Consider the following 72,089-nt stretch of genomic DNA (forward strand, 5'->3'; position numbering starts at 1 on the left):
AAGAAAAATGTAACACCAAAACACACTATTTTTTTGACAAGACACTATTTTTTTATATATATAAGGTCGAAATAATTTTTTTTATAATATCCAATATTATTTTTATTGTTGTGGATTTTTTTTTCTATTTTAACTAGATTTAATAATTTTTTTGATAATTTAAATAAAATAATAAAATAGTCTGAATGAATGATAAAAATAAAAGAAAAAGTCCAACTTAAAAATGTGTTTTCTATTTATATATTGTTTTTTTTTTTTGAAGGATATTTATATATTGTTATAGATTCAATACAACGTTGTGTTTCTTCATATTTTAACAGAATCAACTTGTTATTTTTATAAAAAAAAAAACAAAAAAAAATATTTTTATAGTACGTAGAGGGTAAATCGATCAATAAAAATTCAACCAAAAATAAAATGATGTATTCTTTTTATATATTAGTATAGATAAATGTGTTAAATTTACTTCTTTGAAAAAAAAATATATCAATATAGTCCAACTGATAGTCTTTATAATTTGTTAATCCGCTTTTGTATTAATTAAAGATCACAAGTTTGAATCCAAGCCTCATAATGCAATGTTATCATCTCTTGAGGGAAATTTTTTATCAAGTTTTGCAATTTATTATTATCAGAGATTAGTCTTTATAAATTATAATCATGTACAAAATTTTATATTTAAAAAAAAAATAAAATAAAGTTAACTACACATAACATATTCACTCCAAATAAAGTAATGAGAACCCTTGGACTCCAAGACGGCAGAGGTAAATAAACTAAAATCCGAAACCAAAACGGCAAGTAGTTGTTTAAACAAACAATCCCACATTTTCCCTGTTTTTTTCTATTTGTTTCCCAAGAATCTAACTAAGAAAAGGAAAGAAACCAAAATTTAAGGACCAAAATAGACATATGATTCATGATTCTCATTCCTTGGTTGCAAACATTAGAGATTAATAATATCTTCTCCTTTACACTCAACAACAACCTTAAGAAAATGGAACCAAAAACAAAAAAAAACAAAAAAACAGAACACAAAAACAAACTCTAACAATAACATTCATGTGCTCAATTTTTGTTCTGTCTCACAAGTTACAAGATCCTGATTTATATTTACATAAAGAGTAAAAAAAAAACTCACTAATTTACCATATTCATCTTTTTCCTAATTTTCTCTGAAAACTTTTTTCTCATCCTTTTTCAGCAGAATTCTTCTTCCGACGAATTGAGAAGTTCATTGATGTGGCGCGTGTCGAGTCCAAGTTTCAAAGCTTCAAGCACGCGCTCAAAAACCAAAACATGACACGGCAACCTAAGCACACCTTTCTGTTCATACCCATATTCCTGTGCCGATTCATTCAAAAGCTTGATGAAAACCGGATGATTCAACAATTCTGCACAGACAACAAATCGTTCCATCTTGTCGCCGACGTAGATCGGAACATGTCCTTCTGGCACAACAGCCGAAGGAGATCTCCGGATCTTCGCCAGTACTTCGAGACGGAACGATTCAACTCGTCTGCGACCTAGGTTAGGTCGCCTACGAGTTGATGTGTCCGTTCGGAGTAGGGTGTATTGAGTAGAAGAAGAGTCAGCAACTCTTGATAGACGGCGAATTAACTGCTTCATGACGGTTGGTTATGAGAGAGTGAATCTAGAGAGAGAGAAGTTTTAGAGAGAGAGAGAGAGAGTGTGTGTGTTTGTTGAGTTGAGGTGGGTGAGAAGTGAGGAGTGAAAAGGAATTGAAAAATGAATGAGAGTGTGTGTTTATATATATTGTGAAGGGAAGGAAGAGAGAAAGGTGATGATGCGAGAAGTGTGGGTGGGAGGTACAGGTAAGCGTACTTGGCAGGTACAATTGGTGAGAGAAAGAAATTAATATGTATAAAATGTTTAATAAAATAAATTTAATTAGAGGTGGGTGGGTCTAGGGTGGGATTTATTGATTTATTTATTTCATTTTAATTGTATGGTTTTGATTTGAATTAGTTTTTTGTTTTGTTTTTTTGTATTTGGCTTTTTGTAAGTGTCTTGAGTCTTGATGTATGCAACAGGATGGAGACGGACAATTGTGTGTGGAATGTGGATTCACGCGGCACTAGCTTGAGGTTATGCCTATCTCATTTTTTCTTTTATATTGATAATTTTTTATAAAAATTTGTATATTAATGCATGGAGAATTGAAGTAATATAACTTTTTTAAATAATAATTTTTTACTCCTTATGTCTTAAATTATGTGTCATTTAGCCAATAAAAAATTGTGTCGTTTTACTGATTTTTTTCCTTCAAATTATTGTTACTTTTATAATACTAATTTAAAAATTTTTTCTACTAATATACACCTATTTATTGTAATTCAATCATCTATAACTATTCATTAACTATAATTTTTTTGACAAAAATAAAACGATATTCATTTATTTCATTCACGTTGATAAAGTACATCAGTTACAACCACAAGTTCAACATCGCTAAAAACATAAAGGTTGAATCTCCAAAAAAAATACTCACAACATCGAAGTTAATAGCATCAATGATAAAATGCTTACAAGTAATATAATAAAATCTTAGTGACCGGAATAAACCATGCTTCCAAAACTGTAACGTTAACGTCCAAATCAATTATTGAATCTATACTTAACCGATGTCGTCTTTGTACATCGTCGTTTGTCTTTCTTGTTTCGTTTAAGTATTTGTTCGGTTCAAATTTTCAGACCAGCTTCGGTCCAGTGTAGATACAATCAATGACTTTGTCGTCGTCCACGTTACAGCTCCAGAGACATGAGTATTTCGGAGACTTGAATATAGTCATATGTGTAGGCTTTTGTACTTATCAGATTCATTCTTTTTGTTTTTAGCGAATTTGCATTGTATCGATGTACTCTATCAATTTGAATGAATGTATATCATTTATTTTTGTCGAAAAAAATCAACTTCGTATATAATTTTTTGATTTCTTTCAAATGCGAAATATTTTGTATGTATTATGAAGAAAAATAAACCTATGTACCCTCTCTTCTTATAATTAAAGCCTTTATTCTTCCACTTACTCGTTTATTCCTTTTAAAGTCCCTCTTCCTTCTTCTCAAAAAGGGCATACAAATTAGCATCCAAATATTTAGGCTAAATTATATGAGAAAATCTTTAACTTAATTTAAATTTTTCAAAAGATTCTTAACTCTGAGGATTTGATTTAAAAATATAAGCCTTGAATTTGGAAGTTTTTGATTTGAAGTTTTTATCATATTGGAGCACTTCGAAGAGATAAGTATAGATCAATTGATGGGTGATCATTGAACGCTATATTTAGGATTCAGGCATTATACTCTCATTCTAGATTTTTCATAGAAAAAAATATAAAATTCTCTTTATTTTTTCCTTTTGTCAGAAAATAGTTAATTATCCTTTAAAACAATTACATGGCTGCACTTGCACTATGTTTCATTTATGGTACCCTCCTAGAGGTGTCAAATGGGCTGGCCCAGTCCGAGAGACCCGACTATAGAAATGGGCCAGCCCAGCCCATTTATAACTGGGCTACATTATCTAGAGTCAAGCCCGTGTGGGCCATGGCCCAGCCCGTTAATGTTTTATTTTTAAAACTTATTCACTCTTTATGTATTTTTTATATATTAGTTACTCACCACAATTTTTTTTGCTAAAATATGATTGGAGGGACATAAAAATGTAAATAACTTTTACATTAACATTGAATATTAATTAAACTCTAGATTATTTTCAATAAAATCAAATTAATAATTTATAAACTTTAAAATTTTAAAACTTTAAGCTAAATTCATTCATTTTTATTAAGTTTATTTATTCATATATTTTTTATTAATAAATTTTAAATTAGTTGATAATTTTTTTTAAAAATATATTGTTTTTTTAATAAAAATCAAATGAAATATTGATAATGGGCTGACCCGAAGTCCGATGGGTCAGCCCTCCGGCCCCATTTTTGTATGTGCCAAATGGGCGTGGACCAAAAAAGCCCGAGTGCATTTTTGGGCTAACTTTTTAGGCCCGGCCCAAATGTGGGCTAATGGGCCGGCTGATTAGCCTGACCCATTTTTGACGGCTCTATACCCTCCTATTACACATCTCTGTACATGATCATTAAATAATATACTTTTTTTTTGTGTACAAATAATATACTCTCTTTGCTTTGTAGTAAGTGTTACTTTAGAAAAAAAAAATGCATTTTTCCATTTTTAATGTAACATTAACTATTTTTTCTATTTTGAATTGTGTTTTTTGAAAGAGAAAGAAAAGATCAACACGTCTATTTTTATTAGCTCATACAATACGTGATTACGTTCAGTCCTCTCACACTTAAGAGAATTTTCCACTAATCAATTTTTATTACAAAAGTACTTACAAATCATGTCTAAGATTTTCGGCCCCACCATGAGGACTTCCTTCAATTCAACAAGATTAAGATTTTATAATAGTTTGATGTTTGTTTACACTTGAGACTCAATGAGTGATAAACTAGTTTAAGCACACTAGAAGAGACTTTTTATCTTATGCTTATCTCTAAACACTTATGAAATTAAAGATAAAGGCTTGTAATAATTTTTCTAAGTGTTTTTTTAGTTGCAAACAATTGTCTTTCCCAAAGACTTATCTGTTGCCACAAACATGTCTTTTAATTCACCAAGGACAAAAGTACTCCTGACACAATGTCAGTGACATTTCTTCAGAAGAGATAAAACTTAGTCTTGGTCAGATGTTTATCAGAGCGTCGACCATTAACTTGATTCTTCTAGAATAGAGCTTCGTCTTCAAAACATTATAAACACTTGATCAAATCTTTGCCTTTTTGTTGACCATCTCCATACCAGAGCTTTATCATTAGAGCTTTTTAATGTTAACGCATTGAATTTCAGAGTCAAATTTTAATTATATGGTCCTAGACACTTGAAAAAACTTTAGAGTACTCAATTGTTCTTTTATACATTGTTATCATCAAAATTTAGAGATATTATTCTGAAACTCATCTTAGTTCAACATATACACTTCCTGTTCTTTTTCTATAAGGGATGGCAATGCAGGCCAATCTGTCCCATTTAGGCACAATCCGCTATTAGCCTGTTAAAATAGGGTGGGGTCGGGCGGGCCAATTTGAAGTGGTGGATTCAAACACACATTTCGTTATGCCAAGAAGTGGACTGGCTGGTTTGTCTAACAATTTTATTTTAATTCTTTTTTGTGACAAATGTTATTAAAAGAATATGATACCGTTATAAAAATCATTTTTCATTTTCTCATAATTATTTTATTCCTATTCTAATCTCACCTAAAGAGAAAACAATTGTCTAACAAAGAATTGTCCAATTGTTTCATTCCTTCAAAAATTGCCCAATTATTTTTCAAGGAAAAATTTAAACATTGGGTCCACTTATTATTTATTAGTACAATAAAACTTAAATGAACAATTTTTAATAAGTCCGCAGACCAGCCCGCGTCGCCTTGTCAAGACCCTTTTCTTTTATGCGGGTTAAATGGGACATACCAACTAGAGGGGGTGGGCTCATAACCTCATCCCACCCCGCTTTAAATGGTAGATTAAACGGGTCATCCCGGTGGATTGGAACCGTTTTTGCCACCAATCATGGTGGACATCCTCCCAATTGCCTACCTTTGTGCGGTGTGACATCGTGCTTGGCAAGATTTTGGCTTCTTTCAATTTTTAGGATTGATTTGCCTTTTTGTGTGAATCACTTTTGAATGTGATTACGAACATAAAGTCTCTTTTGTTAAAGATATGCTTGGATATAGTATTTACCTTTTTATTGTATCATGGAATTTGATTTTGTAAAATACATATGTGACTAATCATGTTGCCAACTTGCTAGTGAAAATTCAGAAAGAATACAAGAAAACAAAAGAATTTGAAAACGGATCTTCCTCGTCATTATCATGTTAAAGAATGCTAAAAAATTAACTTGCATCAACGTAATTTATTTGACTAGTTTAGTAGCATATGTACATATGTTTAGTGTAACACCTTTTTTTTTGAGAGAATGTTTAGTGTAACACAAGTCATATCTAGTTCTTGTTCTTTTTAGGGTTTGTTTTACTTGCTATCCTTGTCACTTTGCTTTACTTGCTATATTGGTTTACTGCATGTTTGTATTGTTGTAGAGGACTGCCGTGTGTATTTGGGGATTTTATTCCTGTTATCCTCAATCATTTCATATTTCTTGTATGAGTGATTTGTTTAATAAATGTGCCATTAACAAAAAATTACTATGATTTGCTTTCTTCGCATTTGTAGGACTGTTCAAAAAGCAAAGTGTAGATTTTAAGCCAAAGACGATGCATTCAAGCCTTATAAGACATGATAAATTAAAACCAACAGTTGACTATCTTTCCGGCACAAGATGTACCACAGAAGACATTCGAAAATTACAGCAAAAGTCGAGCAAAAAGCAAAACAAATTAGCCAATACGTGCACATAAGAATGAGTTTTGGCACCAATTATGAAAGCTATAATGAAAGATTACAAATTTAGCTTTAAACCACCACAAGGAGAAAAGTTTAACATTCTTCAGAAGCTGAGTCGGGGAATTTTCTTTATTGCAAAATAACATGTCATTCCTTTCCTTCCATATCACCCACGAACAAGCAAACCAAATCAAAAGCATTAGAGAGCATCGTGATTTGCCAAAACCAAAAGAGGTACCAAATTGATAAAAATGATCCAAAATGTTAGATGGATCCGCTGAATAAAACTCCAAAAACTCATTCTATATGCATTTTGGGTGAACTGCTACTCCATATTTCCATTCCATCATGATTCTTTATATTTGCTTTATTTTATTGATTATGTATCTCATTTGATCATGAGTCAGTAGTCTCTTGTAGTTTCGGGGGTTTGGGAAAAATCCCACTGCTTAATCTTCCTAAACCCATAATCTAGTATCTTTTGTGAGATTGAATTTCCTATCTAATTTTGGTGTTACAATTGATTTACTTAATTTAGATGTTGGATCGATAAATGAAAATGAAGATCCAATGTCCGATCTACAAGATTGTTCATGAGAATAATTTAGATTCTTTTGAGATGATTATGCTTCAAGGGTCTTGATAACATTTTTTCCAAGTGAATAAGATAAATTGTCTAATTGAGATATGACTCTTGTATATCCGAGAGGAATCGTAGCTACTTCTGTTCATCTCATCTTTGAAAATTCGATCGAATGACAAGAGCCAATAAATTGGAGATTTGATTAAGTCGTTACAATGGATTCTAAATTCACATCTTTGTGGGTTTGATAAAGGGTCTCGACTCTTTATGATTATTTTATTTTGCCTTAACCTTTTGGTTCCCATGTAAGAGAGCTTCATAATTTGAAGTTTGGGCAAGCGATATATAAAATAAGATCAAATTTTTTTCCAGTTAGAACTCAAACTCAATTTCTTATGAACAATTCATTATTTATTGAAGTTCATTAATTCCTTTTGTTTAATCATTTAATTTTTTTTTTGAAACGGAAAAATATATATTTACTTCTAATGCAAGCACAGTCGTACCCATGCAAGGGCCGGTTCCTTTTTTTATTTATTTTTTTCAAAAAAGTTAAATGTATTGATAAACGAGATATGCAAGGTCTTGGGTTCGAACCCTGGACATAAAAAAAAAAAAAAAATCAAACCACAAGTCTTGCTGAATCAAAACAAAATACAAGAAATATTTGTCTAACAACAAGAAACAACCCAACCAACAAAAATGGCCAAAACAACACAAACTAAACAACATAACTACGCCAAAACAAACAAAGACTACAAACCAATATAAATGGTGCCTACAATGCTGCCAAGACAATCAGCTGGATGATCCCACCATTGATTTATATCATAACTAAAACCTTTTACTTGATGTCTCAACCACCACCAAGAATAAAACTTAACAGGATCAATTAGACCAAGATTATCCACATGATTTAGATCTTTTCAAATTTCTCAAACACAAGATAACCAAATCACGTTACATTCTACTGCAAAGCTTAACCTGCACCAAAAGTACCACGGAACATTGGGCATGCCAAAGTACTTTGTTAGAGACAGTTGTATTCACATTTATAGCTCGTATTTTAAAGACTAAACTCGTATTTTTAAGGGTGGATTTCTTGTGAAACAAGGGGGGTATTTTTCAGTCAACAATTAGAGAGTCTTGAAATTGTTTAGGTCAAGACTTTAATTAAACTATGCTAATTATTAAGGTGTTTTTGTGACTGTTTTTAAGACTTGACTTTGAGTACTACTAATACTAATCTTTTATATAACAATAATATTTTTTATTATCTTATAAAAATAGAAAATCTTGTCAATGAATATTGAATATTTATTTCTTGATCAACCTGTATTGAATATATTATTCTAAAATAAAAAGCTGTATTGAATATTAAATTTTCTATTGGACATTTTCTACTTTCTTTGTTTGGGAAGATGCTGCTGACATCCAATACTTGATGACCATGTGCCCTTTTTTGTTCTTGACTGATCCATGTGCATTCATTTAATGCTTGTGAACGCGTTGAAATTTATCAGGTACATATATTTATTTTTTTAGATAAAAATAATAATCAAATAGAACATTTTAGTTACAAGGTTTTGATTGTCTGTTTGCTTGCATTCGTTGTTTATAATTGGATGTTCGATTTTCTGATTAACGTGCTGAATAAGCATTTAATAAAAAGTTTGGGATCCCAAATATTTTAATTATTTTTAAGCAAACATGAAAGAAACTGAAAATACCTTGACGTGCAAGAAATTTCTGTCTTAAGCCCTTCTAAAGTTAGCTCTGGTTTTGTCAATGGCAACTGCAAGTGTTCAATATGTTTTCTCAACTATGAAATATGTTAAGAGTCAACTATATAACAATATGTGTAATTAGTGGTTAAATGATCATCTTACAATTTAATAGAAAAAGATGTTCTTAGAACAATTAAAAATGATGTTATTTTAACTCATTTTTAACAAATGGAAGATGAACTATTTTCTTTGTAAATTTTGTTGTTACGAGTATTTTTAGTACAACTTTTTAGTAAATTTAATATATCTTAGTCCTTAGACAAAAAAATTTAGCCTCGCTGATAATTTATGTTTGGGTTTGCTCTGGTGAGGACTGTCCCACCTATAAACATTTGTTCAGAATGTCTACCATCCAACGCGGGATCGTTTAATACAAACCTCTTGACGATGCTCATAGTATTGAAAAGATTGTAGAGATGGAGAACAGAGATCAGTATTCAAAGTCTCAAACGGCCAAAGAACATAAGTAACATTGATGATTTTATCTTATTGTATTCTTGGGTTCGAGATAGAGTATCATTCACCACAAGTTGCCCTCTAGGGTTGTACAGTAGCAACCTTATTAGGTGGGAGTTCAAAATATACAAGGTACCGGTTGTACACTGTTCCCTTGAACCTGGGCATGCCTTGATTGTTGCATTAGTCGATTGGTTCTACGTCCAAAGCAATATTTGTTTGACTTTGATACCATGTTGGCCTGGTACAACTAATGTAGCCAAAGTGTCCCAAGAATTGGCGTTAATGGATTCCAATTCCCTAGCCTGCTGGACCTCATTATCGACCATAGGCTTGACAATGTCACTCAACTACTCTGACACTTAGGACATTATAACATGTATATTCATATCAGTTTCTTTCCAATGAACGATGTGATCATATACAGAACTTTGCCTATAGTACGACTAAAGCTTTGTTTGCGAGTTTGGAGGAGAATAGATATTGGAGGGCTTATAAAACAAGGTATGAACAAGTGGAGAAATAGATGGCATTGAAATGAGAGAGCTCTGAACTCAGTCTCGCCCTTAACTAGAGTGTATGTTGGATTTAAACAAAGATAAAATGATTTATGTTTGGATATATTCACGTGAAAGTGATTTGAATACTATTTTAAGTTTAAAAATCAGATTTAACGACAAATACTATATATTCTAAATTTGACGTGAAAATATATAATTTTTTTTTCTAAAACAATTCAAACAAATCAAACTTTATTAGATCAGATGATAGAGTTGGCCAACGTGACCGTAAACAAATTAAAGTTTATTACTTCGGGTAATAGATTTGGCCAAAAATCAACCAACGTGACCGTGAACATCACTAACTATGGACATTTTTCTATGATAAAATTACAATAATATAATAGAAAGGGAAGAGAAGCTCCGAAGAAAAAAAAACCGAGTTGTTGTTATCAGATTTATTAGCTGTTAAGGGTACATGTTTATGCATGTTTTGTTCATTGCCCTAAAACTTGAGGTGTTTTCCTTTCTTTACATATCATCGTTGATGTCTGCTCAAAAGGAACTCATATGACCACGCGTAAAGGTCAGTTGTCCTACCGTATAAAGCAACCACTTTTTTTTTGTGGGCTCCGGCCAAGTACTTCATATATCTAATTTCTTTACGACCATGCCACAAAATAAATACATGCACCTATTAATCTTCATGCAATCATATACCATAATAAATTTGGCAACTGTGCAACACGAAGGGGCCATACTTTCCTAACTATAGCGGATATTCTATGAAATGGACATTTTTTGAGCAAATAAAATGGACAATTCCTAACTTTTTTTTCTAAGATGAAAATTAGTTTGATTTAATAAGATTCGGGTAGATTAAAGAATGTTAGAGCTCTCTATATAGGCAATTAGGGTTGCTAGTGTGAGTAATCATATTAAGAATTTGATTACTATATCTAATAAGGTCATAAGGAATACAATCATCTTCCAAAGCAAATCGATTAGGCAAATAAGAAACCACACGATCTTCAATACTTTGAGGAGCATCAAGATATACCTCATTAAGCTTAAGTATGGTTTCTCTAAAAAAAAAAAAAGCTTAAGTATGGTTATTTGTTGAGAAGCATCTGATCTTGGTCATCTTGTGAAAAAAAAACTAGTGTCTTTAACCATTTGACTCTGGACTAATCATGCTTATGTTTATCTTGAGTGGATTGAGTGTGTGTTATTAAAATAAAATAAAAAATTGAGAATATTAAAAATTGTAAGATAGTGAACAAGTCATAAATATTTGTTCAACGAAGAAAGAGGAAATAAACTATAATCATCTCAACCAAAATAATGAAAATAAACCTAAAATAATTCTTTGATGAGATTTTCTTTATAAGAAAACTTAAATTGAACTAAACTCTTTGTAATGAATGATTAAGATGAATCCAATAATATAATTATTAGGTCCACGTTCATTTTAGGGTATGAGTAATGGTTTTATAGAAGGATTTAAAGAGATCCATTTTGATGAGTCATTGGTTAAGTTGTTAGAATCCTTATACTATAAATAAGTGATTGGTCATTGTAATCATTATCAAATGAATGAAGAAATTAGTTATGGTAGAATAGTTATAGTTGTAACTTTAGACCTTTTTTTGCTCAAAAAAAACTTTAAACCTTTTTAGAATAATTCTCCTCCATTAATGAACAACCTCAAAAATTGTTCATTACACTTTTACTATTGCAAAATTTAAATAGACTATATATCCTAAATAAACTTTACTTATGAAGAATGACATTTTTCACCGATTGATTTGCTTTAATTTTGAATTTCTATGTTTTTTCCTCAAAAAAAAAAAAGTGATTCCGTTTTTCATAATTTTTTTTTGTCAAAGAGTTTTTTGTCACGATTTATTTAACGTTATTATCTTTTTTTGATTTATCTTAATGTTTAACGTCATCATCTTTAAATCGTGACATATTTTTTATTTTGACCGTAATTTTTTTCTTCTACCAAGTTTGACTCTAAAATATTAAAATTTTCATTTAGAGAAGAACCTTCTTCGTCCAAAAGCAAGCAAGATAATTATACAAATTTCTAGAAGCGGAATACTACTTTTCCTAATCACAAATAAACAAATATAATAATTTTATTGGACAACTAATAAGGAAGGGAGTTTAATCATCCCCTAAGAAGAAGAATAAATTAATGATTTTCTTTTGAACATAAATAAGCAATTGAACCCAGATATTTCTTAATTTTACTTTTTCAATTATGTGTTTGTATAAAAATAAAAATCATTTACATTTTTACATTTACATTTGCCGTTGTGATAAAAATAAAAATATTGTTCCTTGACAAAATAAAAATAAAAATATTATTCCATGTAAAGTGAGAAGTGAGTGCCAAATGGCAAGTATCAACTAACAGTTTCGATTGTTTACCACAGGATGAAGGAAGTGGCGCGTGTTAGAAGAAGTAAGATGTGCGCGTAGTAGAAGTAATGGAATGGGACCTAGATATTGGTGTGACGGAGTTGTCAGTAGTTTCGTAATGCCGTACATCCGTACAAAGGACAAGCTACCGACCCACTTGCTTGTTTTGATGACTCACGCAAAGACACCATCCACACTTTCTGACACTGATTTCCATTTATTTGTACATGACCCCCCTAACCATATCCTTTCTCAATGTTTCCCTCATTTCTATTCTTAATATGTCCCTCAATCATAATCTATTTTTGTTTTTCTAATCAAAATTTAAAGTGATAGATGATGTCTTAATTTAGAGTGGAAAAAACATTTAAGATTAAAAAATACTTATAAATGTATTTATATTTATCTTACTTTAAAGATAAGATATTAACGGAGCTCAAACTAATGTCTTTTAGGGTGTGTTTGGTTTGGAAGAGAAGTTGAGAAGAGAGAAATAGGTGAGAGAGAGTATGAGAAGAGAGAAATAGATGAGAAATAGAGTTGATTTGATGTGTTGTTTGTTATAAGAGAGAAAGAAGAGAAATAGAGAAGAAAGAAATGCTGATTAGTTTTAAAAGTACAAAAATACCCTTAAAATAAAAAGGACTCAATCAAAGTTAATTTAATTGAAGGGTACAATTGAAAAGAAAAAGTTATTATTGCATTGGAAATGTAAAGTGACATTCATTTTGAAACAATTTTTTTTAGCTAAAGCGACATTCATTTTGAAACGGAGGGAGTACTATTTAACAGTACTTAAGCTATATCCTTAGAATAATATAATAAGGGTATTTTGGGCAACTTAAAATAAAAAGCTGGTTCTTCTCCCTTTCTTCGCATACCAAGAGAGAAGATAAAAAGCTGTGGACCCCACCCATTTTAGATCTCTCGTCTCTCTTTCTTTGCTTACCAAACAGAAGAAGTTCTCACTTTCTCTTATACTTCTCTCTTCCCTTTCTCTTCTCTAACTCTCTCATACCAAACACAGTGTTAGGTCTAAGGTCTTAATTATTTCTCAAACAAAATTGAAAATTTCATCTAATGAGGTATATAAGGAAATTATATGCTTAGGGTCTAATTGGTTGTTTTTATGATTGGCTAATGGGATACTTAAAAAAAAATGAAGTTTACGGGATAAATTGATAAGAAAATTGGAAGAATGTGAAAGACTGTCCTACAGAAGAATGCTAAAAATCGATGTATTTTCATAATTTAAAATCAATTGGCAGTCAACTTAACGAAAATGTTAATCAGGAAACTAAATAATTGAATAGAAGAATAGTCTAAAAACCTTTTAAATTGATTTTAAATTGATAATAAAATATAGTTTAAGGATTAAATTGACGGTTTCTTTCTATTTTTAGGGTCTTGTTAACAAAATGCCCTAAGAGCATTGTTTAAGGAACCCATAAAAAGAAATTATGTCTTGAAAATATAAGTCAAACACTTGTTAAAGTTATAACCGTATAATTTCCAATGCAAAAGTTGCTACTTTTAGATGCTTAAACAATGCCCTTAAGACACTTGTTAACATTTTCGGACTCCACTTTGGTGCCATAGCTTGTGTGCCATTGGTCCATAGCTTGCATCTCCACCACACACACACACATCCCCACACACATCAATGGCCAGGATTTCCCCAATGGCACCAATGGCACACAAGCTATGTCATGGAAGTATTTTCCAACATTTTCTCTAAAATTTTGTGCATTCAATTCATTAAAAAGTCAAAGATAATGTAATACACGCATTCCAATAAACTATTTCTATATTTGATTCATTAACTTGTGCCTTAAGGGCACAAGTTAACATTTCCCTTTTTATTATGTCCTTGCTAATATTATTCTTTATGAACTCCTCCACCCCGTGGTTGTCATAAAATCAATGCAGGATAACCTCATCCAAGGATTCTATACCAGAATTTTTGAGTTGTGCTTTGGACCATAAGAATTGGAGTGAAAAATTGCCCAATTCTTGAATTTGAAGCAGATCAAATTCGAAATGTATTGGAAAGTCATAGTTGACATGGTCCATGATTGCAGTTATGTAAATGTTTCAATTCTTCCCCCTCCTTTAAAATATTGTATCTATTTTCCAACACATTGATTGAAGTTCATCAATAATACATGTTTACCGCTGGAAAATATTGATTTTTGTGGCCTATATGCCACTCCTATTTCCTTCGAGGAACTTTTTAAAATGTCATTTCCTTAATTTTGCTTGATGATGCTTAGAATAGATGTGCTCAACATTGATTTCTTAATTTAATTCTCCCTTTTGAACAAAATATATATTTTCATTTTAAAATTGTCATTGAAAAATTTGGTGACTCGATTTATATTTTCTTATAGACTGTTACTTTTTCCACCTTATGAGTTTCTCGTGCATCTTATTCGAATTTTAAAATCTAAAATGTTTCAATTTGTTTTTGGATGTTTTTATGAAGTGTTTATGTCATTTAAATTCTATAATCTGAACGGTATAATATACGCGAGAAGCTCATATGTGGGAAAATAAACCGCCTTTTTCATGAGCAGTACAAAAATCTTCACATATAAAATCTGGCCCACTTGTTTTAACTGGGCCTGGGCTGTATGAATTTGGTGACACCATACATGACACAAATAAATTGGTTTTTGTTCCCCTACTTATTTACTTTGCAAGTCCCCTCTGTCTCATGTCTATTGGCTTTGTCCCAACAATCACAGGACTCTAATTAAGAGGGATGCTTCTGCGTAGGACCCAAATATATGTTCTTAGTTGTTTGTTTTAATGTCACAAATTGGTTAGACTTTCAAATCACGATTGGCAAATTGATATAAGTATAGACAAATGGTCAGGAATAGACTACAAAGAAGTAATTTGATTGTGGAAATATCTAAAGCGATAAGACTAAGTAATCAACTACTAGCATGCTAATTTTATCAAAATAATAATAAAAAAATACTAGCATGTTAATTGATTATCGTATGGCAATTGCCAATTTGTATGAGCAGCCTATGAAATTGGAGGCTCATCTCTCGTAGTAAAGATAGGCTCATAATAAAAAAAAACACAATTTTTATTTGAAAGAGAAAAGAAGGATTATAATTAGAGTTTTACTATTTTATATGACAAGTGTTCTAAAAAAAATGGTTATATTGTGTTTTTAAAAGAGAAGAGAATATTGAGGACATTTAGAATTCAAATTTATCATGAATTAGGCCCAAATGGAGACCTAATCATGCTGAAAAAATAATTAAAGAAAAAAAAAGCACGAAGCTTGGCCACCGAGTGTTGATCCAAAGACATCCCAAATGGAGACCTAATCATGCTGAAAAAATAATTAAAGAAAAAAAAAGCACGAAGCTTGGCCACCGAGTGTTGATCCAAAGACATCAAATTATTATAATTATTATAATATAATATATATATGCAAACATGCTTCTCAACCAGCTCACCATCTCCACACTCATACAATATTTGCATGTTCTTATTATATATTGGATTTTTCCATGTATTATACAAATTAAAAAAATATATTTTAGGCCCTAAAATTTAGGAGGCCCAGTTCGATAGAGCTGTTTGCACCCCATAAGGGATGACCCTATGCATGAGCGATGACAGAAACAAATAACCTTTTAGATGCTCAATTCAGGGCCGTCTTAACAAATTCATAGGTCCGGTTTTAATTTTATAAGGGATGCAAAAAAAATTAAATTCTAGGCCCCAACAAAAATAAATAAGCCATTTTAAAAAAAAATATTAGAAATCACACTTTGGTGGGTCTTGAACACATGCAAAAAATATTTTCGTGTCTTACATATAAAAAAAAATATTTTGGGCCCCAAAAAATTGGAGGCCCGGTGTCGTCGCCCAGCCTCGACGGGCTATGGGCCGGCCCTGGCTCAATTATCAATACATGTTTTTTTTTTTGACAATATGAATACCTATGTTTATATTTGGTTGCTCATCTCTAATCATTGTGAGATTATCATTCACACTTAATACTAATAATCTTCTCTCATATTAATATCCCATGTCACTGAACCTGCGCACCATCGTAGCAAGATAACACGCCACTACTCCGCCAATAAGACTTTCTATGCATGGATCAAATATACAATGTTTTACAATCTCACTTCTTTCCGCATGCTGAGCCAGACTCTGATATCACTTTGTTGAGTCTTGATGAAAGTCCTAGTAATAAGTTTGAATGTGATATACAAGTTATAAGTCGAACATTTTAAAAGACCGATCGATAAGCTTGAATAAAAATGAAAAATCATCACAAATTTGACTAATCTCAATCTTTCATAATCTACATGAGTTTGCTTAGAGGATATTATTTCAATCCCAGCAATCTCAATCTTTCATAACTTATCTTCCTAATTCCTCCGAAGTCACTAGCAAATTTCGGAGAAAAAATTGTAAAGACATTACACACATTATTATATGAGAGGACAAAAAAAAAAAAAGTTTAGTCCAAGCTTGGACGTTGAATTCCAATGCTTGACTTGGAAGAAATATGACAAGTACAACCGTACATAATTCAAAGAACGACAAGTTTGGTCACCCACTATCGTTAAAAAAAAATAGTTTGATCATTCGTCTCCACTCTCTAGACTCACTTATATTCAAGAAAACGATTCGTTCAAACAGCCACCATTCTTATTGTCTTTTTCATTTGTGGAAATTAATTAAAGCTAGTCCTACCAATGCTTCTGGTAAACCCAACTCCAACTTAGTATGAAGTTTCCTGGAAAACCACAAAACACGACTTTGAGATGGCCAAATCTAAATGAAATATGCTTTACCTACTAAATTTTGTTTGATAAAAAATAGTAGATAACTGATAAGTTAGTTTATAATATGTGCTCTTATATCAAATAGTTGACAACAAATAAATTAGCTGATTAAATTTGTAGTGTGTAGTAAAATTAGTGGTTGAATTAATTTATAAATATGAAATGATATAAAATTGATATATTTAATTAATATTTATTTATTTTCCTTTAAGATTACAAAAGTAAAATTGAGATAATAATGATAAACTATAATCTACTTGAATTAGCGTATCAAAAACACTACAAGTTGTTAAAAATAAGTTACAAGCTCATGAAAAATTGTTGGTTAGTAAACGGGTATTTTTAATCAAATGAGCATATAACACATAAGCTATAAGATATGGCAAATTCTACCGTACACCCAACATATTTGAGTGTACCGGTACACCAAACCTTAAAATTTATAGTTAAATGAGTTGTTTTTTGAAGAAAAATATTATTTTTTATCATTTATAATTATAATGATTAAATCTTATTCACCAAAAACATCGACAAAATAAAATTGAATTTTTATTGCTCATAATAGAGAAATTTGATTATTTTATACGATAATGTGTTAAAATTTTACTATGACTCTTATAAACAATGAATGATGTGTTTTTTCTTATGAAATGGTATTTTCTAAAATATAAATGCCGATAAATAACTATTTATTTCATAAAATTGATTGTTAATTTAAAGATTTAGGAAGTAAGAGTACCGGTACACCATAATTTACGAGTGTAACGTAGAAGTTCCCATAAGATATAAGTTAAAAAATGAGTCTTACAAAACAAACTCATAAAACGTAATTACAACATCATAAAAGAAATATTGACTATAGCTATTTAAAAAAGTTGACTTTGACGATGTTTTAAATGGCCAAATATTAACATCTCTTTCGGTGTGAACTATTGAGTTATTTGTAAGGAATCCATTGTTTGTTTTGCTTTAGATTCTTGCATTGTATTGATCTTTTTCATTGCAGACAAAGTTCTCTTTATAGTTTCTGCAGAGGCTGGAAGCGCCAAACAAGAAAAATAAATTTATTAATCAAATAAGGTTTAAATATGTTTTTGGTCCTTATAAAATTGGGAACTTTTAAGTTTTGTTCTTGCTTAATTTTAATAGATCTTTTAGTCCCATAAAAAAATTCTGCACTCAATTTTAGTCCCTACTAAATCTAAATTTGTTTAATTATGCTTAAACTTTTAAGATTTTGAACAATTTTTTGCATAAGTGGTAAGAACATTACTAAAAGTCCACATGCAAAAAATTATCTCAAAATTGTATTTCTAAGTCCAGATTTTTATTACTTTTATCTTGAACTTTTGTATTTAAAAAAATTCATATTTAATTCATTTTATGTAAAAAAAATTCTAAATTTTAGTAAACGAACCTTTTGTAATGTTCTAAACTTGTCTTAAAAAAAATTGTTCAAAAATTTAAGAGTAAAAGGATAATTAGAGAAACTTTGTTTTAGTAGGGACTAAAACTACATGCAAATTATTTTTACAGGGACTAAAAAAGCTATTAAAATTAAGTAAGGATTAAACTTAGAAGTTCCAAGTTTTATAGGGACCAAAAACATATTTAACCCATCAAGTAATAATTGTTTAACTTTCTTAGTTCTACAAATTAATTTTGACAAATAAACTTGTTTTCAGAGGGTTGTGTTAGAAAATTGACAATCAACGTAAAACTTAGTCGAATCTCTATATGACATGGATCAAATACGTTGTAGTGTGAATACTAGCTTGGTGTCAGAAGCAACACATTGAATGACTCGAGTATAATGTCAAATGTGCAAGGGTGGTTGTATCGCCCACATGGATGTAGTGAAAAATAAACATGGATTGCCACATTTTTGTAAATAGTTGGGGTGAAGAAGTTAGTTCATGAGAGTGAGATTTGTTTTTGGAACATAGAATATAAGCAGTCTTACGTAAAAATTGGATATATCAATATTTAAGCTTTGATGTACTAGCAAAGTTAGATCGAAATCAACATTATTGTTGACGAAGAGTGGAAGAAGAATATTATGGCCGTAAAAACAGTAGGAGATCAAATCATAACCCTAAAATTTCTAGTTGAATAAGACACCTTTAATAATATTAGTGCTTTCACAACTCATGTATAAGCTTAGAAGAACACCATAAACTAAAGTTTTAGAAAGATTTAGAAAGGCTTAATTTAAGATGTACAACAAGGAGGGAATAAAAATTTAGTACGGGGTCTATATGGACATGTAAGGAGTGTATCGAGAGGTTTTTAAGGCTTGCATCAGGGGTATTGTCTCACCGAGGTATATGAAGAGGTGTTGCTCGAGAAAAATAGAATTTGTCGAGAGATAAGAATGTTGCATTAGATGTGTGGTATGACTAAACAAGATAAGATTAGAAAAGAAAACATTAGAGAGAGAGGGAGCGAGCAGGCCGGCCCTAGGGCATATGCCGGGAGTGCGACGACCTAGGGCCCATGCCGGTAGGGGGCCCAACTTTTTTTAAGGTTGGAGGTGTATATTGAAATATTTGGTTTTGGGGGTATATATAGCAATATTCTCTAAAAAGGCCCCAATCATTGACATGATGAAGGGCTGGGTTGAAATCTGTTAATATTTTCGGCCCTTTTGGTGTGATTTGCTATATCTACACTGTGTAGTACAAAAATTTCTATATACACCCTACTATGAAAAAATTGGTTGTTCTTAATAATGTGCTAAAAAATTTCTTATCGAAGAAATTGGTGATATTTTTTTGGGCCCTTTATTCCTAATAATGTGACTCACTAGTATTAAAAATATCGATGATATTTATTATCCAAGAAATTGAGATAATTTTTATAACAAAACAAATTCTATTTTAGTTGAAAATGGGCATACTTGAGAAATTAATCTCAATCTTGTTTTTCAAAGATTTTAAAAAATAAATTATATCAATATAGTAAGATCAACTTTCTTGAATGGATTGAAAGGATTGCATAATTGAATTTGATAATGCAAGATCATGTGAAACACATTCATCATTATGAAACCGATGTGAGATCACTACGAAAAAATTGATGTGAGACGCATCAAGTTTTTTGTTTTGTTGTTTTTTTTTATCAATAGCTGCATTTGACACACGAGGTTTTGGGGTTCTAAAATTTTAGTCTACTTCGCATGTGTTATTGTTTTCTACTTCGACGCTATTTTATTTTGTTTTGGTATCTATAAAGTATTCGATTTATTTTCATATGTTGTCTAAAAAACATTTATTTGGTAATGAAGAGTTAAATAAAAAACGAAATGAAGAGCTAATAAAAACACAACAATGCGCTAATTTTTTTTTTATGATGTATTATGTAAGGGGGCCTTTTCTCGTATTATGCATAAGGCCCGTAAAACTCTAGGAACGGCCCTGAGAGGGAGGGAGAGAGAGAGAGAGAGAAAGAGAGATAGAGAGAGTGAGAGAGAGAGAGTGAGAGAGAGAGAGAGTGAGCGAGTGAGTGAGAGAGAGAGAGAGAGAGAGAGAGAGAGAGAGAGAGAGAGAGAGAGAGAGAGAGAGAGAGAGAGAGAGAGAGAGAGTAGCACTTACAATAGAGAAGATGACGGAAACTTAGGTTGTTTAAGTATGCAGAGAGAAAACTAGATTAAGTGCTAACAGGAGGAGATCATATGGATGATTGTCAAATTACAAGAGGCAAATGAAGGCCTATAAAAACTATAAGAGAAACTATCAAGAAAGATCTAGAAACTATTGAGTAGAATATGAATGATACATGATTGATTATTATGGTTTCGTTTGATATATATAACGAGACTATTTTTAGTGGAGTAAAGCTTGATTGTGTTTTTTTTTTTTTTTTGTTTATATAAAGTTTACTCCCTTAAGAGATGACATTTTAGCCATTAAACTACTTGATAAAAAAAAAAAATCATGAGATAGTTTTTAGGGTTAAATATGTTTAGTCGAAATCACGAGATATAGTGATATACGTTTCGACTCCATTAATTTTTTTTTAGGGAGACTCCATTAAATTTTAACGACAATTTTAGTCCTCTTTAATATTGTATTTTGTAAGAATAATATCTATTTTAATATTTTTTACAATTAAAGGATAATTTTAGTACTCGAAATAATGTAAACTAAAAATGAATAAATTATTTTAAATGATTAAATTTAAAAGTTTGTGAATTTATAAGAATTAAAACATATTTAACCAAATCTATGAAAAAAAATATTTAACCATAATTTTCATTATGGTTTTGTGTTTTAGTTTCTAGGGACTAGGGATTTTGCTGGCAGGGTTTTTGAATTTCTAGGGGTTCGGTACAAGAGAATTGAACTTGCTCATCTGACAATAGGGGAAATCATGAACATTGTTTGGTCTGAATATCTAAGAAGGCATGTGATATATAGAACTTAGAAGTTCTTCTTATTGATTTCTTGTTATTAGATTTGCTTGCTTATTTGAGTTTTTTAACTGACATAAGCACTTGTTATGTTGTTTGAGAGAACTAATGAAAACAAACAACTTTTGACATGTTCATAAGCTGTTTTCAACTTATTTCCATTAGCTCTCAAGAGTAACTTATGAAAATAGATTATAGATTATGAAAAATAGTTTGAATTTATTTTATCTTGTATGGTAGAAATAGCTTAATTTTAAGCGCTGATAAGCTGCAAAATAAGTTGTTTATCCTAACAGGGCTATATGTCTAGGGCTGCTAGTTGTTACTAGTTACTACATTGGTAGTAGTTAGTTTAGTTCATGCATGATGCATTAGCTGATCCAGAACTAAAGTTGACTTTTGGTTTCATAAATTTGTTAAATATGATCACATTTCTAAGCATATCTGAGGAAAAAGTAGATATCTTCTATGTTTTCAGGATCTCTGACCCATATCACTAGTCTATTAACTTTCCATATCTTCAAAGATAAATGAGAAAGAACCATATTGCTCTAAGAATGTATTATTTTTAATGAAACATTTCTTCTTTTGAATGCTTTCCACTCCCTTCCATCCCTCTTTTGTTTGGTTTTTAGACCATAGTCACATAATTCTTTACGTGATTAGAGAAACACAAATTGCTACCATAGTCACATTACGTGGTACTTTTGCAATTGGTTTGTCCAAATTTATGTATAATTTGCGGAAAATCATGCAGTGTAGAGGTAGAACCAACACTGGTTTGAATGAGAATGGAATTGAGCTTTTCTATCCTTAGTTCTGTTTTAGAGGCTTTCACCTGTCTGGATAATAGTCCATCTCAGTTATGTTTACAAGATTAGGTTAGTACTCTTGACTCCTGAGATACGGACGACTAGACGTAGGCATGCTTTTACCTTTTCTTCCTTTGCATCCATGCGGACTTTCACATTTCTAGTATTTCTGATTACTGAGGTGTTAGCCTCATGCTTTCTGTTCTGTTCTTCACATTTTTTCTCATGAAGCGTAGTATATTAATATTTCTTACCTAATCCTTGTTTGGGATTTAGTTCTAGAAATGGAACTGGTAGTGAGTATGCTATGCTTTATATATCTTGCAGCCACATAAGAACATTCAAAATGATTAATAGTGTGGTCTGTAGCGCGCAACAGCCATGCAGCTCATGGCCGCTATAGGACATGCAGTAGCATAGCAGTTTAGTGTAGCGGTCATCGCAGCCCACTATAGCAGCTAAAATAGCGGATGCTACAGCCGCTACAGCGTCGTACCTCAGAATGACATCATTTGGGCTTCTCTTCTGTTCCTCTGTCTCACTCCTGTGGTCATTTTTCACACTTTCATTAGTCAGTCAGTCACACCTAGTTGATGAATTTTTATGTTTGTAAATTATATAAGTTGTATAAAATTTCAAAATAGCGGCCATTGTGCTACCTACCTACTATCTCGCTATAGCGTTTTTGGAGTCTGCCGCTGTGCTTCACTATCTGGGAATGATCACATTGGTTTTATGTCTATAGTATACCAATCAAATTTCTCTCAAGATGCTTATGAAACATATTTTACTACATTTTAGCTTTTAAACCAAACCCAAATGGGTGGAATAATTTTCCGGGTTTTCTTCTTATGAACTGAAAAGAGCTTCTTAAAGTAAAAAGTTTAAAATTGTAAGTCGTTAACAATGCAGCTGATAATGCATATAGCGGCATTATGGGTTCGCGTTGATTTTCAACTTAAATTGTGAATGAGGTTTTTCTTCCTTTTTAATTATTGTCTTCTGGCACACCTCAGAATCTTATGTAAAAGTAAATTACAGATCATTATACCTCCCAACCATTTAAGTCCAAGATTTAGTTTTAAAAAGGTTTTGAAGTTAAATGATTGAAAATATTAAGCATCAAAGGAACTATTGTCAAATATGATATTACATTAAACAATAAAAAGTTCAAACAAAAGAAAATAAGTCGAAAGAAACGATGAAATTATGCAAGATAGATGGAACGTTAAGTTTTAAAATAAAGACAAGGCAACTTGGTAAGTTTTATACTTTTGTTGAATATGTTCACTATAGCCCAATACACCGAGTCTGAGATTAACTGTCCATCATAGAATGCCCGAAGATCAGAACTGGTGGGGAGAAGACACAACCATGAAACCGCGACAAGGGAGAGGGGAGGACATGGGAAAAGGCACTTAGGAGCAATTAGAGGCCTGTAAGGGGTAGAACATTGTACAGAAAATATCATCTGACTCATTTGCTTGAAATTAGTTACAATATTTTTTCTTGAATTTTCATGAAAGCTTTTGGGTTTGAGTATTGCCGTTTGTACTGTGAACAAAATGAAATAGTTAGCACTACTAGAAAATATTTTATTTTACTTTTAGTAGTTTCTAATTTTATAGGAGTTGAGCTTACAAAATTCATCTTTAATTCACCTGTTATACTATGGCTATTGTATGACTTTGCTAGATTCACCTGAGCAGTTTGATGTTAGCTGAGTTTATACTTGATTTGATAATTTGTGTTAGTTGGACACACAAAACACGACATTGTACAAAATAAACTCTGAATCTAGTTTGTTTTCCATCTGAAGGGAGAGAAAGGGAGAGAAAATAATGATTAAAAGGCCCGAACCACATCCGAACCGTATGTTGATACGGTGTTAGATGTCAAATTGTGTGTCGCGAAAACATTTATTATTGTCTTTTAGTTGTTTTAACATGTGCAATATTGCACATGTGTTGCGAAAACCTTTTTGTGGTGTGTATAGTAAGATCCTTCTTGCATCAGTTTAGCATTGAGCTCCAGGCTGCTTTTCATTTGTTTCATTTGTTTTTCAAGCCATCCAATATGAGATCAATTTGTGTCTCAAAAGAGTTATTACTGGTTGTTTCTTGTTCATTTGGTGCATCTTTGGCCATGCTGCATTTTGTACTATTTTTATCACTGTTCACATTACACAAGCTATTTTGTGTGTTTTAACCTTTTATTTCATGACAACTATTCATTTCTTCTCATTAAATTGATTTTAAAAATCATTATCAGATTTTTATGTGTTTAGAGGTTTGTTCTGTTTTTAAAAGCTTATCTCTGTCTCGACTGTGAGGTAGTAAAGATCCATATAGACCTGTGAAAATTTCTGTGTCTCAATCTCACACAATGTAGGTAAGTTCAAATAGGTTAGTTCGCTATGTACCTCTTTTCAAACCACTTATGACTTTTCTTGTGTTAAAATCTGATAAAATGTGACACTAGACATGTAATAGAAACATGTTTGCTTCCATGAATCAAGTTTCTCAGAAGATTGGAGAATTATAATGTTACAATATTTGAAAATGTTACAAAATTTGAAAATGTTACAAGTGTCTAACTACTTGTACCAACGGCTTCACTATAGCTTCACTATACCAACGGAGATATATCATATTTTAATTGAAGTTTTCTAGGGGTTTTTATGTAATTTTATGGTTATTGATCATTCCACATCATTAGGTCGTATGACATGCAATCTAAAATATGTCACATCATTATTTATGAATGAAAAACTATGAGAAAATGACCAAAACATGATGATTTTAAAATGGAAGGACCGATTATGTCAGTGGGTGAAAATAAATAGGTCAAAATTATAATTAATCTTTTTTATTATTATTTCACCAATATGTTTTTGGCAATAAATACCGACATATCACTACCTCAATTTGAGACCAATCACAACTCACGCTCGAACTAACACCTTGAGCGTGACTTGAGTGACTTGATGAATCTAGAAAAAAACTTAAACTCCATCTTAAAATTTGAATTGAGTTTGTGACAAGTGTTCATCACTTATAACCACAGTTTAGGCCATATTTTTATCTAGTGAGACTCTCAATAATGTTGAAGTTAAGACAATAAACTTGCATGGATAGCTTTTACTTTTCATGTAAACAATTCTCTCATATGATGTTCATTTTTCAGTTATTTAAAGACAGAGTCAATTCAAGACACACAAGCAAGCAACACAAGATGGAGTCATGATATAAAAGTTTCCCTTTTTTTAAACAACAATGCCTAACCAATCTAAGTAGCTCCAAATGGTAAAAATACCCAAACTTCATCACCTTCTTCAGAATTACAACAATGATCCTAAACTTCTAACAAAAATTAATAACTACGATCGATCAATTCGACGGAACATGGTAGTATTTTCCTTTACAAATGCATCTGTAAACCATAGGGCAAGACTCTGCCATGGAACATTTGTTGAAACCTACCATGACTCTCTTGCAGGGTGAACATGGTCCACATGCATGGGAACAATCTGGTATGGTGGAACCGGTTGGATAGAGTTCCATTACATTGCTACCTTCTCTTGCTCCTTCCTACAAAATCACAAATATTTGAATCACAATTGATCATTCACTTCTTGAAACAAGTGAAGTGAGTTACTATAAAATGTTGATTTGAAACTAAATGTGTCAAACCTTTTTGTCTATAATTGTTGTTTTCTCTTCTTGTAAGTGCATCAACTTATCTGGAACATGAGAATAAAAACGATTGTGAAATACTCAAGGCAATAATATAGATACATATATACAAATTAGCCTTTACATCATTACATGATACTAGAACACTTATGCATGAGGTCACTATGAGAAAAACAATATCATATTCATGTGTTACTTTCAAAATTATGTAAAATGTAAAACATGTCACGTACCATGATTTGGGATCACTCTAAGGCACCAACCAATAGAAAATACCGTGAAGAAAATAACAACTAGGAAAGATTTGTGGGCTCTAAGAGAGTAAGTGCTCATATTTGTAGGAACTACAAACTCAAGTGTATAGCATAAAATCAATTTTCATTAGTAGAGAAAAAATGTAAGCTAGCTAGCAAATGTAGGGGGTACTATACTATACGAACCTATTAATATATGCAAAGGGTTATTAAATGTGCAACAAGATCCATATCTGCCACATTTCACATGATCCACGACCTTCTATTAAATACTTCACAAGTTTTGGTTTATCCGAGAAATAAATATGAAACAAAAAATATCAGTATGGTCAGAAACTATAAATATAAATAAAGAGAACATTTAATTTGAATAATAATTCCAAACCGTTTGGATACAAATTGGAATGTGGGGTTTGATCTATCAATGGAAAGGGAAATATGAAGTTGAGGAGAGCAGAAAAATATTGTTTGAATGATGGCATTAATTTCAACATGCTTGACAAGTGAAAATATGACTGACAAACCTTCTTTAACAGTGCTTGCTATCTTAATATTTAATTTGTCATAAATTCAACAAATTTCAAATTTTTGTAGAGTATTGGAGGAAATATGTTGCATGTGTCAGGGGACCATATCTAGAGATGTAATTCTTCAAATCGAGTGATATTAAGGCCAACTGAAAGCTAGCAGTATCCACAGCTACATTGTAAGCACTTTGGCTTAATTCAAATGTTAAATAGATCAAAATTTCAGGGATTAATTTAGGTATTAGTTTTTACTAATGACTGAAATGGACCAGAAAGAGGGAGCAAAATGGTCTTTTTATTTATTTTTTATAATGAGCAATTTGGTCGTTAGTCTTGTATTGATGATGACAAAATGATGTAAATAAATTTTTTTTGAATAAGATTGATTACATTAAGGTTTTAAGCCCATATCACTCGAATATTTTGGCGAAATTGTTTGGCCAACAGATTGAGACTCGTCATTAACAAAGTTATCTATGAAACTCAATCGGTTTTTGTTAAAGGTAGAAATTTATTGGATAGTATTGCTATTGCTAATAAGGTTCTTAATGATGCTAAGAAATTAAAAAAGGAGTTCATTTTTTTCAAAGTTGACTTCGAAAAGGCCTATGATTCTTGAATTCGAATATTTGAAAGCAGTCATGGTGAAGATAGATTTCCCGTGTATATGGTGTAAGTAGATCATGAAATGTGTGAAATCAACGACAATTTCTGTTTTAGTTAATGGGAGTCTCATCAATGAGTTTAAAATGGATAGAGGGTTACACCAAGGGGATCCCCAATCACCGTTTTTGTTTCTTATTGCAGCCAAATGTTTGAATGTGATGTTAAATGCCTATGTGAATGGGGTATTTTTACTTGTTATGTGGTTGGTGAAGATTCCAATTTTCGAATTACTCGTCAGTTTCCTGATTATATGTTGCTTTTAGGGGAGAAAATTTGGGAAATATCTGAGCTTTAAAGGCAAATTTAATTCTTTTTGAGCTTGTACCAAGTTTAAAAGTGAATTTTCACAAGTGCCTTCTCGTAGGTGTTAATGTCGAGGAATAATGATTGGTGGAAGCCACTATTGTTTTAAAATGTAAAATCGATCGGATATCATTTGTTTATTTGAGTTTAACTATTGGTGGTAACCCTCGACGCTTGTCTTTTTGCCATCCTTTGTTTGACAACATTCGAGAAAGATTGTATAGTTGGTAAAGTAAACACCTGTGTACGGGTGGTCAGCTTGCTCTCATGAAATATTTCTTGTTGTTACCAATTTATCTTCTTTACTTGGATCACTTTCTAAAACATTTTTTATATTGGAGGGTGGGTGGGGGGGTTTAGTAAGGATGCTAGCAAAATTCACTGGATAAATTGGCATAAAGTTTGTTCTATTATGGAGTATGGAGGTTTAAGGGAAAGGAGGATTATGGAATTTAATCTAGCATTGTTGGTTAAGTGGTGTTGAAGGTTACAAATTGATCAGGGTAGGTTATTGTGGGCCGCTAAGAATGAAATATATGGTGGTCACATTAAGGAGGTGGTTCAAAGGCGTCTGGTTTATGGAAAATATTTGTGGGACTAGAAAGGGTGTGGGAAGTGGCGAGAACTCTTCTTTTTAGAATGATGGTTGGTTGAGATGTGGCCCTTTACGCTACAAGTTAAGCCGCCTTTTTTTACTTCATGTTGATAGTAATATGATGTTAGAGCGTGTTCTTATTGGTGAATAACATTATTTTTTCAGGGTAATATTGTCGATACTTGGACTTGGATATATACGATCCAGCTTAAGGCTATTCAGTTAAAGGAGCCTATCAGTTTTTGACACATGATGCCCAACAATATAAGGAGCACTTCATGGATATCATTCGGAACAAAGTCGTACTTTTATAAGTTTCGATTTTCATGTTGGGAGTGTTGAACAAAAGAATTCAGACTAAAGATGATTCGGTTCGTCGTTGCAGTTTTCATTACGGGTCATTGTTGTCTTCTGATGTATGTGGAAATGAGGAATCAATCAATTATCTATTTCTGAATTGTGATGTTTTCTGCAACATACAGGGATCATTCTTCATTGGTTGGGGATTTATAGTGTTCTCCCGTATGATATTTGCATGCTCACTCAACAGTTTGGGGGTGATCATATGTTTATGAGGGATATTCGTCATTGTCTCCAAGTGATTTGGTTGACTACCATCTAAATCATTTAGAAGAAACCCAATCCACTCTTGATGGTAACTGAAGGCTCTTTGGTCCACTACTTTTTTCATATTCACTCTTGGTGGAGATATCTTTCAGCTTGTATTGGGTTATCCACCTTTTGGTGTGTTAACCTATTTTTGGCTTTGATTGCTACCATGACACTTCTGTATTTTTGTGACACTATTTTAAGTCCTCCGTAGACACACGCTTATTTAGAAAAGTTAATATATTTTTGGCTTCTTGAAAACAATATTGATCCTAAAAAAAAAACAATATTGAAAAAAACGATTTATTGAATAAATGAAGAAAATGCTATTTGACCAAAAGTCAAAGATTATAAAGAAAAAATACACCACAAGTCAAAGAAAAACTGAAATGCGCTAATTATTTTTCTTTTAATGCATGTCTGTGTTATTTTTTTTAATTCTTTAATTATATAATCTTTTTATTGAATTTTTTCTAGTTTTTTATGAGAGGTTGAATTTTTTCTATTGTAAATGACATTCTCTAAAAACTTAATTACCAATTTTTTGAGATAATAATATTAGCAATCAATATCCAGATCAGACAAATGTTATATATTTGTGTCCCTTAACCATTTTATCCAACATTCAATATTTTAATTTTTTGACGAATGGTCACGTGTTTGATCTCTCTGTAATGCATACGAAAAAATATTTGTCAGAAGATGTCAACTCTAATGATTTTTAATTACCTTAAGAAGAATGTAAATTTTTGTATTCACTCACATATGATACCTTTAGTTTTAAAAAAATCAATGTCACAAAATCAAGTCATTTGCACTCAAGTGATTAATGAATTTTATTCAAAGACAAACCATTTGTAGAACACATCTTTGAATATTGGTTTAAACAATTCTCAACCAAAGGTAAGAAAAAAATTCTTTATTGGAAAATCTACAAAAATAAAAGGACATTTATATCTCTTATTGACTCAATAATATATTTTTTTACTTTTTTTTAATGATATTCCTTTATTAAAATATATATTCTATAAGTAAGAAAATGTAAATATATTATTTTATTTTTTTGAAGAAATGTAAATATATTATTTAAAAATGATAATTTTTAATAATTAATATTTTTAATAACTATTTGGTAATAAAAAAGAAATTATTATTTTTTGTATTAAATTCAAACAAACAGGTCCTTTGAAATATTATTAACAATATTGTCTAAAGAATATTGTATTTAAAATCCCTTATTGACCAACAAAAAATTGATATGCACCCAAAAAAAAAAAGTATATAGGACCCCCACTATGTATGCAATATTTGCATCAACCACTTTGAATTTTACAATTATACAATGACTATGGCATTGTTTTCAGACAAACAAAGAGAAAGGATTCTTCTTCTTCTTACACTTCTCATTCTATCTCCACCATTGATTCAAGCAGATCTGAAATTGATAAAAACATTATGCCGTAATTCGGACACCCCTGCAACATGTATGAAATGTGTCACGTCTTCAGAAAATGCTTTGGTACTGAACAGTGTTGGCATAGCCACGAGCCTTGTCAATTGCACTGATGATCAAGCAAAGATCTTAGGAGCAAGCATGGAAGAGTTGGCTACAAATTCATCTAATGAAACTAGAAAACCAATTTATCAAACATGTGCAAATGATTATCGGCGTAATATTCCTCCTTTCTTAATTTCAGCAAAAAAATCTTTGCGGGAACATAACTATGAAGGTGCTGAATATTACGTTGTTAAAGCTCGAAAGCTTGATCTTTATTGTCATCGTGATATTATGAGCTACAAAGATGAAGTTCAAGATGAAGTTTATTTTAACATGACTAGGTTTGAGGAGTTTGCTGATTCTGCTTGTAGAATTATTGAAAAGATTTATGCCTGAGTCTAATGTCTATCTATAATAAATTGTTATTTCTTTAAGTATGGTAAAAATATAACTGTCCTTAATTTTATTTTATGAGGTAAATGGTGGACATAGAATTAGCTTTTTTATTATACATTTTTTGTGAGGTCATTTGACGCTCAAAAAAGTCAACATTCACGCGGTTGACCTTTTCATGTTTATGATTGACTTGATTAAAAAAGTTCAAATGTTTAACCCAAAAAAATTATGACATGATTGTTTACTTCCTTACGCCCAAAATCTAAAACCGACATCTTTTGTCTTAATGCAACCATTCTTTCCTTTTCCCTATTAGATGTATCGTTAAAGGAGAAATATTATTTAGACAATTACTTCGTTATTCCACAACTTACTAGTTATAAATGACTATTTTTATACGAGTAAATACTCAACTTAGTCCCTAAATTTTAACGCGTCGGCCAACTTAGTCCCTCAATTATACGAAATTTCTAATTAGTCCTTGAATTTGTAAATTGTCAATCAATTTCGTCCTTCTGTCCAAACGGAGGGTTAACGGGCTGACGTGGCCGTTAACCTCTCACATGTCATACGCCACGTAGGCAGGGACTAATTTGGCCGAAAATAACAAACATTTTGAAGGACTAAATTGATTGATTTGCAGAAATTTTTTTGGCTTCTTTCCAAACAGCTCTTTTCTTCCCCAACGTATCTGTCTTCCCCAATTGTATAAAATTGGAACCCTAATTAAACAATATGCAATCTACATTCTAATTAAATGGGTATATGGGAAAAAACTTTTATTAAAGTCGAGCTTCATCTTCAAGCTCCAACTTTAATGGTGATGAAAAGAGGTTGAAGATGATTCAGAAATGTAACCTTCAAATACATCCCTAAGTAATATTAAAAACCATCAAATAAGTCCATGAAATTTTTAAACATATATCAAATAGATCCTTGAAATTACAGAACACACAAATTGAAACTGAAATATTATATAAGCAAAAGTCATAGGTCATAAGTCATAAGTCTAAGAAATTACATAGGCAAAAGCAACCCAATTTTGGGGCATTAACAAGTCATAAGTCTTAAACGGCAACTTGAGCAAAAAGAAACCCAGCTATGGGGCATAATTCAAACAAGCCTAAATATTACAAATCCAAAACATCTATTAAACTCCAGGAAGCATCACTTCTTTGGAAATCCGGGAGTTGGTATAAACTCCATGAATTTAGTAGGTTGAGTCGAACCGGGTGGACCATAGGTAGGATATGGAACCCTAATCATGCCAGCAGGAGGTTGATGAGCTGGTGCAGGACCCCTCATTGGTGTTTGCTTAGGCCTATCAGCTGAAGGAACCGGTCCTCTAAGGCCATACCTCCTTGGTGCAACATTCTGAAATTGCAAAATAAATCAAATTAGTCCCTCAAATCATACATAATCAATCATATCAGTCCTTAAGTTAATATGCTAATTGCCAAAACGATCCTTAAAAATTAAGAGTCATACCTGTCCAGCATTTGCAACATTTCCTACAGTTTCTGCATTTCCAGGCACAACATTTTGTGGCACAGAGTAAGAAGCATTTCCAGGCACAACATTTTCTGGCACAAAGTTAGGAGCATTTTCTGGCACAACACAATATCTATGTGGCACCCCTGGCATCACTTCCTGCATGGCTGGAATCAAACCCTGCCAATTTTAACAATCACAGAAACAAGTTCCCCTGAATTATATCAATATTCATCAAAACAATCCCTGAATTATTTTACTTACTATCAATATAGTCCCTAAATTATTTTACTTACTATCAAAATAGTCCCTGAATTATATTACTAACTATCAAAATAGTCCCTGCATTATTTTACTTACTATAACATCAGTTCTAAAACTATAACATTTTCAGCTATTACTATACATCAGTATGCATGCAAAAAAGGGACATAACTTGAATGAGAAAAAGACTAAGATGGTTATTCATACCTTTTGCATGTCTGAGATGAAGTTCCATCCATTATGCTCATGATGATTTTGGAGGGGTGAGAATGGAGAAATTTTTAGCGGGAAGGAGTAGGTTCAAGGATGTGTTTGATGGTTCAGACTGAAATGTGAAGAAGGAGGAATATGTAATGCAGGGGCAAAATGGGAAACGCAGGGAAAAAATAAACTGAAAAGTGAAAAATGAACTTTTTCCAAATCAATCAAATTAGTCCATAAACACGTGGCTTCCTTCTTGCCACGCGTACAAGACAACACAGCATGCAAGGCGACATGTCAGCATGGCTAACGGAGCACTTTGACGGAGGGACCTTTTTGATCGACGTTTGACAAATTCAGGGACTAATTAGAAATTTCGTATAATTGAGGGACTAAGTTGGCCGACGCGTGAAAATTCAGGGACTAATTTGATGGTTTACTCATTTTTATACCGTTGTGAGACTTTATTAAGATCTAACTCCGTTGATGAAAACTTGTGTCTTGTTTCAAACACATGCCAATTGGATCGATTTGTGCTCGGTGCTGAAACCTAGTGCAAGGATGCTCGTGAAATAACGCTCATCAATTCATTAAGTTATTTATGAACAAAAAGAGAGAAAACTAAGTAGAAATCAAACGAGGGGTAGCAATCCCCAAACTATTAGGTAGATTACATGACTAAACTAAGCCGGACACTACTCATAGTAAACCATATTGACATCTTACAAGCGGCTCAAAATAGCTAAAGCATGCTCACTGACTTGCTTCACGGTAAGAGTGACACACCTTCACCTCCCAATCAATTTTAAGCAATCGCCGAATTTTCCTTACCAAAGGCTGCCCCATAATTGTTAGCAAACTGGATTCCTCTAGTCCCAAAAGAGAAGTTGCTAAGCCTTTTTCGGTAAAAAACTTTACTTTCAATAAGAATTAAAAAAAATGCTCTTCTGCTAACAAAAAACATTCACTCCAAACTGAATGGACGAAAGTACTCTTGTGTGACTTTCGTCTTGCGTGACTTAACTCACGCATGGTACTTTCAGCGTGAGTTAACTCACACGCCTTTTACCGGCTTCGTGACTTAACTCACGCACCTTTGGCCGGTGGCGTGACTTAACTCACACTCCTCTCCGCACCACATAAAAAACTTTTTTTGGACGGTTTGTACAGTGGTTAGATGGTAAAACTTGTTTTTTTTACACGTTTTTGACTCACCACAATGCTTAGATACAACCTAGGGATCCATTCCCCTATAAATACCATTCCAACATTCACTATTTCTCACACCATCATCTCACACTCTCTCCTCCTCTTCCTTCTCCGATATTTACATTGTGTATATATGTCTCAGAATCAAGGTGATGCTCAGTTGAAAAATGAGTGTGAGAAGAAGAAAGTAAAATCGACTTTGACATGGCACGATATCGAATATGATGGTTCCGTAAAAAAAAGCAATTCGAAGGTGCCGGTGTACAATCATTCCAGGCTAAGGAGGCGCAGAAGGACTTGTTATTTTGGTCCTCAACTAAAAGCAGGTACCCCAAGGACTGTCAAGGACAACCCAATTGACTTAAGCTACGAGGAGATGAGTAAATGTAATGACTTGTAATAAAGTTGGATGCTTTTTTACATTCCTTTTAAACGTAATGACTTGAATAAATTTGAATAAAGTTGTGTGTCGAATAAATTTGAATAAAATTGCGTATGGAATAAATTCAAATAAAGTTGCACAAGTACACAAAATCAATTAAAAATATACACAATTTATTTAGTATTAATTTCATCTACATAACATTACATTCTCCCTAAATATATGTGGTATCATCATGACGTTGGATTTAAGTTTAATTTTTGAAAGTTTACTGAAAATATTGGCATTGAAGTGTCTTATACTTAGCGTAGTGATTTCTAGTGCCCTTTGAAAACTCAAAAGAATGAAGAGAACACAACACATGTATTCTACATAATCAGCTCTATAGGTTTTCACATCAAATTCCCTCATATAAGATGATTTATCACAGAAAGGAATGCATTCCAAGAGGTTGCTTTGAATTGAATTTTACTGTCCTGCAACCTGACAAGTTTCAATTGACAGAGGAGCACGATCCAATTCAAAGAAACCTCTTAGAGGTGCATTCCTGTCATCATAGAAAGGAATGCATTCCGAGAGGTTGCTTTGAACTTAATCATACTGCGCTGCTAACTGACAAGTTTCAATTGAGAGAAGAGCATGATCAAGCTCAAAAGAATCTCTTAGAGGTGCATTCCCTTATGTGACACTCATCCTATACGAATGAATTTGAGTTGGTAACCCATATAGCTAATTCGGCAGAATAAATGTTGTGTTCTCTTAATCTTTTGACTTTTCAAAGAGGCTTGCAAATTACTACATTCAGTATAAGACACTTCAATACCAACATCTTCAGCAAACTAACAAGAATTAAACTTAAATTCCAACAAAATAAAGACATGATGCTTCTTAAACATAATTTTATGGTAGAATCAAACTATTGAGAATATCTTCAGGAGATCTCAGCAACGTAGCTTCCATCTCAATTATCGGGAACATCCGTTCCTGATAATATTTGGAGAACATACTCCTCATACAATCATCGTCTGTCAGCATTATCTTTTCGGTTTGCAAATAACCGGGACGTGCATACTGTAGGTCCTTCTCTCTCCTTGTGTCTCCGGGGTTGAGTCTTTGATTGATTTTGTTCAGTTGATCCTTCAGATCCTTTAGCGTGATATCGACCTGGACCTTGAACAAATGATGGTTTCCACCGTTGAAACGTACTAGAGCTTTGAACAAATGAGGGTTCATTGTTTCAAATCTACACCATAAGAAATTAAACAATCAATGAAAAACTCATTCATACATTTCATCAAACACTTGGAGTGCAAATTATACTTAAACCCTAAAACTCATAGCTACAACATAAACATGCAAACATCTAAATAATTAAGCAATATAAGTCATTTACATGTAACATTGTATCATTTCTTGCCAAAAAAATCAAAATTTAAACAAACCCTAAAACAATAACAAAAAAATCTAATTGAAGAGGAAAAATCTAACATATAAACATAAAAAGGTTAAGGGTGCTGCTAACCGGTGCCTCCGGGACACTGGTTAAGGAACAATAAATAATGTGTCCTACTTGTTTTACCTCAATTAAATTGATAAATAAGTCAACTAATTAAAATAATAAAAAAGTTGTATTTAATGCTTTGTCAAATTTTCTTTCCTTTACACATCATTTCCTTTCTTTTTCTTGTGATATCAATTTAGGGAATTGTCACGTTACATCATATTATCACCAATATTATTTTCTACAAGGCATCAGAGCCCTGATTTTGGGGGCATAGCTTCCGCATAAACCATAGTCGTCGCCATTACGATTTTTTATTTTATGGTTTTATGTTTTTTATTCAGCGAACACTGTTCATCTTATTGGTACAGTTCACCCCATAAGTACTATTCATGTGAACTGTTCACACATGTGGCACTGTTCATATGAGTTACTGTTCATCCAAAAAAATATCTTCGAATTGTAACTTACTACTTTTTTGAGTTACTCGGATTAAAAAATGGAGGAGATGAATAAATCAAAGGTGGAAAGAGAGGAGGCACGAAAAAAGGTGATGATGGGTAAGGCAATTTTCAACTCATCAAATTGTGCACTCCAAGCTACTTCTGATCAAGAACCACAATCTTCCTCTAATGCATTTCCATTGACCAAGGAACAACTAAATAAACTGTACGAACTCCTTGACCCACAAACACCTACCTTCTCCATAGCACAAAAGGGTAACTTCTCAAAATCCTCCCACCTTAGTGTCGTTCCTAATCATACATGAATTGTTGATTTTGGAGCCACCAATCACATGGTCGGAGAATCTAGTTGATTTTCCTCATATAAACCATGTGCAGGAAATTTCAAAATTAAGGTTGTCGATGGCTCTCTTTCAGCTGTGGCAGGAAAAGGTTCTATTGTTTTGTCTCCCCTATTAACCATCCAAGATGTACTACATGTTCTAGATTTGTCTTGCAACTTTTTATTTGTCAGTAAGCTAACCAAAAACAAAAATTGTCAAACTTTATTCTTTGATAATCACTGTGTATTTCAGGATTTGATCTCGAGACAGATAATTGGAAGTGCTAAGCAGAGTTGTGGACTCTACTACTTTGAAGATGAACCAGAAACCATACATCAATCTGGACCGATAAGTTCTTCTATTAACTCTTTTTTGTTTCAAACAATAAGGATGACATTATGTTATGGTATTTAAGGTTGGGTCACCCTAGTTTTAAATATTTAAAGGCATTATTTTAGAAACTTTATGAAGGGAAAGATATATCTTCATTCAGTGTGAGGTTTGTGAATTTGCTAAACATCATCAAAACTCTTTTCCAATTCAAGCTTATAAACCTTCAAAACCTTTTTCAATTATTCATAGTTATGTTTGGGGGCGTAATCGAACAAGTACTTTATCCAACAAAAAAAGCTTTATCACCTTTACGAATGATCATACTAGACTTTGTTGGGTATACTTGTTAAAAGAAAAATCAAAGCTAGGTCAGATAATTAAAAACTTTTGTAAATTGGTGCAGACATATCTTAACACTCAAATACAAGTGTTTAGAACTGATAATGGGACCGAATATTTTAACAAAGTCATGGGAATTATTTTTCTTGAAAATGGAATTGTGCATTAAAGTTCATGTGTTAACTCACGTCAACAAAATGGAACTGCAGAGAGGAAAATTTGAAAACTTCTTGAGGTGGCATGATCACTACTCTTTTCTACCATTGTCCCAAAATATTTATGGGGTCAAGTTGTCCTTACAATTGCACATTTAATAAATCGTATGCCATCCTGTGTTTTGAAATTTCAAACTCCCTTGCAAAGTTTCTTGAAATATGTTCCCATTGCTTCAATTCTAGATGATTTGCCACTAAAAATATTTTGATGCACGACCTTTGATCACGCTTGAACCCCGTGCAATCAAATGTGTTTTTATAGGTTATTCATCTTCTCAAAAAGGTTATAAATGTTTTGACTCCTGTACAAAGAAAAAGTTTGTAACAATGGACGTTACTATTTTTGAAAATAAACCTGTGATAAACCACAAAAAGCATCGGTTCTGGTACATGGTAGGATCTTTTCTGGCGCTGCATTCTAGTGACCAGAGTTGCTTCATCAAAGATCTATTTGTTAATTCCTCTCGGATGTTCGGTTTGCTTCATTCCCGGTGGTGGCACCTTCCAGATCTGTTGTCGTTCGTTGAGTTTTTGAAAAAAAAATCTTGCTTCGATCTGAACTTTCTAAGTTTGGATCCGACTTTGTTATATTAAAACCACTATAATCAGCCGCCGTGGTGGTTAGGTTCTCTTGGGTGAAGGTGAGAAAAACACAAGAAGGGGTTGAATTGTGTTTGTTTTTTCTTCGTTTTCTCCTAAGCTGAAAACACTGATCAGAAGCAAAGTGAGAACTGCTTCTGAAGTGAAGTTCAGGACTAATATGCAGCGAATAAAAATAGAGAGAGAAAGAAGAAAGACACAAAGCAATTATACAGGTTCCTTCCACAAACCGGAAGTAGTCCTGTCCCCCTTGCACTTCCAAGGACAGATACAGACTCTTAAGACTTTAGAATTTCTACGATATGAACTTGAAAACAGAAATTCTAAGTGAACTTTGAATGCAGAACAATTTCAGCAGAGTTTTGGCACTTGTAAATTGTTGTTGAGTCTCTACCAATCTCTATGTCTTCACTCCTTTATATAGAGGTGTGAAATAGACGTTGTGAAATTGCCAGCACATCAAAAAGAGTCGTTTGAAGCTTTGATCAATCACCAATGATCTTTTGCCTGATTTGGTTGTTGTCCTATGAAGGATCAATTTCAAATCCATTCTTATTGTGAAGGAACATCGTTGCAGGCAGAGCTGTATTCCAGAGCTGTTTTCTTGTCTTGTAGCAGGGACACTGCAGAGTAGTGGAGGTAGTGGTTGTACGCTTCGTACAATTGTACTTTGTTAACGCTTTTTGAAGATAAGCATCCAATGCCTTCAAATCCTTTCAAAATGACCGTTGCTTCACATTCCTAGTCTTCTGCAATGCTTAGACGAGTTCAAAACCATTGAAAAACTTTTGAAAACTTTAAGTCCTGCTTCTTCTAATGAACTGCAGCTTCTGGTGATTTTCAGCTTCTGATGAGGTTGCTTCTGGTGAACTTGCTTCTGACGAACTTCAGGTTCTGATGACGTCATCACTTCAGGAGCACTTTGTCTTCAGGAGCACTTTTGACTTCAGGAGCACTTCTCTTCAAATGCTTTAAGCTTCCTTTTTGTTGATTTCTTAGCTCTCTTCTGTTCATCCAGAACCTATTTAAGATGTCAAATTTTGTCTATGATCTTGTACACTTGAACAAATATTAGCTAGTCCAATTGACAATTTTTAATACCTTGTTATCATCAAAACTCTTCAAGGTTCATTGTTAAACACATTTTGTTCCAACATTGGGTTCTGGTCGAATTCATTCTAGTTCTTCGTTGTTGGTTTAAATACTTCAACTTTGGAATGAGATTCGAACTGTTATGCTCGAAAGGGCTATGGCATAGCGTTATAGGCCGTTCAGGTCATTTCGTGGCCGTAAACTTGCAGTGGTCGTGTTTTCGTCGCGGCAGTGGTGGGTTTGTGGACTATTTTCCGTGTTGACGGACAATTTCATGTCCCAGTTTTGATATGGAGGAATGCCCTCTTCAATGATATGGAGAGGAACGCTCAAAAACCACTTTTCTTCAGTTTCGTTTCGATCCCCACTTTGGCTTCGTTGTATTGTACCATGGTAGCTGAGTTTGTTCGCTATAAATTTCATTTCTTCGTTTATTTTTCGTTGTTTACCTGTTAGGGATGGTTATAAAAATTATAGCTTGTGATGTGGATCCAATAAGGATTCACCATACAAGGATCTTTAACTTAAGTGTAAATTTCTTGAATTGAAATAGAAAATGAAGGAAAATGATAGAAAATCTAAGAAAATTGACCAAACTAAGAATAGAACGAAAACATACAAATGGAAAGATGAAAAGTGGGAAGAACGATCGCCACATTCAAGAAGAACGATAAGATCGAATCGCGGATCCGCCACAAGAATAAGATGCTCTTGATAAGGATCTAGATTTGGTTCATCCAAGAACCTAGAAGAGCAATTCTAACTCTCCCTTCAATCAAAGATTGAAAATATCAAATTGTATTAACCTGCTTCAAAATGATAACAAAGTTGTTATTTATACTTATATTTTGGCCATCACATATAAGGCCCAATAAGGAACTAGAGAAAAAAAAAACAAGGAGCATTATCCAACTCCAAAATAAAAGTAATCTAATTTTTAAACTAAACACTATTACAATTAATATTCACTAAAGATAGTGTAAGGTAGTATGGATTATTATTGGGAACAATCTTGGTGTCCAAAAATAATGAGATTTGCTCTTCAAGATTTTCCCTTAATTTCTTCACCCTAGCCCTTGTCATGGGGCCACCAACTCCTTTGATATCAACTTGTCGACTCTTGTAACTCGTTCCTTGATCCTCATTAGCTTGTCACTTGTTGTATTTCCCTTTAAGGGTTAATTTTACCCTTTTGTTTGATATCACTCGGTCATGTTTATGTCCCCAGTTTCTTATACTTTTATTTTTATCTAATCTATTTTCTTCTGGCTTAAAAATAAAATAAAAATGATGACAGGAAAAACGCAATTGCTTATATCTTCATATGCCAGTGTAGTTGTGTCTTAGTTTTCTAAGAAAGAAGTTGTAGTAGCACTATCTTTATATGAGGCTAAGCACGTAGTAACATTAATGGTTGTTTTGTCAAGGTCACTGCCTTAGTAAGTCTGCTTTTGATGCTGCTAAGCCTTGAAGACAAGTAGTTTTGAAAGTTTGAAATGGTGTATTCAATTCGAAAGGTTAATTTAAAATTTAGTTGAAGTTAGTTTGCTTAACTCAATAAGATTAGTTAGTTTAATTGCAGAACAAGTAATTGGTTAGTTAGTTTGTGTATAAATAAGATCACAATCATGTATCACTTGTATCCATCAATTATATCAATAACATATCAACTCTATAATTCTCTTAATTCTATTACACACTATTCTCTTCGAAATTAATTCTCTTAATTTTTTTTTATCAATTAGTACAATACATTAAATTTTCACATGTAAATAGCTAGTTGAGAGGGACGTTGCAACATGTAAGGGATAAGGATCAAAGCTGGATCTTCCACTTATTTACCTTAAAGGTGAATTTTTATATGCACAACAACTTTAACCTTAAATTTTACTATAAATAAAGATTAAAATAATCCAAATTTTTAAGTTTACCACTTAATTAAGTATCATACCTTTGAATATTTTTTTTATGATTTATATTCAGTTAGATAAAATAATTTATGGTCTTGTTAACTAGTGCCATCAGGACATTAATTAAGGATTCTACAAATAGAAAATTTGTCTTGGAAATATAAGATGTTATTTTTGAGGACAAAGTGAAAATGATTTATATTCCTTGAGTTTTGGTGAATATACTCCAAGAGATACGGTTAACAAGGACAAAATATATTAATTAGTGCATAATTTTGAATAACTTAATTAACCTGTTATAAATTATGAGAATCAGACTCTTTCCATGCTTCATTTTAATATATATGAGCATATATAACTCTAATTGTACTCACCCCAAATACACTATTTTCTGTTTCTGTTTTAATTGGTACCTATATAAGAACTTTTTTTTTTCATGGCTGATGTAGAACATTAGGTTTTTAGACTTTTTTCTGATTTTGCTTATTATTTTTATTCTTCCTTACACATATAATTTTTATGTTGTTTGCTTCTTATACCCACTGCAATCAAAATGATATGTTCTTTGCTTATTATTAAAGTGCCGAATGCATAGTGTTATTTGCTTATTATTTTTTTGTTGAATTGATTCGGTCTCTTCTTTGATTTCAACATGTTGTTTATGGAAATCATAGTGCTATATATTTTTCTTCTTTGACCCTAAAGCTTAATTCCGATTTGTTTAACCCTATTTTTTTTTGTTGAAACAGATCAGACCTAATCTCCTATTTCCCTATTAACCCTTTCTTTTTTTTGCTGAAACAAATCGGCCACATCACACCTAATCTCCTATTTTTTTGAACAAAACAAATCGCTTTCTTTCAGATAATCTTTATTTCAACACTTTATTTCTTGCTCCAGTTTTTGTAAGTTCTTCCATACCGAATCTATCCATCGCAGGTGCTTCAGGTTAGGTTTCTATGCTTTGTTACGTATTGATATTTTTTTTGTTTTTTTTTTCTATGCTTTGTTGTTGCTATTTGTGTTTCATTTTAATGGGGTTCCTTTGTTATTGCTATTTTTCATCCATTTTGTTTCTATGCTTCAATCTCTATTGCTCAACTAACTCTAATTCTATTTAAGAAAACATGGTCGGCAGAAACATAGAAACTCTTATGTCGTATCACTGCCTAACTGGTCAACATTTGAACACATATTCCTTTAATGTAATTATTTTTTTGTTGCCGTTTATACATAACAGAAATTTCACTTTCGTTCTTTGATAGGTCCTCTGCTAAAAAAACCAGTTTCAGAATATGACAAGGCAATAAACAACCTACAAGTGAAGTACAGAACATACATCGTCGAGTACGACTTCGAAACTGTGAGTATACTTTCCTTTTCGTTGTACTGTATAATATTCATAGTTTTGTTTCTAAAATTATAAACAGATAGTTGCTGTGTAAGTTTGTTCTTTGCTGTATATATCAATTTTGCATATTTTCAATTGGTTGAATTGCTTTGTTTGAATTTCATACATATCAATTTTGCAGATTTTGAATTTTCAAGTGGTTGGTTGCTTTGGTGCATGAATTCTACCCTAATTGTTTAAAATAGTGCTATTTTTTGCTTCAATCTATATATCATTATGAAAATAAATAGTGACATTGAAAATACCAACAATTTTGCATATTTCATTGGAATGTATTGTGCTCTCAAGTTGAATTGCTGGATTTTCTACTACTTTATGTTATGTCACCTTACATGTGTTTTTGTTCTCTATCTTTTAAGAAACTTACAAGCTATGTCAGTCAAGAAATTATGTTTGAAATCACTTGATTTTAACAATTATTTTCTCTCTGTTGGAATTCCTAATTCAATTCAAAGACTCTCTCCATTCACATGTAACATTCCCCTTTCAAATTAGTAATGTGTCTGCAATTTGCTTATTTTTTTTGGTATGCACTTCTAGATTAAAATTTTATATGTCCATAACTTAGTAATTTTTGAAGAGTAATTTGCTTCGTAATCTTTCAGACATGAATATTCCCTATTATCCTCTTAAAACTGCTATTTTTTTTTTCACAATCTTAAAACTGTTATTTAGAAAGTTGTTGTAGCATTGGTTGATTTAAGCATGATTTTTGTGTACTCTGCAACTTACTGTGGTTTAACAAGTCTTGACAAGAAACAATTATAAAAAGGCATCCTTTGGTCAAAGAGAAAAAGAGAAATGCATCCTTAAAAAACAATCTTTGAATCTCTGCATCAAATGGTTTGGAAATCAGAAGCTTCTTGCTACTGTTACTAGAAATAATCTCAACTATAATCTATCAAATAGCAGTTCTCCCATTTACTATAGACATTCTTTCTCTAGCCTAATTTTAATAATGAATATCTTCTGCCAAAAATAGTGATGTTTGCTATATTTTTTGAATTTTCAAGTGGTTGGTTGCTTTGGTGCATGGATTCTACCCTAATTGTTTAAAATAGTGCTGTTTTTTGCTTCAATCTATATATCAGTTTGAAAATAAATAGTGGCATTGAAAATACCAACAATTTTGCATATTTCATTGGAATGTATTGTGCTCTCAATTTGAATTGCTGGATTTTCTACCGCTTTATGTTTTTATCACCAATTTTAAAGTGGTTGAATGGTGCTGTTTGTTATATGTATAGTGCTATTTTTATCACCAATTTTTCTCGAGGTTCGTTCCCATTAAACCTTTCTCTCTTCCTTCTTTGTTTTTTCTTCACCGCTTTCCATATAAATTCACAATCACTCCTTTTTCATTTCAGGATCTTTGGCAATTACTGCTTCAATACCTCCTTCAAAAAACTCACTTCTACTCTGGTAATACTTTTTTTTATATATGCATTTCTCTGTTTTTTATTTTTTCTTCTGAATCCCTAATTTCAATTCAATTTCGCACGCACTTTTCCAAATTCTATTCGATTTTATAGAACACGAATCGTTCATGACTCAAAGAATCGATTTTTTTTCTTCAGCTTCCATTCTTTTCAATGACATCAACTATCACATCTCTGCTCTTTCTCCTAACGATGTCGCCCAAATCGACCACGTAAGAAGAAGAGGAGACGACGACGCTTACCATCACCGACAAAGGTAATGACAACCTCAACCTATATGTTTTCCCATTTATTCTTAATTTTCTTAAGTCGATTACATGATTGCTGACATGATATGAAAAAATTCAAATCCTTTTCTCATTCTATTGATTTGATTTCTACTATGTTGTAATTTCCATCTCATTTGAAACCTGACTTCACATTTGTTGCAAAGGTTGAAAGGAAATGTTGAAGAATGAAGGAATACGAGGGCTTCATTGAGATTTACTAAAAAGAAGTCCAGCGACTCAGACTATGAAAGTGGTCATTGGTAAGATATTTGAAAAACAATCCCCTCCTTCTCTTAAAAGTGAGTTATTTATTTATTTTGATATTGATTCTTTACTTCTAATGTTTCTAACAATTCTTCTTTTGTTATGGGCTCACTCACTGAAAATTGATTCAAAGATTGTTTGTGTACACTTCTTTATTCATGCCAATCACTCTTTTGATTCTTCAATACTTTACAAGTTTTTTTAATCTATTTTTGTTCTTATTTCATTCTCTCCTTTTCCATGTTTGACAACCAAATGCAGTGATGTTGTTGACTTTGGGATAAAACAAGTTTGTCACATAATATTGATACCATGTTTGGACTTTGGTTTACGGGAAGGGTATACAAGAGCAACAAGTGGGTACTCCTAGAGAAACATAGGATCAACAAGTTAATTATGCACCTTTTCCTTTTCTTCAATTCACAAGTTCATTATTTTCATTTATACCTAAAAAGCTTTTGCATTAATTGAGCTATTTGTTGTGCACTTTTTCCATTTCCACCTCTGTACTCTCTAAATTATATCTTGAAAATAATGTTATAGAAAATGAATGTAATGCGAATGAAAACGATGGAGTATATTATTTATTCTCTTCATTGTGAAAAATTTCAATTGTTAAAGTTGTGATAGGGAAAGGACAAGAAAATAATGTTATTGCTTATTTTCTACGAGCATATGGTTGTTTTAATTGGTATTCAAAAAATTAAGTTTGCTTTGATTTAACATAATCTTTTCAGTTTTCAATTGAATTTGATGTGATGTGAGTTAATTTGTGGTAGTTGAAGATATATTATGCATCACCCATTTCAGGTTTCATGTGTGCCGGTATGACTAGAAATATGCATTGTTGAATGTTGATCATGCCATTGGTGCAAGATGATTTTCTCTTGATAGGTTCATGTTGGTTGTATCATGACTACAAATCTGTGTGCATCTGAACCTTCCTTATGTATTTGACAGTGGCTTTGTTGCAGATTGGAGATTAAAAAATTTCCTCTATTATATCTTAAAAAGTGCAAGGATGTGTGCTTTTGTTTTGATTTGTTCTATGTACAAATATAACTTGGTATGATTATCACTCCAGTTTTAAAAGTTTCAGTGTAGATGTGTAGTTGTGCTCATTGATTCCAACTTATAATTCTTGACAACACTAAATGGTGGTACCTTAATTCCATATTTGTAACTCTCCAGATGATCATGTTTTCAAAAGAATACTATTTAAAAAAACAATACTAATAATAAATAACATGAATGGTAAGCACTAAATGATAAAACCATAGTTAAACTCTGATTTAAATTTGATTGTAGGTCTAACAATTTAAGCGACATAAAATTTAGAAACTTTTTTTTAAATGGTCGAATTTTGAACCTATACTATCATTTCTTTGCATGCAGTGGTACTTGGCTAAAAAGAAATCAAGTAAGAAGGTCTAATTTAAGTTCGGTACATACTAACCCATTATTGATTTGCTAACACTTTTTTAAATGTAACAAATATTCAATATACATAGTTCTCAATAATATTTTATTTGGATTTCAATGCAAATATATATTTCTTTCGGTCTTAACTATAAACAAAAGTTAAATTTCACCATTTTGTCAAAAAAGAAAGTTAAAAATTTACTTATTTTACTGTTTTGTTGTCAAATATGAAAATAAGTTTGATAAAGTTTGTTTTCAGATCTACAAAACTTTTAATTTACATTATAGGACATCTTGGGACAATCTTAACTTCAATATTATTTCTCTATTAAATTTTCTGTTTTGTAGTGAATCTGTGAGACCCGTGCGACAGCACGGGTGAAAAGTCTAGTTTACCTTAAAGGTGAATTTTTATATGCACAACAACTTTAACCTTAAATTTTACTATAAATAAAGATTAAAATAATCCAAATTTTTAAGTTTACCACTTAATTAAGTATCATACCTTTGAATATTTTTTTTATGATTTATATTCAGTTAGATAAAATAATTTATGGTCTTGTTAACTAGTGCCATCAGGACATTAATTAAGGATTCTACAAATAGAAAATTTGTCTTGGAAATATAAGATGTTATTTTTGATCAAGTAATGCTTACACAACTTTTGCATGAAAACTTGCTTGTTTTGGATGCTTAACCAATACTTTTGGAGCACCGGTTAGCATTCTCCAATAATTTATAGTTACTTCTCAATTAAGTTTTGTTGTTAGACATGAATACTTCTCAACTAAGTATATAATATCTTAGTTTTTTCCCCCTGAAAAATATAGTTTTTCCTTCGAAGGAATATTTTTTTTTTGACAAAAATAAATGATATTCATTCATTCAAATAGATAGAGTACATCGATACAATACAAATCCAAATTCGCTAAAAACAAAAAGGATGAATCTGTGAACAAACTCACAACATCCATGTTAATAGCATAAAACGGCAAAGTACCTATGACTAGTATGACTATATTCATGTCTCCGGAATACTCATGTCTCCGGATTTGCAACTTTGACGACGCCAAAGTCATTGTCATTGATCGGATATGCACCTGCTCAAAGTTAATCTATCATACTGAATCAAATAAACACCGCACTAAGACAGGAAATCAAAAAACACCGCACAAAGACAGAAAATCAAAACAAACAAAGTCGTTCAGAGATGACGAAATCACAAAAACAAACGAAAGAAAACAGAAAATATGTGACATCACTTATTCAATTAGGATAGAAGGAAAAACAATTTCGAGGGGTAATTTTTGGGTCAAAATTGACCCTAAATCACCCCTCTGAAAAGAAGAAATAGGTGACGGCTAGGGTTTGAGAAGGAGAGAAGGAGAGAAGAGAGAGGAATATAATATTTTATAGTTAGTAAAATATAATATTTTATAATATATATTAATTAATCAATTTGATAGTTAGGAAAGTACTTTAAATTGTACTGAAGTAAAGATAAACAAAATCCAAATGTTTAAATTAAATTCTTAATTAAGTTTCCTACCTTTGACTAAATGTTTAAATTTAAAACATATAGTCACTTTGATAAAATAAATGATAGTTGCTTCTCAATTAAGTTTTGTTTTTTTGACTGACATACTTCTCAACTAAGTTAACATATAAACCTTTATGATATACATTAATATTAATCTTCTTTTGAATTTTTATATAAATGGATGAGATAGTCCCTTTTATTTCATAAACTGATCAAGTAGCTTCAAAATATGTCATAGGTATTTCCATCTACGAGTTGAATTACTCAAACTCAGTTTATAACAATCCAACGTTTTGTCTCTATTCAATGGATGTAAACAAAGAGCTAACCTCCAACTCCAAGCTTCAAGAACAGATTCCTCCCCAACCATCGGTTTGTTATTCTATCCCTTCAATTTCTCTCATGATTTTTGTTTAATTGATTGATTTTCTTTGTTAATTTATACTTTGTAATTTTAATTGTGAATATAAGGCTCCTGGTTCGGACATCCATGAAATATTTGAAAAGTGGTGCAAGGAATTCGACAAAACATATTCTTCAAAGGAAGAAAAACAGTACAGGTTCAAAGTGTTTGAAGAAAGATATGCCAGAATCACTCAACACAACCAACTGAAAAATTCTGGTTACACTCTAGGCCTCAACCAGTTCTCTGATCTCACCTTCGAGGAATTTACGTCCAATTATGGTTGTTCCATTGATTTCAACGATGTCCATCCGGATGATCTTGAAAAGTTAGGCATTAACCCAGTCAAACATCAATGAAGTTTTGTCCAATAATTGTGGTGTTTTTTGTTTTTTGTTGTTGTTGTTGTTGCTTATAGACACTATTGTCACCTGTCACCACCTTTGATTATATTAAAACTATTGGGCTAAGAGGAGGGATATATTGACTCCAAGATGAAGTGTTAATAGTTGCTCCAAATTTTGAACTTCCATCTTAATATCAATAAATGGTTATAATTAATTATTAATAATTGTTATAGTGTTGTTTATGTACTTGATCATTCTAAACTCTCGAGCATCATCATCTTCTCAGTTCATCTTTGAATCTATCTCTCTCAATACTTTTGATTGTCAATTTTTGAAACTCAATTATCAATAATGTTGTCTTCTTCTTTGAATCCAATTGCATTAGTTTTATTTTTTTTTTATGAGCAAAATTGATCTATTTTTTATTAGGTTTTACAACCATCTATTTTGCCTTGTCGGATCATGGTACCCTAAAAATATAATTGTCACATATAGAAAAGAAATTTGTTAAAAAAAGATCCCACTTTTAGATTTAACTGTAAAAGTACATATTTTACTAATTGTAGTATCTATTAATATTATAGTATGCATCACTCCTAAGTTATAATTTCTTACTTTTTATTTATTAATAAGAGTTAATCCATATTTAATAAGGTTAATTTGTTTAAATTATTAGTCTTATTATAACAAAGTGAATCAAAAGTCGAGACTGTGAGAATATAAACGAGTCTCTTCAACTTACATGCAATCCGAATTATGAAGAACATATTTAGTTAATTAAGTAATAATGAGCAGTGTTGTTGGTCTCATGCATAACATGTAAACATCTAAACTATGAAAGAAACCATTAATATTAATACTATCTACTATAATATTGTTGTTGAGTGTTCAGTAGAGAACCACATTTCAAACATCTAATTTAGCAATTAGATCTAAGAAATACATACCTTTCGTAAATTCTAAACTTTTCCACGTTGATAAAGCATCTACCACCCCAGTAGAGTAACAACCATCAACATCTCTCACCCCACACCTCAATACCCCAATTATCCCTCTTTATTAGACCTATTGGCATTGCATCAATATTAAGCTCATAACACCCGACCTATTATTTCCACACTAACACGTTTAAAATCATCCATAAATATTGAGAAATGTTAACGAGTGCTTCCATGATACTCTCTAAAGATCATAAGTAGTAAATATTTATGAAAATGCATATAATGCTTGTAAATTGATTGTATTCATGTTTATATGATAGAATGATGATGAATCAACGATGATCATGTGTTTAATATGATGGATGTCATGATGTTGTTGCTTGCCGTCTTTTATGCAAAATGTGAATTTGAAACAACATTGTTTCTTTCAGGTGATAGTTGTTGATGGTGATTTATGATGATGTTTATGATGATGAATTCTTAATGCAAAATGACGATGATATTGATGGTCACCGCATACACATGTATATAAAACGACGATGTAAACGCATCCACATGTATATAAAACGACGATGTAAACGTTGGTGACTTGTTGAGTGAACGTATGCGTTATTGAATCATATGTTCATTCATTCATAAGTAGGATATTTTTATCCAACAAAAGTGTATCCAACGACAGTGATTATGATACTGTTGTATCAAGTGAAGGTGACAGGTACCACATGCATATAGAGTCGTGTCTAAAGCGCATTGCATACATTTGATTAATTGGTGAATATTTGTATCCAACGATAGTGTATCCAACGACGATGACTAGAATACTTTGTATTCAACGACAGTGACTAGAATACTTTGTATTCAACGACGGTGATTATGATACTGTTGTATCAAGTGAAGGTGACAGGTACCACATGCATATAGAGTCGTGTCTAGAGCGCATTGCATGCATTTGATTAATTGGTGAAATGTGTCATACTTGAATTATGTGCTTGGTGAAATTTGGTGAATAGGTGAAGATGTGAAAATGTGCTTGTTGTAGCTTTATGCTCATATGCATAAAGTTTAATAATGAAGTTGAATTCTTGGTGAATGCTTTTGACTAAATGTCATTAATCATTTAAAATTATTTATGTTGTTAAATTTCATTTGATTATATTTTATTTTGTGGATTGTTATCTAACCCCCAGTGGTTGTTTGGTTGATCGCCTACATATTTGTATGAATGAGTAGACGGCTTGTAGGATTAGTTGCTTTTCTTTGAGGTGATTTTGCTTGAGGCTAGCTTTGGAATCTACCTCGTCTCTTTGATTTGGAGTCTTAGTTTAGGGCTCTGATTAGGATGACTGTTGTTTATTGTTATTTCATGTTTTATTGAGACCATCACTCGGTACGTTGACATTTGAGATTTATATTTTTGTGATGTATTATGATATATGTGGCATGACTACTTTGGAGATTTTACCTATCTATTGATGAGATGTTATAATATTATTTCGCTGCGATGTTTTGAAAAAATAATCATGCATGTTTGAACTTATAAAAGAAGTGGCATCTAAATCCTTTGTATGATTGTATTATTCGCTTTAAGGGTTTGGGGTGTTACACATATGTTTATTTTTCAGTCATTTTATTTCAGTTTACGTTGCATAATTTATCTATCCACTCTTTCTTCTATAATTCTGTCTATTTGTGTATATCATGTGGATTATTATTTTTTCTTGAAATTGTTGTCGTTCTTTTTATGGACTATCGGTTGTATTGTTATACACATGAGACATTTGTTTTGGTACCTTGAGCCTTTCAAGCCATCCTTTTTTATTATTGATATATCCTTTGTAAAACCACTTTGAGCCTTCATGCAAATTTTCTTTCTATGTTTACTTATGTGACTTGAATCATGTCAAAAGTTTTGAACCTTATAATGGTATATATGTCTGATTTTTTTTGGAGTTAGATAGATTAGAGAAGTACTTGTCATAATTTCAAATTAAGTTTGGGGTTGCTCTTTGAAATTAGCAATATCTTAAATTTGGGGTGGGATACCAGTAGAACTTGGTTATCAAAAGAAAAAATGAAAAAGGAAAATGTGGATAGAAACATAAAAAATGATGGTCTAAAAAAATAAAAAATAAAGATCCAACAAAAAGTAAATAATTAAGTGGGAGATTCGGCATCAATCCTCATCCCTTACATATTGCAACGTCCCTGTCAACTAGCTATTCACATTTGACAATAATGTATTGTACAAATTGATAGAATTTTTTTTAAGAGAATTAATTTCGAATAGTATGTGTAATAGAATTGAGAGAATTATAGAGTTGAGACGATGATAATCAAATGTTTATTGATATAATTGATGGATACAAGTGATACATGACTGTGATCTAATATATACACAAACTAACTAACCAATTACTTGTTCAACAAGTAAACTGACTAATCTTATCGAATTAAGCTAACTAACTTCAACTAAATTTAGAATTAACCTTTCAAATCGAATACACCTTTTCAAACTTTCAAAACTGCTTGTCTTCAAGGCTTAGCAGATCAAAAGCAGACTTGCTATCTACCAACATCATCATTCTCTCTTCGTGTTTTAAATTCATTTCCTGCATGAGCATACTGAGGCACTGAGCATTTGACAAACAACCATTAATGCTACTACGTACTCAACCTCATATAAAGATAGTGCAACTACAACTTCTTTCTTAGAAAACTAAGACACAACCACACTAGCATACATGAAGATATAAACAATTGTGCTTTTCATGTCATTCTTATCCCCGCTTATGTCAAAATCAAAATATCCATATACTTCATAGTTTTGGTTTTCTCATTCTTATTATATATTATACCTTGATTACAAGCTATGAAGCCCCGATACGGATACGGGTACGATACGATACGGGAACGTGAATACGTCAAAAATTTCAAATTTAGTATACGATACGGCTTGGATACGTTTACAATTTTTTTAATATATATATATATATATATATATATATATATATATATATATTAGACATAAACGCACAAAAAATAAATAGCGTGAAATCTTAAAACTAATTACACCAAGTCAAAATACAATGGACCATTCACCAACTAAGATATCCTTTAAACCAAAACATACCATATAAACAACCTGCACTATGATGATACCAAGGTAGTATGAAGATAGTCACCCTTTTCAAGTAATGGCCAATATAATGATCCCAATTTACAAAAATTAATACTTGTGATCAAAATACAAATAAAAATTTTAAATAAAAATTAAATTAAATCATTCGGATACTTCTGGGATACGTATCCGGGAGTATCCTTAACGTATCCTTAAGGTATCCAATATATTTTTAAATAAAAATTAAATTAAATCATTCGGATACTTCTGGGATACGTATCCGGGAGTATCCGCGGAGTATCGGTATCCGATACGTATCCGACACGGGTACGGCACCATTTTGGAGTATCCGGGCTTCATAGATTACAAGTCCCTTACACGTACCCGATAATCCTCTTAGATGCAATTAGTTGGGATGCTGTAGGTTTTTGCATACATCCAGTAATCAAACTAACTTCTTATAATATGCCAAGACTTTTTCCATATGTTGTTGAGTCAACTTCATTTCATCAATATTCAAAGTAAGTTTGAACCCTGTATCAACTAGAGTTGTGACTAGTAGTTCTGATTGATTCTCTTTCAATATCATGTGCATACATCATTTCATGAATCATCAAACCTTATGATTTCATCTCAAGTTCAATTCCAAGAAAGTATGAAAGAATGCTTAAATCAGACATTTCAAATTGATTCATCATGCTTCTTTTAAAGCATGTCATCTCATCATTATTATCAGTCATAATCACACTATTTACACTTGCGAAAAGACGGGCACTCACGTGCATGTCTTTCCGCTCTTTTTAATGCGCCAACGTTTAAAAATTATGAACGGTGTTCTTTTTAATGAAATTTTGATTTTAATTAAAACTAAAAATATAAATGTGTGTTGCTTTCAAGTTATAACAAACCCAACTAACCATGATTATCCATTTCAATAACACCAAAAAAATACAATCTAAATTCTTTCTTTTTAACGACACCAACAACAATCTTTATTATAAGAAAAGTTGTTTAAGGGTATAATTGAGATAATAAAAAAGTAAGTATAAGTATACTCATCTAGTTTGTTACACTTTTTAAATGATAAAAAAAACAAACAAACTAGAGGGCATGTATGTGATGGTCGGATATGGCAAGTGTACCAAATCGTTTACCAAGTAAAAAGGTGATAAGTAGAGTATCGTATCCACAGAGATTGTCGTTTTGTCCAAACAATTCGAGTTACTTACTTTTGTAAGTTTGAAGATTTAAATGTTAAGGATTTAGAAAATTCCAATTTTTATATGTTTGAAACAGAGCAAGTTTACCTGTTTTGGTTGCAGAAAAGCAAGCAACGGTTAGGATTTTTCAAATCCTCCCTATTTATATTGTTGATATTAAGTAACGTATCTTCAGTGTGATATTCATTCCAAATTTATGAGTTATATTTCTCTATAAATATAGACTCTGTATCAAAGTAAACCTTGCAATAGAGGGGGTCAAAACAAGGGTTTAAAAATCAAGTTAGGGTTTGATAGAGTTTGCTCTTGCCAACAAACACTAGGGTTGGGTTGATTCACCTTGGGAAACACTATTAGGATTGAGTCTCTTGATCACGGAAAGAGATTTGGGTTTTGGGTAGAATTAGGCGAGAGACTTATTCTTGTAACCCATTGATATCTCTTTTGTAAAGTTACTCATCATTATAGTGAAACAGAGGGCTGCTCTCTCCCCCAGACTAGGTCAATTTTGGACCGAACTGGGTCAACAAATTCTTTTGTGTTCTCTATTTCTTTCTCTTGATGTTTTCTACTTTTGTTTATGATTATAACTTTCATACACTTTGTTTGGTTGCTTGACTTTCACTTGTTCCACACATCAAGTTTATTATTGGTGTGATTTTTCATCGAATTCACAACAACTCTTAGTAGTTTTACAAATGGGCAGCCATAATCTACGTCTACCTTACTAAGGGTTTGAAGAGAATGGTTCGATAAAGGTTTATTCCCCGGAGACTCTTATTTCCCTAATTACTAACCATTTACATCCTATGTTCAGCAGAGTTAATAGGCGCATGTGAGTGAGGCAAAAAGCATGCCCTAGGCGCATGGAAAATTCCTAGGCGAATGGCTTGCCAAATCCATGCCCTAGGCGCATGGCATCTATTTCATGGGCCCAATTCTCCGTCAATTTTAGGTCTTCTTCTTCTTTAAATAACTTGCCTCAGAACTTTGGGAACATAATTCATCCCATTTGTAAGTCTTTTTAGGCCTCTTGAATCTTCATTCTTGGTTTTTCTAAGTCGTCACAATTCTTCAGATGTTCTTGATTAGCCGATTTACATGATTTCTTCGTGAATTACTTCAAAAAACTCTTAAATTGCTATGTTTCGGGAAAACTAGAATTATAGACTCAAATATAGAAAACATTACAAAAGTCCTGAAATCATAAGCAATTGTTCTAGTACTCCTCCTTTTTGCTGTTAAATCTTATTGAAAATAACTGAAAAACATGTTAAGAATAATGTAAGATGACCTGTCATTAGTATGCCAAAGAGTGAGTTGTTGGCATGTATTGTCAAGGATATTTTAAGAAAATATAAGTATGACATTCTATAATACTTTTGTAGATATATTATTAATTTCTCTTGTGACAATTTTGAGATTTATTATTATTATTATTACTAGCGTCCAGACGGACACTCCCGTGCCCGTCTGTCCGCTCTTTCTACTGCGCTAACGTATGTAAATTTTGAACAATATTTTTCTTGCGTCAACGTTCTAACATTACATCACCTTCAAAAGCATAAATGAAACTGGTTGCTATATTTGTATCCCATTCTTAACACTAATGGTAGCGATAATTATATGGCTAGCCAAGGTGGCTTCCATTTACAGCCTTTTGTTCAGCAAGTTTTGAACCAAATGCTTATGCAAATAAGAAAAATGAATAGAAAGTGAAGGAAAAAAAATTGTTGTGAACCTTATCAGATTTTATGTTCTCATGTCATTCTTATCATTGAGCATCCTTTCAATCCTTTCAATCCCAGATGGACTTCCATTATTATATGTCCATGTAAAAGCATGTTAAACACTCCCTGATTCTGTCAACTCAAGAATAAATGAAGGGAACATATATTTATGCCGATCAAGTAGGCACATATGTTGGAAAGAATCAATGAAGGCAAATAGAAATTAGAGCAATTCTATATATCAAGAAAGATTTTATCAAGAAAGATTCAAGAATGACATAGCAGAATAATCACCCTTAGATTTTATCAAGAAATTGTCCCAAAATTAATGTGAGCCAATAAAATCTCAGCCTAGCCGGAAATCATGGGGTGGTGGGTGTTATGTATTTTTTTCTTCTGAAATCTAAGGGTGATTATTCTGTCATGTCATTCTTGAATCTTTCTTGATAAAATTATTCTTGATATCTAGCATTTTCCTAGAAATTAATAATAGAAGAAGAAAAATGAAGACCAACTATTGACACAAAGGATGTATATAATGGAAGAAATAAGCAGACCATAAAAATGATTGTTGCAGAGAAATGTGGTTAGATTGAATAATACAAAAAATTAAACAAATCCAATTGTCTAAATCTACAAAGACGTTACCGGCAATATTGCAACTATTTTAATGAGTAAACTCTAAATAATTATTTGACTCATATTTTTGTTTGATTTGTTAGTTTCTATAAGAATGATATGATTAAGTAAAATGGTGTTCATATTTCTCAAAATAAAAAATTTATAGTTTTTTTTTAAAGTTAAAAAATTGATAGTTGAATAAAATAAATTGACTGAAAGCAATTAAAATTGGAATTTAGTGAGAACAATGAAAGCAACCCTCTATATGTGGCAATAAAGACAATGAGGGAAAGAAAAAGTAAGGAATAAAACCGTAAAACAGGTAGGTGAAGGTGTTGCAAAATATAACCAATCAGACCAATACATAAAGGTCAAGGCTCTCTCCATTTGTACTCTTTTTCCTCCTTTGCAGGTTTTGTACTTCTTATGCTAGCCTTGCTTAATATATTTCACTGTTTAAAAAAAAAAAACACATAAAGGAGAGGAGAACAATTTAAATGTAAGAAGAAAAAAAGGGAGGATTACCTATTCGGTGTTCCTCATCTCTGTGTTGTTACATTCTTGAAAAATACAACTATTTAATGCCCCCTCTCTCTAGTTTGTATTTTGTTTGGAGCCCTTGACTTGGATATTTTTCTTTTCTTTCCTAAACTAACCTTATTTTTCATTATTCATCCCATTACATTATTTTTAAAACAATTGTATGGTACACGTGACACAATGAAATGTACTATAATCAAGCCGAGACAAACCTATATGTAAAAAGGATTGTCATACACCTCCTTCATCTTCTTTCTTCCAAAAAGAAAACTCCTTAGTGAGCATATAAAGGGTTCTAGATTTTCAGTTTGAGTATCTCTAATGGTGGGACGAATCTCTTCAACATTCAACTCTCAAATACCATAATGACATGCATTCTACACATTTCACAATTGAACAATGAGTAATTCAATATTTTTAAATCAATTTTTGTAGGCACCACAAAATAGATGGAAGATTTAGCACAACATATTCATCTTTTCTTTTTTAAGAATAATAGCATGATGAAAACAAAATTAAGACAATCAGGCAGTAATGAACAAAAACAATTATAGTCAGAAAAACATTGAAATGAATAATCTGAAATATAAATATAAACAATCATCTTGAATCACACAATGCTGAAAAGTATAAACAACACCAGTAAACAAATAACAAAAAAATTCACACACTTTAGTACCGTTGAATGTACTTACTTTGTAGATATTGTCACTCCAGTTGTAACAATATTTGATCATGGCTAAATTCTCTCTTCACCTTGAAGTTGCGCATAACTTTCATATCATTCCAGTGGTTATGTAACACTGATTTTGCCTCCTCCATATTCATTAATAATCGAAAATTGCAGTTTGCTCCTTACTTGTGTCTAGGTCGAAAGCTTTTGCAAGATACTTGTCACATTCGTTGTTATTCATTTCATACTTCCTTCATTTTTCATCCTTAAAATTGCCTGTTAATTTTCTTAAGATAAGTGTACAACGCAACATTTTGAAGAATAGTATTACTCATGTCTTAAGAAGCCTAAAATTGCCAAAACTAATAACTATTCATTTCATACTTTCAATCACAAATAAATATATTTTAAGTCGATGATGAAAGTCTAGAGGCAAGGTCTAAAAGTCTTTTTTGCATGGGATTACAATGAAGATTTTTTAGTAATTTTATGTTACCAAAGGGAAGATTGTTTAGTAATTTTATGATACAAAAGGGACCACATACTATGGAGCATATAATGTAGAGTCTATGCTGAGTTATATAGGTCAAAAGAAAAACAACATACCATGTTAAGACTAATGACTACTAATTTTTACTTTGACAATCAAATGTTTAGTCAATTTGAATTATATATTTTTTCGTGATCAATCCATGCAGCTTCTTATTTAATCAAGTGATGCAATGCATAAATAGGTTAGTTTTACAAATTAAAGGGATATCAAATAATGTGTAGGCATAAGAACCATACCTTCTGTTATCAAATTAGATGCGCAAGTGATGTAGAGTTGGAACAAACAATGAAATTAAAGCGCCCTATTCTGAAAAAGAAAGGGAAAATAAATTGACAATAACAACAATCAATTGTTTCACAATAGTACACAAATTCTTTGTGGAAAAACCCAAACTTCCATAAATATTTAATCAAAACTTGCATAATATAACCGCAAAAACACCCCCAATAACTGAAAGACAAAAAATATGATACTATAATAATAATTCAAAAACTTATAACATAAATATCACCGGTTTAGTCATCTTTTACGTGTTCCTCCTTTATGTTCTTGTTCTTGATCTTCCGCTTCAATGTGCTGTAAACAGAGCCACCAGAAAAGTAAGAAAGAAAAATCAACGCATGTAATTTTCATCTAAGGACTATCTTCACATAATTTGAACAAAAGTAATAAAGGAATTGCAAAAATAATGAAATCAAAATAGAAGGAAGGAAAGGAGAACTTTGAATCAAAACAAAAGGGAAAACAGAAGTATACGATCTTATATTATAAAAATAAACAAACATCAAAATTTTGAGGAATCTTCATTCACAATCAAATTAAACTCCCTTGCCACAACCAAAAATCATAGTAAATAAATAACAGGTAAAATGGGAGGAAATAGAAAGAGGCATTAACAACAATTGTAAGTAAGAAGGTTCATAACAAAGAGATTGAAGAAGGTATAGAGAGAAGAAATAAAAGAGTACAATAGTGATGGAAAATTGAAAGAAAAAAAAAATAGTGGGTAAGACAGATTTTTCCTTTAATAACTGCCACCACCGTGTGTGTGATTATTAGTGGGTAAGAGAATTTTTTTAATAACCACCATGCATAAGGGCATTTTGGGATTTACTAAAAAAGGCTACACCAAACCCATGTATTCCCTTTATTAATAGGTATAGATTATTATTATTATTATTATTATTATTATTATTATTATTATTATTATTAATTTTGTTATTACATGTCATCAACGATCTAAGATCACTGACACCTATATGCTTGTCCCATGTAAAATTTATTTTACAGTGGGATAAATAGAAAATACCATGGCAAGGCCACAAACAGGATAACGAGAAGCACCTTGCCTTTTCAATCTCATGTATCCCTTCTCACCCCAGTCATCACCGTAGGAATTCTTAATCAACCAATACTTTTTTCTGCCGCTCCCTCCATAACCAATTAAGGTGACTGCATGAGAAAAATTGAGCGACTCCTTCGGTCCACATGGTCCGCTACCAAATATTCCACTTTCATATTTCTTAAAGTCATCGTTAATAGCGATTGCAACTGTAACCGGTTGTTGTGCCACTGCTTCTAATAGGTTTTGTTCACCGGGTGATACTACTTCATAACCATCAATTTTTGCAGCACGATCTTTTTTGTTGTTAAGGCATGTACCTACTTTTTCTGTGTAAGGATACTCCACGTCTTTTGCTATTCCATTGGTCTTCATATACTCTAAAGCTTTACGTACGCTACCTCCTTCGCATCCACCATTCGCTTTGTCACAGTCTACCAATTCTTGCACAGATAGCGACATCAATTCCTTGTTGGCTTTGATTTTCATAATTCCTTCTACTGCTGCCGTTGTCGCAAATGCATAACAACATCCTATGATAAAAATGGATTAAACACTCGCATAATATATTCAATAATTAGTACACTTAATTCATGAATTTGATCAAGTATTTAGAAATATAACTTTTTTAAAATTCTTTTTACAAGTTATAGAAAAATTCATCGATTTCATCCAACATGTGAGGAGTCCATTGGAAGACTTTCAAATTTTAATTCTTCTGGATTAGTTTTACGCCACAAAAGTTCCAAATATTTTCATGCCAACTTATTTTTGATTGTCTTCCTACTCGTGGAAACTTGACTAGAAGGGGCATGTGTTTTTGGAAAAGTGAAGGTTCGAATTGTGTATGGTGCCCCGTAGATTATTAAAAATTACCACTAAATTTATGAGTTTCAATTTTGTTGTACTTCTCTCCTCTATATGTTCGGTTTTTTTTCTCTTTCATCTAAAAAGTGTAGCAAACTATATGAATAGAGTAGTGATATTTTAACATCCATTTGATGACAACTTTGTTGACAACCTTGTTTTTCTCACTTCTTATTGGTCAAAAACAATGGAGAAAGAAAAAGGAAGAGAGAGAATAACAACATCATGTGAGTATGAGAGAGAAAGTTGTCCAAAAGTTGTCAAAAAGTGGTTGTCAAAATATCATTTCTCATATGAATATATCTATCTTTACTTTTTCGTTATCCAAATTATAACCCTAAACAACTTTTTATATAATAAAGATTGTTGTTGGTGTCATTAAAAAAAAAATTAGATTATATTTTTTTGTTATATTGTTTGTGTGTTTGAAAAAGATAATCATGGTTAGTTTGTTTGTTATAACTTGAAAGCAATAAACATTCGTATTTTTAGTTTTAATCAAAATTAAAATTTAATAAAATATACCGTTTATAATTTTCATACGTTAGCACAATGAAAAGAGCGGAAAGACGGGCACGTGAGCGCCCGTCTTTTCGCTAGTAATTATAATATACTTTGCGCTAATGTTATAATAAAAAAAAAAAATGCAAGAGACTGTTATTACCACATATTAGACCTTGCCTCTTGACATTGGTGACAGCTCCACTCTCTCTCCAATCTATGCTATCTGGAATTGGTTTTCTTTTCCCGTTTGGTGAATTCGTAGGTGAAATTTCACTCATATTAAATATAAGTCCAGCAGTGGATACCATAGAGGACTCTAGTTCTCTTTTAAGATCAACACAATTATATAAAGCAGCAAACTCTTCATTTGTTAAATCAGAGAATTGATTCAGACCCAACTTATAAGTCTCTTTTCCAGCACGGTTGAAATTCTCTATGTATTCCAAATTCTCTGCAAAAATCTTGAATCGTTTCTCCTTCTCAGCATCATCTGCATAAATGCGCTTGAATTCTTTCATCCATTGCTCGTATCTCATTTCAGTAGCAACTGATGATTCCAACACTATTCTCGACATGGTTTGATATGCACATGTCCAAAATGCGAAGAAAATAGCTATTAATACAATATCCTTCATGTTCAAGTATCACTTCAAGTGATATTGGTAGTGATTTGTGTGAAGGTAAACATGTGATATGTTTTATTTATATAGTACTTTTTTTTTTTATTAAAGAACCTTCAATTTATTTTTCATGGTCAACATTATTTATTTATATCAAACAAGTATACTTATTTTAAACTTCATATTAATAAAGTCATCCCCACCTTAAGGTTTTTTAAATATTAAATATCATTTAAAGTTAACAATAATTATAGTTTACAATTTTTTAAATTTTTTTAATTTCACCACATTTAATAAAAAATGATGAATAACAATATTAATAATAACACTTTTCGGTCTTTATAATGTGATTAAATATTAAAATATAGGGAAAATTACACACACCTCCCCTAAGGTTTACTAAAATAACACCGACACCCCCTCTAGTTTTAAAACTTACATTCAACTCCCTTAAGTTGTTGTCAAATGGACAAACACCTCCCTTTTCTTTTTTTTTGGTACAAAAACACCTCCCTTTTCTATTAACACTGTTATGTTTCTGTTAATTCTTTTTCTTTTAGAGAATATCTCCATTAATATTTTACGGGGATCCTTAAATTAATAGCAAGATGAAAAAAATGGCAAAATGAAACCCTTAATTGTTGAATCCATGATTGATAACCATCCATTGTTGTCATCAACCAAATCCACCACTAATAAAACTAAAAGCACCGTATAAAACACAATCAAACACAACTTGGTATCAGCATTATTTGTGGCCATTTCATATAGAAACAAAGCGCACACTAGCAGATGTTGAAAGAATAGGATTCACGTTGTAGACCAAACAATTCAAGATTTCTGTAGGCGGAAACCAAACATCAACACAATTTTCGTTTCAAATGAAAGTCGTTCATAAAAATGATAATCATTTTTAATTGACATCAAGATTCAGTTCACAATTCAACAAATTGGCATACTAAAACAAACTCTAGTCTCTACACAATTCAAGTAAATGATTAAACAAAAACGAATTTTTACTCCATTGGGGAGGTTTTTTTTTTTTTTTCTTTTCTTTTGATTCAGGTACTCATGTTTAAATTTTGTTGATGATATTAATGAATTGACCATCAATGGTGGATTCATGGAGGTTTGTTTTTGCCGGAAAATTCCCTCAAAAAATAAAATTAACGGAAAGTTAATGGTGTTAATAGAAAAGGGAGGTGTTTGTGTATTATAAGAGAATTTAAGGGAGGTTGGTGTAAGTTTCAAAACAAGAGGAAGTGTTAGTGTCATTTTGACATACCTTAGGGGAGGTGAGTATAATTTTCCCTAAAATATAATAACGTAGTAGAAAGGAAACAATATTCAAATTTGTTTGAAAACTTTACAGTAGAAAGGTTTTTGGATGAATTTTTATGATATAATATATTTTATCGGAGTATCCATAATTATCAAATATCTTTAATAAATAAATGAATAATTGTTACCATTATATGTGATTTGTGTGATACATAAAATATTATATAATTATTTAAATCTAGAATTATATTTCTCTTAATGTATGTTTTTAATGTAAGTTAAGGGTAATAAAATGCATTGAAATATTTGATAGACATCTCAACCATGTCGGCATTCGTATAACACAAAAATTAACTGCATGTATATATAATATATGCTAGTGTTTTGACGAGAACCCTCCTTCTTAGAATGATGGTTTGTTGAGATGTGGCCCTTTACGCATACAAGTTAAGCCGTCTTTTTTACTTCATGTTCATTATAATATGATGTTGGAGTGCTCTTATTGGTGAATAACACTATTTTTCAGGGTAATGTCGTCGATTCTTGGACTTGGATATACGATCCAGCTTAAGGCTATTCAGTTAAAGGAGCCTATCAATTGTTGACAGTTTCACACATGATGCCCAACAATATAAGGAGCACTTTATATATGGATATCATTTGGAACAAAGCAGGACTTTTATAAGTTTTGATTTTCATGTTGGGAGTGTTGAACAAAAGATGATTCGATTCGTCGTTGCGGTTTTCATTAGGGTTTTTTTTTTTTTTTAGGAATTTGGAAATGAGGAATCAATCAATTATCTATTTCTGAATTGTGATGTTTTCAGCAACATACGGGGATCATTCTGCATTGGTTGGGGATTTATAGTGTTCTCCCGTATGATATTTGCATGCTCACTCAACAGTTTGGGGATGATCATATATTTATGAGGGATATTCGTCATTGTCTCCAAGTGATTTGGTTGACTACCATCCGAATCATTTGGAAGAATATTTAATTTAAGGATTTATCAAAATAAAGAACTGCATATCACTTAGTTGATTGATATAGGATTAAAATCTATTTTTTTGATATTCACTCTTGGTGGAAATATCCGTCAGCTTGTATTAGGTTATCCACCTTTTGATGTGTTGACCTATTTTTAGCTTTGATTGCTACCATGACACTTTTGTATTTTCGTGACCTATTTTAAATCCTTCGTAGACACACCTTATGCTTATTTAGACCTTTTCTTTGGTTAATATATTTTTGGCTTCTTAAAAACGATATTGATCCTAAAAAAAAAAAACAATATTGAAAAAAACGATGTATTGAATAAATGAAGAAAATGCTGTTTGACCAAAAGTCAAAGATTATAAAGAAAAAATACACCACAAGTCAAAGAAAAACTGAAATAAGCTAATTATTTTTCTTTTAATGCATGTCTGTGTTATATTTTTAATTCTTTAATTATATAATCTTTTTATTGAATTTTTTCTAGTTTTATATGAGAGATTGAATTTTTTCTATTAATGTAAATGACATTCTCTACAAACTTAATTACCAATTTTTTGAGATAATAATATTAGCAATCAATATCCAGATCAGACAAATGGTATATATTTGTGTCCCTTAACCATTTTATCCAACATTCAATATTTTACTTTTTTGACGAATGATCCCCTGTTTGATCTCTGTCTAATGCATATGAAAAAATATTTGTCAGAAGATGTCAACTCTAATGATTTTCAATTATCTTAAGAAGAATATAAATTGTTTCATTCACTCACATATGATACCTTTAGTTTAAAAAAAATCAATGTCACAAAATCAAGTCATTTGCTGATTCTGCTTGTAGAATTATTGAAAAGATTTATGCCTGAGTCTCCTGTATATAATAAATTGTTATTTCTTTAAGTATGGTAAAAATATAACTGTCCTTAATTTTTTTTTATGAGTCTGTCCTTAAATTATTTTGTATCGAATTAGCTTTTTTATTATATATTAACATTTCCCTTTTTTGTGAGGTTATATGACGTTCATAAGTCAACATTCATGCGGTTGACCTTTTCATGTTTATGTTTGAATCGATTAAAAAAGTTTAAATGTTTAACCCCAAAAAAGGCTTAAATATGATTTTCGTCCCTGTCAAAAAAAAAGTTTGAATTACGTCCCTGTAAAAAAAATTTTGTTTGAAAATGGTCCCTGGGCCCACTGTTCAGTTGAGTTGGCAAGGGTTTGGCCACGTGGCAGTTGCTGACTGTGCAACTTTTGCCACGTGGCGCTGACGTGGCGTGCCACATAATTAAAAAATAAAAAATAAAAATAAAATTCTGAAAATAATTTATTTAAATTTAAAAAAATATGAATATAAATTTAAAAATCATAAAAAATCTAAAAATAATAAAAAAAAATTCCGTAAAATCCCAAAATAAATTTAAAAATCATAAAAAAATTTGAAAAAAATCTGAAAATTATAAAAAAATTCCGAAAAATCTGAAAATAAATTTAAAAATCATAAAAAAATTTCTAAAAATAGATTTTTTAATTTGAAAATTATATATTAAATTTTTTTCGAAAAACATAATTTGAGAAAAATATAATATATATTCTGAAATTAATATATTATATTCAGTTTTTTCGAAAAATTTCAGAATATATATACTAATTACCGAAAAAAATCAGAAAATATATTTCATAATTTCAGAAAAAATTTATTTTAATATTTCAGAAAATAAAAATTTATTTTAATATTTCGGAAAAAAAATTATAATTTTTAAATTTTTTTTTGAAAATTTAAAAAAATTTCGAAAATTTATAATTTATTTTTTTCGGAATTTTTAATTTTTAAAAATTTTTAAAATTTTTTCGGAAAAAAATTAATTCTTAGCTAAAACATTCTTCGAAAATTTTCACATTTTTTTAAATTTTTCGGAATTTTTTTTTTCACATTCTTCGAAAATTAATTTTCGAAATTTTCAAAAATTTAAAAATCTGAAAAATCCCGAAAAATTTTCAATCTTTTTTTAAAAATTATAAATTTTCGAAATTTTTTAAAATTTTTAAGTTTTCGAAATTAAAATTATAAATTTTAAAATTTTTGAAATCTTTTTATGATTTTTAAATTTATTTTCAGATTTTTTGGAAAAATTTTCAGATTTTTTCGGAAATTTTTTATGATTTTTAAATTTATTTTCAGATTTTTCGGAAATTTTTTATAATTTTCAGAATTTTTTCGGTAATTTTTTATGACTTTTAAAATTATTTTCATATTTTTTAATTTTAAAAACAATTTTCAGAATTTTTAAAATATTTTTAAAAATTTAATATTATGTGGCACGCCACGTCAGTGCCACGTGGCAACAGTTGCACAGTCAGCAACTGCCACGTGGCGAATGCCATGCCACATCAGCGCTACAGTGGGCCCAGGGACCATTTTCAAACAAAAAAAAATTTACAGGGACGTAATTCAAACTTTTTTTTTTACAGGGACGAAAATCAAAACACGTCTATATTACAGGGACGAAATTCATATTTAAGCCCCCAAAAAATTATAACATGATTGTTTACACTCAAGAACCGACATCTTCTATCTTAATGCAACTATTCTCTCCTTTTCCCTATTAGATGTATCGTTAAAGGAGAAATATTATTTGGACAATTTTTTTTTTGTGGTGGTCGGGGTTTGAACCCCAAACCTTACATATATTATGAATTATCCTTATTAACTGAGTTAAATTCACGAAGATATTTGAACAATTACTTAGTTATTCCATAACGTATTCCATAACATATTAGATGTATCGTTAAAGGAGAAATATTATTTGGACAATTAATTAATTATTTCATACAGTTGTCAAATATGTTATCAAGTTTTTGTTGTTCAAATAACATTTCCCCTATTAGAGTAAGTTTTAGGGGAAACACCACAATTTGATTTTGAACTAATCTCTAGTTAGTTTGATATCAGGCCAACAAATTTGAGTTTGATAATGAAAGCACCGATTTGAGTTTGATAATGAAAGCACCAAAATGCTACTTCTCCCGAGAAATAATATCCCGAGAACATCACGACCTTGCATTGCATTTCTCCACCTTATTATATTGCCAGCTGGCTATGTATTGTGTAAAAGGCCTTAATCTGACGGTTCCAAACTATTCGGGATAACTTGATGTTTTCTTTCCCACTAAATAGCACCGCTCTTGATTTTATACCTTTAATATTTTGCTCAACAATAAAACCAATATAAAAGGACTCTATTTCAACATCTTGGGCAACCTCCATCTTCAAAAGTTTAACGTTGTAGGATAATTGCAACAAATTGATTTATTAACATCTAACTCCTAGCCAAGCCGTCATCTAATGCGTGAGCCGTCCATGAGAGATGCAACAAATTGAAGTGGGTGCTTCGTTGCTGAACACTTGTGTATTATTTTAAACACATACCAATTGGATCGATTTGTGCTCGGTACTGAAACCTAGTGCAAGGATGCTCATGAAATAACGCTCATCAACTCACGAACAAAAAGAGAGAAAACTACATAGAAATCAAACGACGGTAGCAATCCCCAAACCATCAGCTAGACTATATGACTAAACTAAGTCGGACGCTATTCATAGTAAACCATATTGACATCTTACGAGCAGCTCAAAATAGCTAAACCATGCACACTGACTTGTTTCACGGTAAGAGTGACACACTTTCACCTCTCAATCCAATTTAAGCAATCGCCAAATTTTCCTTACCAAAGGCCCCCCATAATTGTTAGCAAACTGAATTTCTCTAGGCCCAAAAGAGAAGTTGCTAAGCCTTTTTAGGTAAAAGACTTTATTTTCAATAAGAAGTAATCGATTGTTTTTGGGTCTCTCACCTAGATAGGTCTTTTTGGTAATAGTAGCTTATTATTATGAAAATTGTTGTTCACACATCAAAGAAGGCTAAAACACACTTGAAAATGATATAAATACCCTTCTTACTGTGGTTGTTAGCTAATGTGGTTGTTTAAGGAATGTATCAATATTAACTGACCATTGTTTTTCTATGGTAGAATGATAGATTATAGGAATGATTATAGGCGTGCTCCCCTATATTGTTGCTTTATTGGGATATTGCGTAAGGGTCAAGGTATTACTAGCTGTTTGTATCTGCTCACCACTCCTCACGAAGAGAGTGGGCTTGATGGAAGGGCTCTTGCTAAGATGCACTACTGTAAGGACACTAATGACAAAGCATCATATGACATTTTGGCTATGTTGTTAGTACTTTTTCTTTGCATTTGAAGACAAATAAGATGAAAATTAGAGGAGTTGTCAATGGTTTGAGGAACATATTGTATTATTTTCACTCAAACATTGTAATTAAGTTTTATCATCGATCATGCAACTCCATATGTGTTTTGTAGTGAGGAATCAAGTAACCCATCAAATCAAGACATCATGTGAAGGATTAAGGATGAAAACTTGAAGATCAAGGGTTCTTAAGAAAATGAAATTTTCTTTATAAAAAATTGCACAAACAAGGTCTCATTGGACGTGTCAATATGTTTATCGGTGTTTTTGGTATACAAGACGTTATTTTTAAATTAGTTACTTGCAAGATCAAATTAGAAATCGTAGGACAAGTTGTGTAATTGTTTCTCAAAAAATGTTTGAATGTTCATCATATTCTTGACATTAAACATGAGAAAGATGAAGATAACTGCCCAAATCGACAAAAATCGAGAAGGTTTTGTAAAATCAAAAGAGAAGTAAATCTTTAAAAATAAAAGCAAATAGATTTAAAAGAAAATGATTTGAATTGCATTAAATAAACAAGTTTTCTTCAAAAACCCCTATTTCTTGGGGTCAAAATCAAACGTACATTCTTGATACTCTTTTTCTCTGTGTGCTTGGATAATTCGAGCATAAGAAACTTGTTTTTGATTTGCGACCCCTATTTCTTATAAAAAAAAAAAAAACTTCTATATATGCATGAATAGAAATAACTGAAAATAACAGTCCTCCTTTCAAAAAAAAAAAAACTGAAAATAACGGTCCTAAACTATAAGCCTTCAACAGATTCAACTTGCTTCCACGTGTCTTCGACCTTTTAACTTTGCCTCTTCATAAAGGATATGAATTATGTCTTGTCGAAGCAGAATACTTTAAAAATGCCAAGACTCAATCACAATCTGTCGAATACAATTTGTCTCTAGCTTGACACCAAGAATAGAACTTAACTTCGACTAGATAATTTCCTGTCGAAAAAAATCATTAAAAAATACAGGCTAATAGTAGGTATATTTCTAAAATTCTTTGAACAACATTTAATGAAGTAGGTATATTTCTAAAATTCTTTGAACAACATTTAATTAAGTAGGTATATTTCTAAAATTCTTTGAACAACACATATGATCTTGTACACAAATATAACACTCCTAATTAGTAACTATAAATTAGATGACCCCATTTTGCCACTACTAGTAAAGAACAGAGTGATTGATAAACCATAGATGGATATCATTTTGTCAAGTCTCAATGCATTCCCACATTTTAGACATGGCTAATAAATGGATTATTCCCTCAAAATAAAAATAAAAGGATTAGTAGGATCTTCTTCACATATGAACCGGAGGGTTAACACAATATATACACATATTGATAAGTTATCAAAATTTCTCAGTCATAAAATTATTAAAATTTATATTCATAAAATGTTGTGTTTTTTTTTTTTTACAAAAAAATGTATGACGTTTTTTTAGGGAAAAAATGTTTATGTTTTTAATAATATATAATTTTTACATTTATAGTTGCATCATAAACCCCCCAAAAATGGGGAGCAGCCTTAAAATAAAATAAAAAAGGAGCAACAACGATGTGACCTTGTGTGTGTGCACGCACGCATGCATAAATGTTTTAGTAGCTCCTGTAAAAAATATAAATATATGTCATTGAAGGTATAAAAAAAATATTGGAATATTTGATCACCCAGTTGTATTAGAAACACTTAATCTAAGACATTATAATTGTGTTAAGTTCTTTCGAGCAGGGTTTGCCCAAGCTATAGGTAAACTAGACCTTTGCTTAAGGCCTCATTTTTTATTTTACCTAATATCTCATATTTATTTATGGAGATAAATTTTTTAAGAGAAATCATACAGGTGGAAAATGATATACCAATTGACATACCTAGTTGTGTAAATTTTTTTATTCTGTTCCAAATATGTATATTTATTATAGAATAATGTTAACAATCCATATAACTTTTACGCCTGCTGAAAAATGTTTTTCAAAACTAAACTTAATGTTATCTTTTTTTTTTTTTTTTATAAACTTAATAATATCTTATTTCAAATCAACAATGTGACAAAAAAGATTAAATGAATTTGTTTTATTGTCGATTAAAAAAGAATTTGTTTTATCTTAATGAACGAAATTGCATCCAAAAGACCATTAATCATAGAACTTTGTTTGAATATAAAGTTTAGGTTTTATCATCCTTTGATTACATTACATAGGCCCCGTTTGGATTGGCTTATTTTGAGCTTATGCGGGCTTATCTACTCCCATAAGCCTTTTTAAAGGTGTTTGGGTAAATAAATAAAAATAGCTTATCGTAGTTTCATAAGCTGCTTATGCCATATTTTAATAAGCCTAAATTTTCAGCTTACCCTCCGGCTTAACAAGGAGCTTATGAATTTATGTAACCTCCTTCGATTCTCTCTGGAACCACTTTTTCAAAACATATATTTTAATTATAATGTTATTATCTTTGGCGGTGCATGAGTAACAAAATTGCTATATACTTATCTTACTAAAGTAACACACGTAATTTTTTTTTTAGGGAAGATTTTTATTATTTTTTTGTTACGTAACAAAATGAAACTGAATAAAAAAAAAAACCAAACTTAACTTATCTTTTTTGGTAACAAAGTGTACTTTAATATCTAATATATATGGTAAGTTTACAATCATAAATTCTCAAGTTTATTTATGTAGAGTGTTTACGCAGCATACAATCAGGTAACTTTTCATAGTTTTTTTTTTCTTCTTCTCCTTTGCATGTTTTCTTATAATTTTTTAATTCCTTTTCTTGCTATTGTCATATTTCATATTGTCCCTCATCTTTTCACTAGCCTTTTATAATTTCATCTTCAACTTATCTTGTCTCCATCTTTAATCCATAATTACTTTTTGTTTTTACTCCTGTTGTTCCATTAATGGTTTTTTGTTTGTTTTTCTCTCGCATAATCTTTGGTTTTATCTTTGTCTTGTTAACAATACAGTCTTTAACTTTACTTGTATCTTACTAAATCATGTGATATAAAATTTTGTGTAGTTCTTTCAAAAAAAAATAAAATTTGGTATAGCTCATTAATCACCGTAGTTTAATCACATGTTTAAAATTATTTTATAATATTGTTTTTTACATCTTGATTAATTTTATCAAAAAAAATATTGATAATTGTGGTTCGATTCCTTGATTATTTTGTTAAATTAAAAATATTTAAAATTTCGATAATTGCTTATGTAATGTCACATCCAAACACTTCAATTTATGTAAGTACTTTTTAGTGTACATATCCAAACGTAAATAGCTTATTGAGTATAAGAGCTTATGATGTAAGCTCTAGTGTCATAAGCTCTAATGCTATAAGCATCAATAAAAGCTGTTTATCCAAACGGGGCCATAGTCTAATTGGATATTTAATATTAATTATAATAACGTCAAATATAGGATTTTTTGTACTATAAAAATAAATCATAATGTATGTTTACCGTCACACAACCACTGCAATATCAATTGAAGCGATAACTGTCATGACTATTTTTCTGTTGAAATGAAGTACCTTACAATATCTATTTTCTTCATATTCTCCACATGTGCATATCTAGCTATGTCGAGCACAGTAGTGAAATCATCTATTGCTTCTAAAACAAAACACGAGCAATGGATGAAAGATTTCAAGCATACTTATGCGGATGATGCTGAGAAGGAGAAACGGTTCAAGATTTTTGCAGAAAAATTGGAATACATAGAGAGGTTCAACCGTGATGGGAATGAGACTTATAAGTTGGGTCTGAATCAGTAAGATCTCCTTCACATATTAACCGGAGGGTTAACACAGTATATACACACATATTGATAAGTTATCAAAATTTCTCACTCTTAAAATTATTAAAATTTATATTTATAAAATGTTTCATTTTTTTTTACAAAAAAATGTATCATGTTTTTAATAATATATAATTTTTACATTTAACATAGTTGCATCATAAACACCCAAAAAAGGGGGAGCAGCCTTGAAATAAAAGAAAAAGGAGCAACAACGATGTGACCCTGTGTGTGCATGCACGCACGCACGCACAATTGTTTTAGTAGCGCCTGTAAAAAAATATAAATATACGTCATTGAAGATATAAAAATTTATTGGAATATTTGATCACCTAGTTGTATTAGAAACACTTAATCTAAGACATTATAATTGTGTTAAGTTCTTTCGAGCAGGGTTTACCCAAGCTATAGGTAAACTAGGCCTTTACTTAAGGCCTCAATTTTTTTTTTTTTTTACCTATTATATGTAATACCTCATATATATTTATGAGAAATGATATTTTGACAACCACTTTTTGACAACTTTTGAACAACTTTCTCTCTCATACTCACATGATGTTGTTATCCTCTCTCTTCTTTTTTCTCTCTCCATTGTTTTTGACCAATAAGAATTGAGAAAAACAAGGTTGTCAACAAAGTTGTCATCAAATGGATGTCAAAATATCATTACTCTATATTTATGGAGATAAATTCTTTAAGAGAAATCATACTAGTGGAAAATGATATACCAATTGATATACCTAGTTGTGTAAAAATCTTGATTCTTTTCCAAATATGTATAT

At 31.4% G+C, this 72,089-nt stretch overlaps 7 protein-coding genes and 1 long non-coding RNA gene across 8 annotated transcripts; 2 read left to right on the forward strand and 6 right to left on the reverse strand.

Annotated features, from left to right (window-relative positions):
• Positions 1-891: 891 nt before the first annotated feature.
• On the reverse strand, positions 892-1,834 carry LOC146949006 (auxin-responsive protein SAUR71-like). The gene has a single exon (XM_085745139.1). It carries the CDS (start codon positions 1,627-1,629, stop codon positions 1,201-1,203), a length of 429 nt encoding a protein of 142 aa, XP_085601265.1. The 5' UTR covers positions 1,630-1,834; the 3' UTR covers positions 892-1,200.
• A 23,649-nt stretch (positions 1,835-25,483) lies between these two features.
• Positions 25,484-26,362, reverse strand: EPF2 (Putative membrane lipoprotein). Its single transcript, XM_085741487.1, has 3 exons — positions 26,189-26,362; positions 25,953-26,002; positions 25,484-25,850 (listed from the first exon to the last, which is right to left on the reverse strand). Exons 1-3 carry the CDS (start codon positions 26,286-26,288, stop codon positions 25,650-25,652), a joined length of 351 nt encoding a protein of 116 aa, XP_085597613.1. The 5' UTR covers positions 26,289-26,362; the 3' UTR covers positions 25,484-25,649.
• A 3,889-nt stretch (positions 26,363-30,251) lies between these two features.
• On the forward strand, positions 30,252-30,803 carry LOC146949008 (uncharacterized). Its single transcript, XM_085748465.1, has one exon. It carries the CDS (start codon positions 30,252-30,254, stop codon positions 30,801-30,803), a length of 552 nt encoding a protein of 183 aa, XP_085604591.1.
• An 854-nt stretch (positions 30,804-31,657) lies between these two features.
• LOC146949009 (uncharacterized) lies at positions 31,658-32,488 on the reverse strand. Its single transcript, XM_085741488.1, has 2 exons — positions 32,292-32,488; positions 31,658-32,177 (listed from the first exon to the last, which is right to left on the reverse strand). Exons 1-2 carry the CDS (start codon positions 32,457-32,459, stop codon positions 31,971-31,973), a joined length of 375 nt encoding a protein of 124 aa, XP_085597614.1. The 5' UTR covers positions 32,460-32,488; the 3' UTR covers positions 31,658-31,970.
• A 2,762-nt stretch (positions 32,489-35,250) lies between these two features.
• On the reverse strand, positions 35,251-35,583 carry LOC146949010 (uncharacterized). The gene has a single exon (XM_085748467.1). The coding sequence runs from the start codon at positions 35,581-35,583 to the stop codon at positions 35,251-35,253; it is 333 nt and encodes a 110-aa protein (XP_085604593.1).
• A 12,195-nt stretch (positions 35,584-47,778) lies between these two features.
• On the forward strand, positions 47,779-48,234 carry LOC146949011 (cysteine protease XCP1-like). Its single transcript, XM_085748468.1, has 2 exons — positions 47,779-47,844; positions 47,944-48,234. Exons 1-2 carry the CDS (start codon positions 47,779-47,781, stop codon positions 48,232-48,234), a joined length of 357 nt encoding a protein of 118 aa, XP_085604594.1.
• Positions 48,235-56,326: 8,092 nt separating this feature from the next.
• On the reverse strand, positions 56,327-58,661 carry LOC146949012 (uncharacterized). Its single transcript, XR_015027118.1, has 3 exons — positions 57,855-58,661; positions 57,088-57,341; positions 56,327-56,769 (listed from the first exon to the last, which is right to left on the reverse strand). It is a non-coding gene; the product is annotated as an uncharacterized LOC146949012 (long non-coding RNA).
• Positions 58,662-58,832: 171 nt separating this feature from the next.
• LOC146949013 (senescence-specific cysteine protease SAG12-like) lies at positions 58,833-60,995 on the reverse strand. Its single transcript, XM_085741489.1, has 2 exons — positions 60,492-60,995; positions 58,833-59,493 (listed from the first exon to the last, which is right to left on the reverse strand). Exons 1-2 carry the CDS (start codon positions 60,964-60,966, stop codon positions 58,898-58,900), a joined length of 1,071 nt encoding a protein of 356 aa, XP_085597615.1. The 5' UTR covers positions 60,967-60,995; the 3' UTR covers positions 58,833-58,897.
• Positions 60,996-72,089: the final 11,094 nt, after the last annotated feature.

The sequence above is a fragment of the Medicago sativa genome, chromosome 2 (genome assembly GCF_051527215.1).
Source record: "Medicago sativa cultivar Bolivia chromosome 2, Bolivia_mono, whole genome shotgun sequence".
In the NCBI taxonomy this organism is placed as follows: Eukaryota; Viridiplantae; Streptophyta; class Magnoliopsida; order Fabales; family Fabaceae; genus Medicago; species Medicago sativa.

What these genes read in the sequence shown, in the direction of transcription:
- EPF2 (XM_085741487.1), bottom strand. Translation starts at nt 26,288, where the DNA reads ATGAGCACTTACTCTCTTAGAGCCCACAAATCTTTCCTAGTTGTTATT. An exon ending in TAGAGTGATCCCAAATCATG is followed by an intron (nt 26,003 to 26,188) that starts GTACGTGACATG and finishes CTCATGTTCCAG; the next exon opens with ATAAGTTGATGCACTTACAA. An exon ending in CAACAATTATAGACAAAAAG is followed by an intron (nt 25,851 to 25,952) that starts GTTTGACACATT and finishes GTGATTTTGTAG; the next exon opens with GAAGGAGCAAGAGAAGGTAG.
- LOC146949013 (XM_085741489.1), bottom strand. Translation starts at nt 60,966, where the DNA reads ATGAAGGATATTGTATTAATAGCTATTTTCTTCGCATTTTGGACATGT. An exon ending in GAGGCAAGGTCTAATATGTG is followed by an intron (nt 59,494 to 60,491) that starts GTAATAACAGTC and finishes TTTTTATCATAG; the next exon opens with GATGTTGTTATGCATTTGCG.
- LOC146949009 (XM_085741488.1), bottom strand. Translation starts at nt 32,459, where the DNA reads ATGCAGGAAGTGATGCCAGGGGTGCCACATAGATATTGTGTTGTGCCA. An exon ending in ATGTTGCAAATGCTGGACAG is followed by an intron (nt 32,178 to 32,291) that starts GTATGACTCTTA and finishes TTGCAATTTCAG; the next exon opens with AATGTTGCACCAAGGAGGTA.
- LOC146949006 (XM_085745139.1), bottom strand. Translation starts at nt 1,629, where the DNA reads ATGAAGCAGTTAATTCGCCGTCTATCAAGAGTTGCTGACTCTTCTTCT.
- LOC146949008 (XM_085748465.1), top strand. Translation starts at nt 30,252, where the DNA reads ATGACTATGGCATTGTTTTCAGACAAACAAAGAGAAAGGATTCTTCTT.
- LOC146949011 (XM_085748468.1), top strand. Translation starts at nt 47,779, where the DNA reads ATGGATGTAAACAAAGAGCTAACCTCCAACTCCAAGCTTCAAGAACAG. An exon ending in AGATTCCTCCCCAACCATCG is followed by an intron (nt 47,845 to 47,943) that starts GTTTGTTATTCT and finishes TGTGAATATAAG; the next exon opens with GCTCCTGGTTCGGACATCCA.
- LOC146949010 (XM_085748467.1), bottom strand. Translation starts at nt 35,583, where the DNA reads ATGAACCCTCATTTGTTCAAAGCTCTAGTACGTTTCAACGGTGGAAAC.